The sequence below is a fragment of the Acomys russatus genome, chromosome 21 (genome assembly GCF_903995435.1).
Source record: "Acomys russatus chromosome 21, mAcoRus1.1, whole genome shotgun sequence".
NCBI lineage: Eukaryota > Metazoa > Chordata > Mammalia > Rodentia > Muridae > Acomys > Acomys russatus.
Genome location: NC_067157.1, coordinates 8,822,878 through 8,894,303, shown reverse-complemented (window position 1 = coordinate 8,894,303; position 71,426 = coordinate 8,822,878). Strand labels below are relative to the sequence as shown.

The 71,426-nt window shown below is 47.2% G+C and overlaps 1 protein-coding gene and 1 non-coding gene across 2 annotated transcripts; one reads left to right on the top strand and one right to left on the bottom strand.

Moving 5' to 3' along the window:
• Window positions 1-15,816: 15,816 nt before the first annotated feature.
• On the bottom strand, window positions 15,817-37,521 carry Nr2e1 (nuclear receptor subfamily 2 group E member 1). The gene is made up of 9 exons (XM_051164225.1): window positions 36,746-37,521; window positions 31,985-32,130; window positions 28,396-28,483; window positions 26,705-26,940; window positions 25,325-25,471; window positions 22,163-22,259; window positions 21,625-21,774; window positions 21,243-21,348; window positions 15,817-16,102 (listed from the first exon to the last, which is right to left on the bottom strand). The coding sequence occupies exons 1-9, from the start codon at window positions 36,768-36,770 to the stop codon at window positions 15,940-15,942; spliced, it is 1,158 nt and encodes a 385-aa protein (XP_051020182.1). The 5' UTR covers window positions 36,771-37,521; the 3' UTR covers window positions 15,817-15,939.
• Window positions 37,522-55,515: 17,994 nt separating this feature from the next.
• On the top strand, window positions 55,516-55,623 carry LOC127205431 (U6 spliceosomal RNA). The gene has a single exon (XR_007832642.1). It is a non-coding gene; the product is annotated as a U6 spliceosomal RNA (small nuclear RNA).
• The last annotated feature ends 15,803 nt before the right edge of the window (window positions 55,624-71,426 follow it).

The window sequence follows — 71,426 nt, the reverse complement described above, 5'->3', positions numbered from 1 at the left end:
TAAATGGGGCTTGATCAAAGACTTGCTCCCCTTCTTCGTGTCTTGTGTTCTGTCCCTATATAGGAGAATTCTCCTCCCGAGCGTTAGTCAAACCCCGGCAGGCCACGTCACACCTGGGTTGAGTTCTTGCCTTGGCTTTCCTCCCTGGGCTGTCTTGGGATGTGAAAGCCAAATAAATTCTTTCTTCTCCAAGTTGCCTTTGGACATGGTGTTTCACCATAACTAACAAAGAGAGTCTCCAGTTTGTTTGGGAAAGATTAGGAGGTGTGGACTTGTTGGAGATGTGTCCCTAGGTGTGGGCTTTGAGGTTTCAAAGGACTCTGGCAATCCTCAGTGCTCTCACTCTGCCTCCTACTTTCAGATCAAGAGGTGAGGTCTTAGCTGTTCCTGATGCTGTCATGGACTCTAACCTGCTGACACCATAAGCCCAATGAAACTCTTTTCTCTTGTAAGTTGCTGTGGTCTTGGTGTTTTGTCACAATAGAAAAGCAACTGATAGAGGATCCAACCCAGGAAGAACATGCTAAGCACTCACCAGCCCACTGAGTCTCCTAGTTCCTAACTGGCTTTTTTTTTTTTTTTCAAGACAGGGTTTCTCTGTGTTATCTTGGCTGTCCTGGACTCACTTTGTAGACCAGGCTGGCCTTGAACTCACAGTGATCCACCTGCCTCTGCCTCCTGAGTGCTGGGATTAAAGGCGTGCGCCACCACTGTCGGCTTCTTAATCAGCTTTTAATGCTAGAATCCAACCTTCCCTCCCCTCCCCTTGTGGCAAACCCTATGCTTATGAGGGGCAGATAGAGGCACAGGCCAGACAATGACAAGACTGAAAGCTCAGAAAGACTCACAAACACTAAAACTTGCTGAATCGCTTTCAAAGCTGTCGAGGTTCCAACAGCAAACAGCTGGCCACTCAGAGCCAAACGACATGATCTGAGGAGAGCCTAAGAAAAGGACCAACTACAGAAACAAGAGCAACACGTGAGGCAGATGAAGGGTGAGGTTGCTCCCTGAGGCCGGACCCGTGGGGACAATCGCCACCAAGGTTGCACCAGGGATTTCTGGATGAGAGCTATGCAAAAGCCACTTGGTAGGAGCTAGGGCTTGCAATAAAAAATAAAATAAAATAAAAATAAAAGACCCATAGGTTGGGGCTGGAGAGATGGCTCAATGATCAGGAACACTGGCTTCTCTTCCAGAGGACCGGGATTCAAGTTCCAACACCCTCTTCTAGCCTTCATAGGCACCAGGTGTGCAAGCGGTGCACAGACACACACACAGGCAAAACTCTCATAACATATAAAATAAAATGAAAGACATGACCTGTAGAAGAGCCATTTTCATGATCCTGCTGGTTTCTGCAGGACTGCAATCCAGCCAGACACAGCTGTGAAGCCACAAAAGCCACACAGACACAGCAGACACATACAGAGCACACCTGAGAAAGTCAAGTGTGTGGCTCCCACATGGCAAAGAGGAAAGTGGTCTAATCCAACATGGATTACCCAACCAGTAGAAATGTTCACTATTTAAAAATAATTTCAAAGTCAGGCGTGGCGGTGTACCCCTTTAATCCCAGCAATCCAGAGGCACAGGCAAGCAGATCACTGTGAGTTCGAGGCCAGCCTGGTCCAGAACAGCCAAAGCTACACAGAGAAACTATGTCTCAAAACATACAAACAAACAAACAAAAAAGATATAAAGGTTTAAACAGTTAAGAAAATAATTTCAATAATGAGTATTCTATCTACATTATTTCTAACTCCTCCCTTGTCCCTCCGACTTTCTCCCAAATTCCTGACTTCTTTAATTACTGTTGCTATTCATACACACATATGTATGTATAAACATTACCTGCTAAGTCTGCTTAGCATTTCCTGTAGGTATATGCATTTAGGGCTGAGCACTTGGGGTTGGATAATGTATGAGGGGTCTTATCTCTGGAGAAGACTGATTCTTCCTCTCTCAGCTGCCATTAATTGCCTATAGCCCTTCCTCTTAAGTGGGCATGTGAGCTCGCCCAGCTGTGTTGGCCTGTCAACTGGGGTTGCCATGTACAGCTCATGCCTAGGTGACCATGATGTTGAGAGTTCATGGCTGCAACTTTCCTCTCATATAGAAGATATTATCTTACAGCAGACTTCCTGGTCCTCTGGCTTTTAAATGCCCTGCCCCCTCTTCCAAGATGCCCCCTGAGCCTAAGGTATAGGGGTTGTGTTGTAGGTCTGTCAGTTGGGGTTGGGCACCCCACAGACAGCTGTGGTTTTGTGTTATGGTCTCCATCCATCTGCTGCTGTTAAAAAGATGCTGCTTATGGGACTGCGACAGCACAGAATGTGTGACAAGGGCCAGGCCTGGGGGTTAGAGATGGTGCATGCTGGCAAGGTTTTGGGGACTTGGCCATCATCAGAATATGCACTTAGGGGAAAAAAGGTTTTAATTCTAGTGAAAGTCTAGGTGGCGAAATGTTGGGACAGGGCAGCTATGTAGAGCTCTTCCTACCTAGTTCATAGGGGAAGAAGTTGAGGTGATTTACCCTGGGTTTAAATTCGGTGGTGGGGGCTGGAGAGGTGGCTCAGAGGTTAAGGGCACTGCCTGCTCTTCCAGAGGTCCTGAGTTCAATTCCCAGCAACCATATGGTGGCTCATAACCATCCGTAATGAGATCCAGTGCCCTCTTCTGGTGTACAGGAAGAATACTGTATACATAATAAATAAATCTTAAAAAAAAAATAAATTCAGTGGTGGCACACGCTTTTAATGCCAGCATGTGGGAGGCAGTGGCAGGTGGAGCCCCATGAGTTCGAGGCTAGCCTAGACTACAGAGCAAGTTCCAGGACAGCTAAGGCTACACAGAGAAACTCTGTCTCAAAAAACCAATAAATAAATAAATAAATTCGCTAAACCCTGTCTTCAGGACTTGTTGACTCTACCTGCCTTCTTCTGAGGAGGTAAGTACAAATAAAGGACCAGCTCTACCCCCCCAGAACCTCGGGCTCTCTCGCGATGTTTCCTGTGTTCTTCTGGACATGCCCCGTCTCCCCAGAACCTCGGGCTCTCTGGGGATGCTTGCTGTATTCTCCTGGACACACCCCAGCACCCAGACACTAACTAGCAAAGTGTCTCAGGAAGGTGAGCGTGTGCGTGATAGTTTACGTTATTTATCGTGGGGGAGGGGCACACATGTCATGATGCACTTGCAGAGGGCAGAGAACAACCCGTGGAGAGCAGTTCTAGGAATCAAACTCTAATCAGCAGGCGCCTTTCCCCGTTGAGCCATCTTGCTGGCCCGTGATGTCGCACTTTGTTCAAAGCCAGTGTAGATTTCAGGCAAGTGACCAGTTCTGTTCAAATATGCATTTGAGAATCCTTCCCAAAATAAAGACCCGGAGTCCTAGAGAGCTACCCTGTGACTTCTCAGAGACGGTGTGCCTAGTTGCAGGTTTTCAGATGTTGTGACAGCTCATCATTGAACTCTCCTGTGCCTTGAAGTTGAAATAATGAGCAATTAAGAGAGAGAGTGAAAACTACAGGTAGGTGAAAATTAACACAATGTGAGGGACGCGGTGCTGATTGGGAAACAGGTTCACTTCCTATCTTTAGAAACCAGCTGATGTGTGTGTGTGTGTGTGTGTGTGTGTGTGTGTGTGTGTGTGTGTGTATGTATATATATATATATAATCTTGGAAATAATGTTCATCGCCATTTATAAATTTTCCTATGGCTTGTACTTGAAAAGCCAAGGAAATTCGAGGTAGGCCATTAGGGGTAGCCGGCCTGGTCACTGCCTTACTTACTTCTTCAGAGGATCTACGGGGCGGGCAGCAGCTCCTTTTCCTCTCTGAAAGCTGCCTGCCAGGCAGGGCTGGATTAGAGCAATGCTCCCCATTTTCTGCTCACGGTGTGTCTGGGTTTCCCAGACCCTGCTTTGGAGCCCGGCCTCTTTCCTGTTTATTTGCAGATGCACCAATTCCAGACTTGGGAGTATCATGGCTCGACTTTGATGTGTCCCCCACAGCCTCCTGAATTGAAAGCTTGGTCCTCCAGCTGTTGGCCCTATTGTGAAAGGTGGCGGAAGCCCATCCATAGGAGCATCTTCTTGAAAATTATATCAGTCCCTTCCCACTTCTGTGCTTCCCGCCTGCTGCACACTCCCGTTACTATGGCGCTCTGCCTCACCACGGCCCCATGGACCAAGGACTGTGAGCAGAAACCATGAGCTCAAAACAAACCCATTCTTTCTTGAGTTATCTCTGGCGTTTTGTTACAGCAAAAAGTCTTCACATAGGGTTTAGTGCAAACAATGGGGAATGTTTTTCCTGGACCCTCAAGACCCATTACTAAGGAAGCCACAGGGAGATGTCTTACTTATGGTTTCTGTTGTGGTGATGAAAGGCCATGACTAGCCGGGCAGGGGTGGTGCACTTCTTTAATCCCTGCACTTGGGAGGCAGAGATGGGTGCATATATGTGAATACAACAAGGCCATCCTGGTCTACAGAGTGAATTCTAGGACAGCTAGGGCTACACAGAGTACCCCTGTCTCAAAAAAACAAAAACAACAAACAAACTAACTAACAAACAAAAACCCAGCATTCAGGAGGCAGAGCCAGGCAGTTCTCTGTGAGTTCGAGGCCAGTCTGAGCTACAAAGTGAGTTCAGGACAACCAGGGCTACAGAGAGAAACCCCGTCTCAAAAACCAAAAACCAAACAAAACCAAAACCAAACCAAACCAAAACAAAAAAACAAAAACAAAAACAAAAAAGGAAGGAAGAAAGAAAAGAAGAGAAAGAAACACCACGATTAAAGCAACTTAGGGAGGAAAGGGTTTATTTGGCTTACGTATCCTGAATCACAGTCCGCTGAGGCAAGCCAGTGCAGGAGCTGATGGACATGGACAGGGGCCACTCACTGGCTTCCTCCCCATGGCTTGCTCAGCCTGCTTTCTTATAGAACCCAGAGGTGGCCCCACCCACAATGGGTTGAGCCCTCCCTCACCAATTAATAGTTAAGAAACTGCTCTGTAGGCTTGTGGACAGGCTGATCTTATGGGGGGGGCACTTTCTCAATTGGGGTTCCCTTCAGATGACTCTAGGCTGTGTCAAGTTGACATAAAACTAGCTAACACAGAAAACCATCATAACGTGGCTTGAGAAAGAAAGGAAGCTGCTGTGCAGAGCTGGTGTGGAATACATGGGGCAAGGGCTTCCAGGAGCCATGGTGTCTTACGTTACTTTTCTATTGCTGTAGTAAGACATCATGATCAAGGCAACTTTTAGAAGAAAGAGTTTTGGGGTTAGGTAGATGGCTCCGTAGTTAAGAGCACTGGCTGCTCTCCCAGGGGACCCAGGTTCAATTCCCTGCACCCACACAGGTGCTGGCAGTTCACAGTTGTCTGTAACTCCAGTTCCAAGAGATAAGACACCCTCACACAGACATGCATGCAGGCAAAACACCAATGCACAAAAAATAAAAATAAATAAATTATTTAGAAAGAAAGAAAGAAAGAGAGAGAGAGAGAGAAAGAAAGAAAGAGAAAAAAGAAAGAAAGAAAGAAAGAAAGAAAGAAAGAAAGAAAGAAAGAGGAAAGAGAGAAAGAGAAAAAAGAAAGAAAGAAAGAAAGAAAGAAAGAAAGAAAGAAAGAAAAAGAGCCAGGAGCAGTGGTGTATGCCTGTAATCCCAGAACATAAGAGGCAGAGGCAGGAGGATCTCTGAGTTCAAGGCCATACTGGTCTACAAAATGAGTCCAGGACAGCCAAAAGAAACCCTGTCTTGAAAAGCCAGCATTTGAAAATAAATAAATAAATAAAATCTCTGAAGAAGGAAATTGAAGAAGACATCAGAAAATGGAAAGATCTCCCATGCTCATGATTGGGAGACTCAACATAGTAAAAATGGCCATCTTACCAGAAGCAATTTACAGATTCAATGCAATCCCTATCAAAATACCTACACAAATTTTACAGACCTTGAAAGATCAATTCTCAACTTCATATGGAAAAACAAAAAACCCAGAATAGCTAAAGCAATCCTATACAATAAAAGATCTTCCAGAGGAACCTTCATCCTTGATCTCAAGCTGTACTATAGAGCATCAGTAATAAAAACAGCGTGGTGCTGGCATAGAAATAGAAATAGAAATAGAAATAGAGGTTGCTCAATGGAATTGAATTGAAGACCCGGAAATAAATCCACACACCTATGATCATTTGATTTTTGTCAGAGAAGCCAAAACCATACAATGGAAAAAAGACAGCATCTTCAACAAATGGTGCTGGCCTAACTGAATGTCTACATGTAGAAAACGAAAATAGATTCATATTTATCACCCTGCCTGTATAAAACTAAAGTCCAAGTGTATTCATCACCTCAACATAAAACCAGATACACTAAATCTGTTAGAAGAAAAGGTGAGAAAGAGCCTAGAACTCATTGGCACAGGAGACAACTTCATGAACAGAACACCAACAGCTCAGGCTCTAAGATCAACATTTAATAAGTGGGACCTCAGGAAACTGAAAAGCTTCTGCAAGGCAAAGGACACTGTCAATAGAACAATTCGACAGCCTACAGACTGGGAAAAGATCTTCACCAACCCTACATATGACCGAGGGTTAATATCTAATATATATAAAGAACTCAGGAAATTAAACACCACCAAACCAAATAATCCAATTAAGAAATGGGGTACAGAGCTAAACAGAGTATTCTCAGCAGATGAATATTGACTGGCTGAAAAACACTTAAAGAAATGCTCAACGTCCTTAGTCATCAGGGAAATGCAAATCAAAATGACTCTGAGCTTCCATCTTACACCCATCAGAATGGCTAAGATCAAAAATTCAAATAACAGCACACGCTGGAGAGGATGTAGAGAAAGGGGAACGCTCCTTCATTGCTGGTGGGAGTGCAAACTTGTATAACCACTTTGGAAATCAATCTGGCGCTTTCTCAGAAAATTGGGAATAGTGGTACCTCAAGACGCAGCTATACCACTCCTAGGCATATACCTGAAAGATGCTCCAACATACAACAAGGACATTTCCTCAACTACATTCGTAGCATGTCCTAGATGTCCCTCAACTGAAGAATGGATAAAGAAACTGTGGTACATATACACAATGCAATAATACCCAGCCATTAAAAACAAGAAAACATTGAAATTTGTAGGCAAATGGATGGAACTAGAAACAATCATCCTGAGTGAGGTAACCCAGACCCAGAAAAACACGCATGGTATATACTCACTTAGAAGTGGATTTTAGCCCAACAAAAATGTCCTCTGAGAGACTCCACCCAGTGGGAGACTGTGACAGATACTGGGACTCAAAGCTGGACTCTGGGCAGAGAGCTGAGAGTTGTAGGGAAGAGTGGGGGTGGGGGTGGGGTGGACGGTCCGGGAGGGAGCAGGAACTCCAAAGGGAGACCATGAAGGCCTGCGGATCTGGACACAGGGAGGCCTGTACAAACTGATGCACCAGCCAAGGACAGCACAAGCAGAAAACCAAGACCCCACGTTCAGATGTAATGGATGGACTGTCGATTCTCCAGGGGTCGGGGGCGGGGGATCACACCTGGTGGTGAGACTTCATGGCAAGCACCTTTACCCACGGCTATCTCACCAGCCATGACCCACCTTTTTGAAGAGTCGTTCTCTGGTGCCCAGCCTCTTGGTATCACCTGGGACCCCAGAAGAAACCCTTGAGACCAAGGCCCAAGCGGTGTCTCAGGGAAGCAGGAATCTGCTACTTGCAGGTCCCCAGAGGCCACCACTCTCCACTTGAGTCCTCGTCTCAGGGAGTAGAACCAGGAGTCCACAGAGTTTCTTTGGTTTCATTTTTAAGATTTTAAAGCTTTTGCCAGGCGTGGTGGCACACGCCTTTAAATCCCAGCACTCGGGAGGCAGAGGCAGGCAGATTGCTGTGAGTTCAAGGCCAGCCTGGTCTACAAAGCTAGTCCAGGACAGCCAAGGCTACACAGAGAGACCCTGTCTTGAAAAACCAAAAAAAAAAAAAAAAAAAAAAAAAGATTTTAAAGTTTTTATTTTACGGGTATTTAGCCTGCCTGTGTGTCCATGCACTACTTGTTCACCTGATGCCCATGGAGGCCAGAGGAAAGTGCTGTACCCTGGAACTGGAGTTACAGTTGACCGTGAACTACCAGGTGGGGGCTGGGGATCCAACTGGAACCTTCTGGAAGAGCAACCAGGGCTCTCAACCTCTGAGCCGGCTCTATATCCTACACCCACAATTTAAACCCTATCCAGGGTAGGAGTTGCTCATGCTATTTCGTAGACTCTGCTTTCATTTTATTAAGCATTTTTGTTGAGCCCAACTATCCAATGAATGAACGGCAAGCACATCTGGGCACACACCGAGTAACAGAATTATTATGCCAACAGGGGAAGGAGTTCTGCAGGTCCATAGCTACAACTAGACAATGCTAGCGCTGGGCTAACGAGGGCATCAGAACGCAAAGTGAGTTCACTGATTGCAGCTATGGTAAATAAATAGGTGTGTGCAGCAACTAGGAAAAACAAGCCAAACCTGAAATGCCTGCCTTGCAGAGATGCACTTAGATGTGGCTCTCCTTGCCTTCAGATTTTCCTGTGGTGGTGTCCTTGGGGGAGAGAAAAAAAAAAAAAAAAAAAAAAAGCAGGGAAAATATTTTGCATGTTGTATTTGATTTCTTATTGCTGTCATTGCTTGTGTTTTTGAGACAAGGTCCTCCTCTATAGGCCAGGCTGGCCTTGAACTTGCCATGCAGCTGAGGATGGCTTTGAACTCCTGATCTTGCCTCTACTTCGCTATTCCAGCATAATGTTGTGATTGAAATAGCTTTCCCCCTCATCTCTGGCCTACCTGCCACCTCCATGTGTGTATCAAGTGTTCATTGAGGCACTGCCTCAGTTAAAATCAGAGTCAGACACCCAAGCCCTCCCCTCCCATGAAGAACTCAGATTTGGTCCCTCGGCTGGTCTGATCCATAGTCTACTATATCCAGAGGCAGCTTAGAGTCACCTGGGTGGCGGGAAGGAGGCACCACATGCATTACTTTGGGCTCATCCGTAGGGCCTGAGGTCCCGAGGGCCTCAGCAACAAAAGCAGACAAGACTGTGCCAGCCTTTCAGGTCTGACAGCGTCGGGTCCACTTTGAACCAGGGGTAACCCACACTAACCCCCCAGGCAAACCTGAGTTCTCTATGTTGTATCAAGAATCACTCATTTTCCTTATTCCAGGGGTGCTGGGGAGACCAGCTGTGCTACCAAGAGACATTGGGGCTGCGAAGACCTGGCTTCCTCATTTCCACGTCCACAGAAGATGGAGACTGTAGCTTACTTGCTCCGGGCGGGGGGTGGGGGTGGGAATGCGGTTGAAAGGGCCGGGAGGGGGGGGGGGAGAAGCAAGCTTCGGGAGTCAGTTTATGGGTGCAGCTCTGTTCTGCATACCAGCCCCCCCCCTCCTCCAGCCTCCCCACAGACCATGAACGCTCTGCTCAGGATCCCAGGCTGCTTGCTGCCAATTACAAAAGGACTCTTAACTCCGTTTTCACAGCCCCTTGATTGATAGCGCTGGTGAGTGAAATTATAAGCCTTAATGATCACGTTAATTTTGGGGGAAAGAGAAGCGGTCAGGAGAGGCCCTCAATCACAGACTCCGCAATCAGCGGGGTGAGCTCAGTGACAGGCCAGAGCAGGAGAAGAGGGAAGAATTAACTTTTTAAAAGGTCACCAGAGAGTAGGGGGAAGAGCAACCAGACACAAGGACCAAGGCTCACCAACAGTCCTGAGGCCTGAAGATGCACCCGTCCTGTGCTGGGGCATTTGGACCTAGCTACAGCTGGAGACCCTTGGTGTTTTCACAGTTGTATCAGGCTGGCATCTAGCTCAATAGCTGGGCACCTGGCACAAAGCCCTGGGTTCAACACATAACACACACACACCACACACACACGCGCGTACAACATGTATATAACATATACCTGACAACATACTCACACATAACACATACACACCAACATACACGACACACAACACACAAAAAGGCACACGCAAAACACGTTCACATAGTACACACACAACACATTCCCACAAGACACACACAACCCAGTCACACTACACACACACACACCACATACTCATACACAACACACACACTGCTGCTGTCTAGGCCATACCTCCAGGGAGGCTGATGTAATTGGCCTGGGCTGCAGCCAGGATACTCAGTTTTTATAGCTCCCCAGGTGATCTCAGGAGCAGCCAAGGTGGAGATGGACTTGTCCGATTGGAAGGATTTGGGAGGGAGGCCAGTAGCCAAGGTTAAGCACATTTGGAAATGGGCTTAATCTCATTAGTTGAAGCAGCAAGAGAACTTCTGGTGGCCTCCTGGGCCCACTGGACGATGGTGATGATGGGATATTAGAAGGAGGGCAGGTAGGTCTTGCTCAGCTGGATGTTCCTTTTCACAGATGAAACCCAGAGACGCAGAGAAGAGAGAGTAGCTCAGCCTTTTGACCTTTGCCCGTGTTCCTTCCCCCAGGCCCATGGCTGAGGAGACACCCAGACCAAGCAGGGTGGACAGGCTCTGTCTGTCTTCTAGCCTTCATGACCCTGGCTCAGTGTCCTGGGACACAGACACCAGAAGATGTTAGTGGCACTGGTACCCTGGGCAGAATAAGGCCACCCTGCTAGTTTAAAGGGCAAAGCTAGGACCTTGGTGTCCTCCTGACATTGACTCTGCTTGCGGTTTCCAATTGAGCATCGTAGCACTTCTGCACGACACAAAGATGCCAGGATGCGTGGCAGCACTGTGGTTTCTCATCTGAGTCTGATGGGCCAGCTGGCTGCGTGCAGCTGAGTGCTCGTGGCCTGCCCCAGCGGGCCCAGTGGAGGTTAGCAGCATTTGGAGAAAAAGAGCTAGCACATGTTCCAAAAAACCTACAAGCACTACTAAAAATGCAGACCACGTGGGGAATAAGCCATTTGTCATTTGTGGTAAGGGTATTGGAGTTAACTCAGTTTAGGGAGAGTTACTGGCTGGCCTGCTGTCCCTGCAGCCTACCCAGTAATTCCATCCCTTCTCCCTCCCTCCCCCGGGGCGGGGGCGGGGGCGGGGGCGGGGGGCGGGAGTGTGTGTGTGTGTGTGTGTGTGTGTGTGTGTGTGTGTGTGTGTGTGTGAGTGAGTGAGAGAGAGAGAGGGAGAGAGAGAGAGAGGGAGAGGGAGGGAGGGAGGAGAGAATTTCAGAAGTGATTTTTTGAAGTGAGAACCTGTTCCAGGGTTGGTTGGTTTTGTTGCGGTGCTGTGGGCGGAGCCCAGCGACTTGTGGGCGTGTATTTTACACGGAGTGACACTCCAGCCCCAGATAGCTTGGCTTGCCTAACGAAACCTTAAGCTGTAGAGGACATCAGCTAAATTGCTTCTTCGTCTCCATGCGTCCACTCTCTCCCGACCTTCCAACCTTCCGTGTGACATGTGAAACTTTCTCGGGTTCACAGAAGTGGCTTCGCAACGCAGCTCTGACCATCAGGGTCGGGCCTACTTACCCGGAGCATCATATGGGAAGCATATTAATGATGAAGAACATATGCATTTTCGGTATTTTTTTCTAACAGCCTCTGAAGTGTTCATCAAGCCTTTGTCTGATTAAGCACTTTTAAATTCTGAGCAGTGAAATGGGGCCTCTCAGACCCTCTTGGCAGGAGTGCAAATTGATGCAACCCTTTGGGAGAGCCATTTGGCTGTTCCCATCGGAATTAAAAATGCATATGGTCTTTGACCCAGAAACACCACTGAAAGACTTCACCCTACAGAAATACCCCTACAAGGCCACAAAAAAGTATTTCTAGAAGTTCAGTTCTCTGCAGCGTAGTTTGGTGTAGTGAGAAGCTATCACTCACCAAAGAGGCAGCCAGGGAACCACCCGTAATGTGACATTCCCAGTATGCTTGCTATTTTATGTCAGCTTGACACAAGCTGCCATCGTCTGGGAAGAGGGAAACTCAACTTAGAAAACACCCCCACCAGATGGGCTGGGGGGCCTTTTCCTGATTGGTTACTGATGTGGGAGGGCCCAGTAACTATGGGAGGTGCCAGCGCTGGGCAGGTTGTCCTGGGTACCACACACGCATGGTTCCTTCATGGCCTCTGCTGCAGTTCCTGCCTTGACTTCCTTCTTCCCAAGTTGCTTTTGGTGATAGTGTCTTATCACAGCAATAGAAACCTAAGCCACCAAAGCAGCTACACTGGGATAAGATCCAACCAGGTGTGTAGCCACGGGACAGTCAGACACAAGGGGAAAGTAGATGGTTCCATTTTAATTAAAAAAAAAAAAAAAAAAAAAAAAAACTAGGCATGACAAGACAGGCCTATAACCCCAGCTTCGAGAAGGTGAGAAAGAACCAAAAATAAAATTAAAATAAAATTTAAAAAATTTTAAAGGTTGGACGGTGGTGGCACACACCTTTAATCCCAGCACTCAGGAGGCAGAGGCAGGCGGATCGCTGTGAGTTCGAGGCCAGCCTGGTCTACAAAAGCAAGTCCAGGACAGTCAAGGCTACACAGAGAAACCCTGTCTTGAAAAACCAATAAATAAATAAGTAAATAATAATAATAATAATTTTTAAAAGGTGAGTTAGGAGGAGGATTAGAAGTTTGAGGCTAGCCTAGGCTAGGTAGGAAGTCCTTCTTGAAAACAAAGAAACAGAGACGGAGGAAGGCAGTCATGGGGCATGTCTCTGGCTAATGGGTTCAAGTCATGGTATTCTAAATTTGTTTAGAAACCTTGAGCTATCAATGAAATAATTCAGAATCTTGAGCCATTGGCCAAAGCTAGACCTGTGGTCAATTCTAACCTCACGGGGAGGCGTTCCCTCCCAGGTGGAGTGAGGGGTGATTAATTGAACCGGAATGCTACCTGGTATAACTGGAACCTATTGTAACCTACTCAAGTGTTCTCAATGACGTTAACAGGGAGCACAATTCATGTGCCAAGCCACAGAACCTCGGTGTTCATTGGGATGCCTTGGTTTGCTGTTACAAATGAGACTCTGAACTCAGGCCATCGGCTTTTGCAAAAGTCCCCAACTGAAACAGCAGCAGCAGCAGCAGCAGCAGCAGAGGGCAGCGCCTGGAAGGGACAGCCTCGGGATGGGAAGAAACAGGTTCTTTTCCCATAGCTCAACCTGGGCTCTGCTCCCCTCCTGCCTCCACCTCCCCAGCGCCCAGATCATTCATGTGAGAAACCATTTCTGCAACGCCGGGAACCAAACTCGGGCCTTCATACATTCTAGGCTGAGCACACTATGAGCTGAGCCCAACCCTCTGTGCTTTCAGTGAATGGTGGCACATGCCTGCAAACCCTGTACTGGGGAGGCGGAGGCAGGAGGATTGTGACTTTCATGGCTCCACAGCAAAGCCTTGTGTCTCAAACAAACAACAACAACCCCAGCTCAAATCAAGCCCACAAAAGCGCAGTTTGCTCATTTGACAGGTGGGTTTTCAAAATTCGGGAAGGTGATTTTGTTTCAGACGTATCACTTACATCTGAGGACAGAGGTTGAACCTTTGATTTATTTGTGCTTTGGGAATTGTTACCCAGGAGCGACGGAGCAAAACTTGACTGATGTATAGATGAACAACCCCGGACTCATCACCCCAGGTCTGACCTCTGTCTACAAGGAGCTAGTATTTATATTGCTCATGCCTGCATGAAATACTCACTCTAACATTTAAATGGCGGCAAGGAGTATCTGGTCTGTAGGTTGCGAAACTATATAAGTGATACCAAGTCACATCAATTGCAATCAAATTCATTTTTCCATCCTCCAGAATCCTGATGTACCTCCCCCCCCCCCACCACTGAAACAGGGGTACCCTCCGACCCCACTGAAACATGGGACCTAGCCATTCTCTATCTACCACAGAATGTCTACTCTCTGTTGAAGGACATTTAAGTTGTGAAATATAAACAGAGTTGGAGGAATGTCCCTCCAAACTTAGTTTTGTTCTTGTATGGCCCTGGGTCTAGAACCCAGAGCCGTGTGTGCAACAGGCAAATCTTCTGCCACTGTGCTGCCCATTCAGATGGACTTCTGGTCTCTGTAGAGCCAGCAGACAGGCCATGGATGGTTGAACTTTTCATGTCTCCTATCTGCAAAGTCATTTCAGCCAAGAACTCTTGCTTGGCCTGCCATCCACAAGTCCATGCAGTTCACACCTGGGGTCCAGCAGAAGGGCCATACCCCCCCCAGCCTCCCCCCCCAGATGTCCTGGGGACAGCTCCTGTGGCTTTCTCCCCATTTTACTCAGTAGTATAGTAGTTGCAAGCTCCTGGTCAGAGAAGGAAGATTGCTCATTGGCCTTTTTCTTCCTCACACAGCAATTTTCCTAACAGATGCAATTACATCGGAGAGTCGTAGAGAATAGGAATCTTATGTTTTATTTCTTTATTCATCATTTTACAAGTGGGATTCACTGTTAAAAAAAAGAAAAAGAAAAAGAAATTGCCTTTGTAGCTCAGTTCTTTCTGTTCTGCGCCGGAGGACTCCAAGCTTTGGTTTTACATTAGCTGGGGCTGCCGCCACCTTGTAGCTAATGGGAAAGAGCAAACCAGGGAGGCGGGAAAGAAATCAGGCAGCATTTATTTAAATTCAATATATTTTTATTCTTTGTAAATACAATGAGTACAACCTTTTAACTTCACAAATCAGTTAATTCACTTTGTACAAGAGAAGTTTGACTCTCCATCCTATGCTAGTCCAAGTGCTGAATTTCCCCCTCTTGGTGCTAGTACCTAATAAATCAAAATGTGAAAAGTACAGCAGCTATTTAAAAATGTTTGTTTCTACATTTCCATAAGTATAGACTCATATCCAAGGAGCAGCCTAGAGTGTAGGACGATGGGTGTGGTGGGTGTTCGAGGCTTTATTAGAAACCAGAGTTTTCTGAAAGGTGTTCAAGAGTCCCAGGCTGTTAGCAATGGATTTTTCAGGAATCTGTTTAGCACGCATCTCCCTGAAGCTCTTGTGGCTTGCATCCTTGTTCATGTACCATCCGGTGTGACTCGCTGACCCTATTGCCTTTGGCTTCAGCACTGTGATGACGGGACAGCGATCAGCTTCACCCGGTCACCTGGCTCCACTTTATTTGGTTTTGCTGTTTGGACCCAACCTTCCCCGGACTGAGGTTCTTTCAGTAGAGCGCTTCTGGTTTGAGATGCTATCCAACTTGAAGTCTTGCTGAGAAGCTCCTTCTTGCCGTCAGTTCCTTTGACGAGGTTGCCTGGCCTGTGGTATTATATTAAGAAAAGAGAACGAAAACAAAAACCAAAAACCAGAAAGGGGTTGGGAGTAGGGAAGGAAATTACACAGCATAAGCTACGTTTCACTTACTCACTTGGTTCTGAAGGCCACTTAATGAAGTATTATGATAGAAGGAAAACTTTTGATAATGCTTTTGATTTAAAACCTAAACATTATTTTTAAGTAAAGGCTTCAACCCAACCGAGTCCTGAGGGGCGCAGTATTGATGTTACACAAAGCTAGCCTTGATCAACTGACTTTATGTGCTAAAAAGGAAAAGAAAGTATGACTTTCAGCTTTGAATAGTTCAGCTGGCTCTTCCAGGGCAGAGGCAGAATGGCTGGCTTGGCCTGTGGTGGTGACCCCAGTTCACCTGTTGTGCCACCTGTTGTGCCACCTGTTGTGCCACCTGTTGTGCCACCTGTTGTGCCACCTGACCTTTCCAGCTGTCCTGCTTCGAGGGGGAGCAGCAGGTCATAGCTGTTGTTTTGTGTCCACTGGCATTTTTTTTTTTTTTTTTCATGGAAGGCAACTCATTCCCAGGTTTCTTCCTTCCAGAAAGGTTTGTTAGTAGAGGCTGGTCCTGCCTGGCGGAAGTCCATCTGATACTGCCCCATCTTGAAACGTGGGCACTCGGGGGCTTAGATGTCGCTGGACTTGTACATATCTGAAAGCAGTCTCGTAATCGGCACGTTGCCGATGGTTTTTTTGAAAAACACTTCTTCTATGGTGGATGGGCTAATTGATCGTAAAGCTGGCAAAAGCAACAGGAGTTTCCCGAAGCGGCAGGGTTGAGTGGGATATCTGCAGTAAGAAGAAAACCATGAAAGCAACATCAGAGCCCCACACAAGCAGGGACTTACATCGTCCCAGGAGTAACTTCCTGACTTGGGCCTCTTCAGTGATATGTTGTCCCTGCAGTAGACGCCAGGACAGGCACCTCTGTCCCTGTTTCACTAGTACACTACTGGAATCCTCCAAAACAGGATAACAAGAATAACATTGCCTAAATTACATGTGCTGTCTGTCTGTCTGTCTGTCTGTCTGTCCTTCCACCCATGTCCCTCACCCCACCCCCACCCATCTACCCATCTACCCATCTATCTATCTATCTATCTACCCATCTATCTATCTATCTATCTATCTCAACATTAGCAAGGGGAATACATTTTTATTACTAGAAAAATCAACTTTAAGACCCCTGATGCTAATTTTAAACCAAATAATAAGCGTAATGTTATCATTGTAGGCAGTGACCACAGGGTTGACTATGAAGCTGGTGGCAGAATTCATATCTTTAAATGCTCAACTCTCTTGAACAGACTATTTCTTTCAAATAAAATGGCTTCTTTTTCTGAGCAATTCTTCACATTATTATTCAGGCATTATACTTTGTCACTCTCAGGAATAATTCCAACCTTATTACACTGCAAATTAAAGACCAAGCTCTGTTGGGTGGCAGTGCCACCCAACTTTCATGTCAATGAAATTGGCATATAATTAAAGATGTGAGAAATTGCTTAACAATTTCCTTACTTGATGTCCAACATACATTTGTACTCAGATATGCACGTCCAATTTCCCGAAATCTTTAGATGCTTGTGCCCCACCTCTCATACCCTCATGCTAGTCCAGCCAATGCCTTGGAGTTGGGTATCAATGCCGTCTATAAGAAAGCCGCCCTCCGCTAAGAAAAAACAAAAAACAAAAAACAAAAAAAAAAAAACAGCTAAAGCCAAGCTCTGGGAACACACGTGTGACTGAGCCATGTTCCACCTCAGCCCTAGGTGCCAGGAACTGAGAGGCATCAAATCCCTTCACAGCACCTTGCTAACTGTGTTTAGTGCCGAGTAGCTGCACTCTGCAGAGAGACAGTCTAGGAGAAGAACTTCCATGTGTGCCTCTTAGCTCTGCAAAGAAGAGCTCCCTTCAGCTGGGCATAGAGCTTATACGTTACTCTGACCCCTGTTTGCTCTCATATTATATATTATTACACTTTACACAAACTCACAGACAGGGCGTCATACCACACTTAATTAAGTGGTGTGGATATGATGACATTTATCTAGAGTTAAAAAAAAAAAAGTTAGATGTGGTGGCTCCTACCTATAATCCCAGGACTGGAGAAGCTGAGACAGGAGGATTGCCATGAGTCCAGTACTAGCCTGACTACATAGTCATAATGAATCCAGGCCAGCCTGGCTTGTGGAGTGAAACCTTCAAACAAAGAAACGACAACAGCCCCCACACACACAAAAAAAAGCCCAAACAAACAAAAATACCAACCAATTGCATTAATCAATAGAAAAGCAAAACACCTAAATTCCACCACTTTCTCTCTTTGCTGAGTGAGCTGCTAGACACGCCTTTAGCTTTTAGTCTCTCTTCAGCGGTTCTGTTTCCTTTCCCAGGATTGGACTCAGCGCTCTGCAGAGTTGAGGTGCCAGGGATGCCTATATGGTCTCTACTATGTCCGTGGCATCCACCCGACATGCTAACCCTTTCCCACGACAGGAAACTGCTGCAGGAAATAACACATTCTGGAAAGGATGGATTTGGGAGAGTCCAGAAAGCCAGACAAACAAACTGCCTTGTGCACGTGCTGGGAGGAACACAGAACCTTGTGTGTACAAGGCAAGCGAGTGCTCGGCCACTGAGCTGCACCCAAGCCCGAGAGTTAACTCCTCACTGTCCGAAAGTGGATTATCCACTCACCCACCCCACCTCTTTTATTCTCTAGTTGGAAAAGAGCTGGTCACTCAGTCAACAAGAATGGCGTATTATACGTGAAAACACAGCACCAACTAGATACAGTAACAGTGTGTGGGTGTGTCGGTGTGTCCGGCTGCTCAAGATTATTTTGTAGTGGGTTGAAGGACCACTCCACAAGATGAACTCACATGCCTGGTAGTGTTGCCTGGACTAAGAACCTGTGGCTGAGCAGGTCGTCCGCCTTTGGGAAGAGCCTAGTATTATGTTGCTAACTGGGCAGTTATCAAACTGCATTCTGTGTACCCATGGGTTAGCGCACTCCTCATCAGCGGCTTTTCCCGGGAGATGATGCTTGGTACAGAGACCCACATAACTGGTCCAACTGTAGACAACAAGAGGCTGTGATCGCTGAGCCACACATAGGGTATCTGTATCACAGCCCCCTCTCCACAGGGCTCAGGACTCATCTTAGAAGGGGGCTGGAATGAGTAAGAGGCAGAGGGGGCAGGAGACTGCTTTTGAAACAGGCTTTTCTAGACACACAGGCCTGTTGGACACATGAACTCACAGTGGCTGTGAACACAAGACCCGCCTAAGATCATGTCAGAGCCTCGTTAAGTCTCTCACCCCTAGATGAGGCTCTCTCTCGGCAGTTGATGGCTGCTGGGGGAGGGGGCAGCAGTTTACTGCAGGGATGCAGCCCCAGGTAGGTTGCCTAGGCTTCGGTGGATAGCCTAAGCACGTGCAGGCAATACAAACTGGACTCAGTGGTTAAAAAAAAAAAAAAGAGTTAGTGAAGTTGGGAGGTAGATGTGGAGTTTGAATCTGGGAGGATTTGGAGTAGATTTGAACTGCTCAAAGAATAAAGATGTATTTTTAATTTATTTTATAGACTATATAACCCCGACTTCATCCATTAACACGAATAATTTCTCTTTCAGTTCTAAATGTTTTGTGCCTATTCCAACTTCCTGATCTTCACTTCCACTATGGCATTGTGACCTGCCAGCTCCTAGCCAGCTCCTCATGTCCTGAAGGAATTGCGGACAGGACACTGCCAGATACGTAAGTTTGCACGTTAGCTTTTCAGTTCAAATTCAGATCTTGTCTTTCCAGACAGGAACACACTGAAGGAGTGTTCACTGGTTTGAAAGAGCAAAGACAAAAAAAAAAAAAAAAAAAAAAAAAAAAAAAAGAATAGTTATTTTGTCCCATGCCTGCCTCTCAACATTAAGTTAGAATTCCAGCTGACACGGTGAGCTAGGAATCACATGATAAAACAGGTGCCTTTCAGCCACAGACAGTTTCCTTATTGCAAACAGAGCAAGAGGCAGTGTCTCCAAAATACACTGTGGTCACCAGGGGTAGGATTCTCCAAGGCCACCCTAGTAGCAGCTCCTGGAGTCCTGGGAGACCTTGGGGTTCCCCCATCTCATCTCCAGTAACTCACATAACATGTCTGGTGACCCCAAACCCCAAGAGCTGCACCCACATTTCCCTACTGAAAACCCTCCACCATGCAAGGCCCCTCCCACGTGCCACTTCTTTCATTAGCCAACCTTTCTGGATAACCAGAACCTATTTCTCCTACTCCATACTCCCCTCCCCCACCCCCACTCCCGCCCCAGTGTGAATTGGAAGTGATGCGGCTGCCCACTTCACGCAGTGGGAGAGGGGCGGCCCCTTGTTTTTTCTGATGACTTCGGTCACCCACCTGGGCCTAGCAAAGACCTGGCTGAGCTAGTAACTGACCACGTTCTCGGCTTGCTGTTCTAAACATTCTCCCGGCCATGAGTGTCAGAGGCTCGTGGCAATACACAAGCCGGTTTCTAATGTGTACTGTTCCACCCTGTAGTTCTGCACTACAGGGTTATGTGCTTACAATTCATGCCCTGTAGTTCAATGTAGATTTTACATTTCCAGCAGTGACAGTTCGGAAAGGCGTGCATACAACGAGCTACCAAGCAATGTCATCTCAATGGCCTTTCCCAAATTCGGAACAGTTTTATTCACCCAACATCCAAAGGGTGATTTATGACGTAAGTGAGACAGTGCATACTAAGCCCCACTGGCTGAAAGTTGGGCTGTCCTTGGTCACCTCTGGTTTCCTGTGGGCTTATCTCATCAATCAACATAATGAAGATGTTTTGGAATATAAAAGAAGAAATGGGTTGGAATAAACTTTGGAAATAATAATCTAATCTGCTTCGTAAGACAGCCATGATCCTTTCCCTGGAGTTGCCCATGTGTTGAGTTGTGGATATAAGAAAAAGTTAAATGTGACTATGTAGCCATCGAGTCAACACATACACTTTGCATTGTTACAGAGATAAAAACAGAAAGAGAAAGGGGGGGGAGGGAGGGAGATCCTAGCACTTAAGAGGTTACTGCGGAGTCAGGATTTCTTTGACACCCCCCCCCTTAGGTGAGGGGGCCATTAATGATCTCTGCCCATATATTTATCTCTACCGAGGTCTCTATGGCTAGTGTAGACATGATGAAGGCAGACTTCCATGGGTCCCTCTTGATCCTGCTTAACTCCAGATCCACCCCACCCACAACATCGGAAGCCAAAGAGGTTCCGTTACTCTCTTAAAAGCCCGGCTCTTTGCTTCACAAAATAGAATCTGAATGAACACACTGGCACTGGGCTGGGAAAACTTAATATTGAGTTCCCACATTGGAGAGTTTCTACCAACATCCTACATCAGACAGAGGGCCCTTGATTCGACAGACGTAACATGGTGGGTGCTGGGACCCCAGATAGCTCAACAGACACCAACCACCAAAAGCAAGCAAGCAAGCAAACAAGCAAGAGGGGGAGGGGGGGAGAGTAAAATGGCCTTTGTAGAAGGCTCTGTGCCCCTTGAACTTGGGGTTGGCCTCTGAAGAAGAGCATCTGTCCCAGGATGATGTAATCTTTCAACCTAATGTTTCAGAACCTATTGCATTTGACTCTTCATGCGCAGACTCACGACCGTGCGCAGCTCTTTTTCATCTTTGATTGGTCAGCTCGTCCAGCCCACACACTCCCAATGCTCTTCACCTAATTCAATTTGCCCTTCTCACCCTCCCCTGCTAGAGACAGGTGAGGACATGGATTCTTGCTAAATTAACTGGCTGGCAACAGGATAATTAGCCACGATGTTTGAACTGGCTTCTTACTGCCTGCCTCAACATTCACAATGGAGGCAATTTTCTTAAGTGCATATTCACAGCAAATAGCGGTCACCTGGTATGAATGTAGCTGTTAAGAGTTAGCTGAGCCTCGTCTTGAAGAGCTGCAATGGCGGCAGCGTTCCGGAAACTTCTCAGCTCAGAGCCACTGTGTGTAGGAACTAGAAACGAAGATGAGGAAACTGTGAGAGACAACATAGGGAGTACGGTGGGAGCACAGGGCACTGGAAGTGGATGACCTCCTGCAGAGTCTCCGTGACTATGGAAGGCCAGGCCAACCTCAGAGTGTCAGTTCCAAGAAAATATCAAACACACACACATACACACACCGCCCGCCCCCGCAGCCTACTCCCCACTCTCCCCTGCCCCAACCCCCACCGCAGGTCAGTTTAGAACTAGGCAGAGAAGAGGAAGAGGTAGGGTCTGTGTCTGCTTACCAGCTTTGAAAGTGACAATGCATTTCAGACAGGCAAATTCCGTGGCGTCTAATCGGAGCTGCCTGAACCGAGCCACCACCTCCTGCAAAGCCTGTATTTCAGATATGATCTTGTTCAGCTTCTGGGAGTCTGTGTTGTCACTGTTCATGCCTAGAATTGAAATATGGGATAAATTGCTTTAATATGAAGGCATTTTCGTGTTTTAATATTGATTTTTGACAAAATCCTGCATATCAATATCTATTCAATTGTCACTCTGAGATATCTGATTCCATGTAAACTGGCTATATTGTATGAAAGTTAATATAAAATCTTCTCTTGGATGATAACAAACACAGTAATTTGCATTTAAATAACAATGCAAGCAGTCATGAATACAACAAAACAACATTATTTGCATTTAAATATAGATTTATAAATGACAGGTATACTCTATTGTTCAGCAGGAATTTGTTATTCTTTACATGTTGTTCTTTTTTCAGTAATGTATTTTTATGGTAATTTCTACAACAAAGTCATTAAATTGTGCAATTCTTACCAGATACAGCCAGTAGAGTGTTAGCATCAACCGGAATGGCCCATTGTGCTATTCCTAGAACAAACAGTTCTCTCCAAGCGTCTTCCAGAAGCATCAGCTGTCATACAATAGATGTACAATATAATATAGTGTGTAATTTATAAATTTATAAACAATTTCCATATGTAAATGTCCTTTAAAGTGTTTTAAATGCCTGCCTTGGAAATCTTTTTTCCCAAATAATCTAGTTTCCTTCTGTTTCCCACATTTTCTTTTCTGAAGTGGTGCTTATAGACACACACATGTGGTTCAGAGTCAGCAGGTCCAGTTTCTCAAAGTTCACTTCCCTCGGGAAGGGGTTAACCCTTCATGTCCTTGCTGCTGCCCCTATCTGGCCACCTGGACGCTTCTCTAGAGACCTAGGCTTCTCCATAAAACGGCACCAGAAGCGGAGCAGGTGGATTGCTCTGGGGTAAAACACTGAAGACTCCCATGCTTGTAGGTCAGGGTTCCCGTCTTTCTGGGGAGTTGAGGGGGCTGGGAGAGGGAGAGAAGGGGAGGGAGAAATCACTAATTCCCAAGAGGCATGAGGGGAAATCAGGGTGTAATTATGTTAATCGGGTGTTGCTGAGTTTACCTCGTCTCCCTGCCTGATTTTTCTGAGCCTCATAAGTGGACAGCATCAAGGTGCTTGCCATTTCCATCCTAATAAAAATGTGCTATTGAATATTTAAAATGAAAATCTGGTCCCTTTTCCAAATTAATATACTGAATTCTACTTCACTGTAGTTTGCTTATTGTTGAAGGGTTTCCAGCAAAAGGCTAAGTGGCAGACAGGAAGTGAATTTTATTTGGGTTAGAGTATACAAATTCTTATTTTCAGGGAAAAAAAGCCGATTTATACATACTCTTATGTACACATGCTTGCACACACACACACACACACACACACACACACACACACACACACACACACACACACACCGGGGTGTGTGTGAGAGTGGGAGATGGGGTCAAAAGATTAAAAGCAACCAGTAAATCTGGTCAAAGATAGGACCTACAACCTTCAAAACAATTCTCTATGTTAAAAGATCTGTCAAAAACCAGCCAGCGTTGGATGGTTTATATACAGAATTTACTTCTGAAGCCAAGCATCATGAAGGTTTGTGAATAAATTCGCTATTGGACCAAAACGCTTAATTTTTAAGGTGCCTTATTTTTTGTGTTATTGCAGTGAGTACAGGAAATTATTTTTAAATTAGAGGTAAACAGTAATTGTGGCCATATCTCACGCCGGGAGATCATGAGTGTTTGGCACATTGCTTATTGTCCTGAAAGAAGTACCCGGAAGGATGACCTTATGGTTAGTGAGGTAGGGGAAGAATTAAATCCTCTGCTTTTAGAACTACGTATTATGGCTACATGTGTGACTCAGTGGCAGAGCACTCGCTGAGCATATGCAAGGTCCAGGCTTGACCTCCACTGTCAAGAAAATAGAAAAAGCAAACAATTTCCTATTAGCCTTTTGGGGGAAGATATCAATAATTTTCTGCGAGTGGTCTTAACAGCCAGTAGTTGTGGTTACTCTGTATCTTTCTTCCCTGCTTAAAAAGATAGTTTATTTTTATTTTATGTGCATTGGTGTTTTGCCTACATGTACTTCTGTGTGAGGGTGCCAGATTCCTTGGGACTGGAGTTACAGGCAGTTGTGAGCTGCCTTGTGGGTGCCAGGAATTGAATCCAAGTCCTCTGAGTGAATAGGCAGTGCTCCTAACTTCTGAACTGTCTCCCCAACCCACCTCTCTTTCTCTTAAGATTAAAAATATATCGACAAGGACATATCTACCCATGGAATCATTAGTTAGAAATGTAATTATGGTCATGTGGTGGTAGCAAACATCTTTAATCCCAGCACTTGGGAGGTAGAGGCAGGTGGATCTCTGTGAGTTCAAGGCCAGGCCAGCCTACAGAGCAAGTTCCAGGACAACCAGGGCTACACAGAGAAACTGTCTCCAAAAACAAAACAAAACAAAAATGTAATTATAATATTTTTAATATTCCTAACAATAAAATAAAATGTGAGGTTTTTCAGCTGTACATAATTGTCTTACTTTTGAACATTATTTAAAACTAAAGAATTATATAAACTACATGGTGACAAAACAGGAACCCAAAACTATCCACAGCACAGTGGAGGGTAAAAAGTAGAAGATACAAAATCTCACGAATCAGTGCTCTTGCTGCCTTCTGATTCTCTCAGTTTGAGTGTGTGTAAGAAACCATCTTAGTATCCATAGTTGTCCTTGTAGCCCAGGCTAGCTCAAACTCAAGGTTCTCCTGTCTCAGCCTCCCGTGTATTGGGATTGCAGTTGTGTGTCCTCATGTCTGTCTCGTAACCATAGTATCCATAGTTGTCCTTGTAGCCCAGGCTAGCTCAAACTCAAAGTTCTCCTGTCTCCTGTATGTTGGGACTACAGTTGTGTGTCCTCATGTCTGGCTGGTCAGCAGTGTTAAAGAAAATTAAGTATATACAATGTACTTCTATATGTATTTTACGTAGAGCACATCAACCTACCCTGAAATAACATAATTACTTTTTTTTCCCCTGAGACAGAGTTTCTTTGTGTAGCCTTTCTCTGTCCTGAAACTCACTCTGTAGACCAGGCTGGCCTTGAAGTCAGAGATCCACCTGCTTCTGTCTCTGAGTGCTGGGATTAAAGGGGTGTGCCACTACTCCCAGCTTTGTTTTGTTGTTGTTGTTATTTGTGTATTTGTTTGTTTTTGTTTTTGTTTTTTGGAGATGGTGATTTTTTTTTTTTTTTTTTGGTTTGTTTTTGGTTTTTAAAGACAGGGTTTCTCTGTGTATCCCTGGCTGTCCTGGAACTTGCTCTGTACACCAGGTTGGCTTTGAATTCGCAGAGATCCTCCTGCCTCTGCCTCCCAATTGCTGGGATTAAAGATGTTTGCCACCACTGCCTGGTCATAATTACATTTTGATTAAAAACATTTTTATTTTTAGTCCATAGATACTTCGAACCTCTAGGATGATGTTGGTAATGATAAAAGGTTTCTTCATTGTTTGGAATGCATGGCTGCCCTGTTGGCTTATGCAGGTGACATCCAGCTTTGAAGGCTGAGTACCCTCGTTTCCTTCCCAACCCCTCAATGCCCTGTTGGTCGTACCTGGTCTTGCAAAGACAACGTGGAAAAGGCTGGCACACTCTTTGCCCACTTGATGCTCATAAAAAGAAGCCTGGCAGCTGATTCACACACGGACTCAGTGGCCACTTCATAGAGATACATTGGGGTTCCATTCACTTCATGGGGATACTGGGAGGAGGGAGAAAGAGAAACACCTGCAAGTGAGGGAGGCACAGCTTTGCGAGAATAGCTGATGTTTTGATGCACTGGTTAAGCAGAGGCTGGGGTGCTCTGCTCAAACATTCAGTTGCCTCCAAACATCTCTGTCTGCAGAATTTGAGAGATGACATCTACTCTACTTGGGAAGGCACATTTAAGTTTATTGGGGGCCTCTGTCTTCCAAAGGGATGTCTGGCTATTCTGTTCCCCCTTTTCTTGGGCTGACTCAAGTTCCAGGCCTGGCTCTCAATTTAGACAAGAACTCCTTGGATTTGTGTAAATAAAAATAGATGTAAAAAAAAGTATAAATTAATAGGCATACCAAACACAAATATGCATATGAGTATTTTTAGAAAGGATTAGTATATTATGGAAATATTTCAATTAGACATCTTAATCATTCACAGAGCATTCCCATTCATAACTGACAACATATTCATAACACTACTTTCCAGAGCTTATTATACACATCAAGGGTAAGAAAGCAGTATTAAATATTGCGCTTGTGTATGTGCCCAGGTGTTTGGCTTCCCTGCAGTGTGAGGCTGCAGCTGGCCTCCTCTGGGGGGAATCCTAGCTTCTTATCCTTCAACGTCAGCCTAAGTAGGACTCAACTGGAGGCTTGAAGCCTAGTCCCTAGGTGGCAGCCTTCCCAGATAAGGTCAGGTTGTGACTCTGCTGGTAGGACCAGTCCTGGGAGTGGTTTACAGAGTGGCTAAGGGCAATGGGAAAAACACTGCCCTTCTAAGCAGTGATTTCCACATTCTCCTCTCTTGTACTGAAATGGTCCAAGATTATAGATCCTGGGCATGTCGAGAGGCTCTTCCCCCCCAGGTGGAGACAACTTCTGTTCTAGTCAGTCCTGGCCTCTGGGAGCACCTAAGGCTGCACTTGGGATTACACAGCTCCACTTACCCAATATGGCGGATTTAGTGTGCCCTAAAGGCACAGGTTTCTGGCCTCCACCCCATGTCCCCGGCAAGGACTGTGCTTTTGTAGCCTCCCGGAGAGTGGTCTGCTGTGCATTAAAAACATCAGCATCTTCGGCTCAACGGACGAGCCTGTAGACTTAGAGCCCAGCATCTGGGAATCCCATCTTCCCCCCAACCCTCTTCTCCCGATTGCGTCTCAGCTTAGAAGTGAGCCTAGCTACTCTCCTTCCCTTTGCTTAAGAGTTTCTTTGGACCCTGTAAAGTTAATCACCTTGGGCGTGGGCTGCGCAAGGCTCACAAGGGTCTGCCGCTCCGGGGTGGCAGACACAGCGGCCAACTCCAGACCGTGCGGCTCCAGCTGCGTGACCGCTGTGAAGAAAGCAGGAGCTGGCAGCGCTGCGGAGGAGAAGTGCGCAGCTGCCCCGTTGTCTTCCTTGTGCCCACGGAAGTAGAGGGCCACCTGTTTGCGGATGGTGGACGTCCGAGGTCCCCGCTCGTGCTGCACGGCTACAGAGAAAAGACCAAACAGGTGGATACAGGCCTGGGGTTGTCACAGGCGCGGTGACACTTGGATGCTGCGGGCGGCCGCTCCTTCGTCACCTCTACCCCGCCCCCACCCTCACTCTCTGGGTTACCCAGGATGCAGAAGCGAAAGGAGCGAGAGGGCATGTGGTGCAGGGCGCTTGGGCACGCTTTCCTGACACAGTCGGGTAGCAGGGACCTGAGATGGACAAGAGTGGGAGAGGTGCTCAGTGGTCCTCTGCACCCTGAGATCTCAGGGAAACCGTGCACTTTCTGGATCTCCGAAATAACAAGGTGCCCTCGCTCCCACTACCAAGAAAGGGAACATCTCACAGAACCAGGTCTGCGGAGGAGGCCGTCTTCCTCCACCTCCAGGTGGCCTCCTAGGCACCAGGAAAAAGAGGACGAGAGCCCGAGGAACGCTGGGGGATGGGACGAGGGAGAGCCGAATGTGCCGGAGGAAGGCAAGGGAGATGTGACAATTACCACCAACAATTTAAACAAACAAATTAATTCAGGGTAATCTTCCGCCCGCGGAGCGTGACAACTTGTCAATACACAAGTTCAACAGGTTGGACGTTTCCTCTTGCTTCCTGAGCAGTGAGAGAGAGAGAGAGACGGGGCACACCAGACAAGCTTTGCGCATCAGGTGGCCCCCACCTCAAGGCTCACTGTACTGCGTCCCCAGACTCTCCTCCAACTTTGCCCAGGCTAGGGCAAAGACCCTTGCCAAGTCCAGACCCAAGGAGAGGCAAGAAGTACCACTTGGGCCGTTAGCTAAGCCCTGAACTTCTCGAAGATCCAGGTCTGCCTTGAGTTTGGGCCTCAGGGGAAGGTGGTGTGGACGGTACCCCTAGGGCTGTGTCATCTTTCCTCTTTATCTCCTTTTCCCTCTCTTCTGGGCCACAGAGAAAAGGCTCTTGAAAAACTAGGGCCAACTCAACGGCCATACTGAGTTTGCCAATGAGGATTTGAAACCTTGTGTTTTCCGAACATTGCGCGCGCGCGTGTGCGTGTGCGTGTGTGTGTGTGTGTGTGTGTGTAGAAAGTTCCAGAAAGATTTAAGTGATCGTGAGATCTTAGGGAGGCTAGTAAAGACTACAAGAAGAGGTGAGAAATGGGGTTAGGACCCTTAGCAGGAAATACGCAGCTGGGCATGGGATTCCTGCTCAAAGGCATTGCCTCAGAGAGTGTGGTTTGAGATGCAAGTTTCCCATGTGGGCATGGAACTTCTTCCTGGAATACAGTGAGGTCAGCTGGGGACTGCTGCAGAGTTCTGAGAGGCCACTACTGACAGCCTGTGGCCAATACCCAGCATCTGGAGAGGAGAGTTCTGTTGAGGAGTTGATTTACATGCATAGGAGTGCCATCTATTTTCTGTACATATAATTTACTTACTACTCAATCAACATTAGAAGAATAAAGGCATGTGCTGATTACCGTCTTTGTTCATGTTGACTTCCAAACACTTCTTCAGTCGACACGCCCTGCACTGGTTTCTGTGTGTCTTGTCTACCGGGCATCCTCCCTAAAACAAATTGCAGGCTGTCAGAGCCCCCCTCCCCACGGTCCTTAGGTGGGGACCAGAACATGGTCCAGGTTGTAAGGCCCAGCGTGGGGACACTGGCCAGCCATCAACTCTGGGCAGATGTCCGGACCTCTTGGGCACTAGCAGGGCCAGGTAACTAAAGGGCTGAGATTCCCAGGGTTGAGACCAGAAAACCAGTCCTCCACCTCAGGAAGTTGGACAAAGAGAAAGGGCTTTCCTGGTTTTCTAGATCTCCTCGGGAAGCCAAAAGTCATAGACCTGAGGAGCGGAGCTTAGATGACTTTTTTCAGGACCGAAGACAGCGACCTGGCCCTGAGCTTCACCCGAATGGAGCTTTGAGCCACCTTTCGCGACTTTCGTGTCTTGAGCGTCTCTTGCTTGTTGCGATCTTCTGAGTTAGCCCATTGAGCTGACAGATAAACCCCAACCACTTACTCTTCACGCCTCTATGTCCTTCCCTTTTGTAGCTAAACCATCCTTACACAACCACAAAGCGGAGACAACCCTGAGGTCCTAAGGATTGGCTTCAGCCTAGCTCCATGGAAACAGACATCCCTGGGCAGTGAGGTGGCAGCCGGGATGCTTAAAAGGGCAAAGCCTGTTGAGAGAGTGTAAGGGCAAAGCTGAAGGTTTGAGGAAAACCCAAGGAGATGTGGAGACACGGCCTGACAAGAGGATAATGGAGAGTGAGCGATTAGCAAGATGGTGAGGAGAAAAAAAAAATGACATGCTGCCTTACAAATACTTCTCTGACAGGGATGAGCCAACACATGTCTAACGTAATCTTGTGTGTGTGTGGGTGGGTGGGGGGGAAGGTATAAAAAGAAAATCTAGCTAGGCATGGTGGTACACAACTCTGATTCCAGCAATCAGGAGATTGAGATAGACAAGGGCAGCCAAGACTACAGAGTAAGATCTGGTCTCAAAAAAAAAAAAAAAAAAAAAAAAAAAAAAAAAAAAAAAAAAAAAAGCATTAACAGATAAGTTTTCCTTCTTCCCTTGAATGCAAGCCCTTGGGCTGTATCCCCAGATCATGGGTTTGGGAGACAGGATCTTCCTGGTTTATAGTTCAGGATGACCTGGAATTTACTGTGTAGTCTAGGCTGGCCTTAAATCTGTGGCTCTCCTCTTTCCCATGCCACCACAGCCAGCTCATGCTTCTTTTAGTGTTTGTCTGTGTTAGTGTCTTTTCTGAGGGGCATGTATATAGATACATGCTGTGTATACATTTTTGCCTTGAAGCACTTCAGAGGGAGCCCAGGGCTGCAGGCACTCCTGCACTGAGTGGCACCCCTGGACTTCCACTTAAGTATTTTACACACAGAAACAAAAAAGTTTATTTTGCCTAACAATTTTAAATATTCAAAAACACTGGAGTTGGACTGAGTATTTTCCTTCCCTGAAATATCCATGAGCAAAATCACACACAAGAATAATTCAGTCTTCTTCACTAATTACAAATGTGCTGACTTGGGCTGGGGATGTAATTCACAGCGCATTCCCAGCATGTGTACACACCCAACCCAAAGCAAAGCAAACTTGGTTAATTTGTTTAAAGTAAAGGTAGTCAGATGTCCATAATGACTTCTAAATGTTGTCAGTACTGTTAGTAAGAAAGTGAAATGGTATTTACTTAGTCTTAGAAGAAGAGAAGAGAGATTTGGATTTTTAATTCCTAGGAGAATTCATCAGAGTATCTTTGGTTCAATACAAAGAATTTTAAGTTACTTATTATTAAATGTAGTTGGACATCCAATCAGAGTAATATCTTCTCCAGTGGTTTGATAAGTGTGTAAATGTAAAATGTCTCAAGTGGGTTTTCAGTCACATCAACTGTATATAAGTAGGTGGAGCCCGCCCGTGAGAAGGAAGAAGGAGAGCCTCACGCCTTTATTCTTTTTACCAGAGAAAGGACACAGGCCTGATGGATTTGCTGTCAACCCTTTGCAAGCACCGTGAACTGATTGATATAAGTGTCTTTGAATTGATGATCAGCTCCTTCGAAGCACAACACCTCAGATTTCCCAATTCTGTCTGTTACATACAAATATAAGCTATAAAGCCTGGCATGATGACCCACATCTGAGACTGAAATAAGATCATGAGTTTCAAGCCAGCCTAGGCTGCTGACCAAGACTGTCCTCCTCCTCCTCCTCCTCCTCCTCCTCCTCCTCCTCCACCACCACCACCACCAACACCACCACCAACACCACCACCAACAACAACAGCAACAACAGTATTCTAAGTAGACACCTGTTCAAATCTGGCACTCTACAGAATCTCAAACCCATGGAGCTTCTGGGATGAGTCCCATGCGTTTATATAATATGATATTGGTGAGCTAGACTTTGAGAACCCCCCAAGGGAGGGAGTGAGAGGGCTGCAGAGGCCTAAACAACTTATCTAAATGCATATGTCTTCTTGTGCTGCCAATCAAAACCTATCAGGAATGGATAAGAGCTGAATGTTCCACCTGAACACAAACTCATGATAATTGACTAGTAGCAGATGGCTAGGTGAGTCGATGTGCACGCCACACATCAATTAGTGGGCAATGCTGACCATTTGGTTGTCAGAGAAGGACTCCTCCTGACTAAGGTGCTCTTGGGAATCTTCCCAGGAGGAAAGGTGAGGCCCCGCTGTGTAGAAGGTGAGTGAGGTATGGGACTGGAAGGCTGACCTCCTAGGTTGACATGAGCCACAGACCTGGGAATGGAGTGACAGGTGGTTGTTAGCTCTGGTTGAAAGCTATAGCCCTAATTGCTTTGTCTCTGTGAGGCACCTCTGCCTGTGAAGGACTGAAATACAGCTATCCACCAGGCTCATTCTGTAAGCAGAAATGGGAGGCGCCATGAAAACTTGATAGGATCCTAACTTTTATTTATTTATTTATTTACTTACTTACTTACTTATTTATTTTTAGAAGCCTTCTCTTCTTGCTCACTGTGCACTTTTCTGAGTCCTCACAGCTGCCTGCACCTAGAGTAGTCCTGCATCTTCAGAACCAAAGAGACACAGCATCTGGCAAGCTCCATGGCACTCAAGCAGCCTGCGTTCACTCTGGGGTCTTAGCTAAAGGTAGTGGCTGCCTTGGCTCAGGTGCCCAGCCACCATCTGAGACTGAGCTGCTGCTAAGAATGGACCTGTGGAGGGTAGACAGCCTGGTAGGCTGCTTGCTCGCTTCTGCTTGCTTACTGTACCTTAGATTCTGAAGTCCCTGAGTTCTCTGAGCAGGCTTTCTGCCTATATGTGGGCCTTAGTGTCAAAACGTGGCTGTGGAATTAAAAAAAAAAAAGTGTAGAAAAACCGTGGGAGTTCTGAGTCTCCTGTAAACTCATTTTGCCTCCCCTAACCTTCTCTGGCCTTTCCAGAGGCAAAGGTCCACCCAAAGTTGACAGGGAATCCAGAGGAAGCCTTGGCAGAAGCCTTGGCTGGGGACCGACGCAGAGGGGAGCAGGGCAGCTCAACCCTGGGGAGTACCTGGTTTCCAGACTTGCAGACATAAGTCCTGTTCCTTCGGATACTCCTTTTGAAGAACCCAGAACAGCCATCACAAGCGTAGACCCCGTAGTGCTTGCCAGAGCTGCGGTCCCCACATACTTTGCAGGGGATGTCTAAAATGCGGCCTGGAATCGCAGGAGAGACCGGGAAGTGGGGGGGTGGGGGGGGGAGAGGGGGGAAAGGGTGAGAGAGAAGCGGGGAGGAGGAGAAGGAGGAAAGGGGAGAGGGGGAGAGAGATACTAAGCAATCTGACCTCTGAGGGGATTAGCATCGGAGCTGCGGTAAAAGCAAATAATGAAGAGATTTTATAGCCAAACTTTTTTTTCCTTGAGCAAGTGTCAGCTTCCTACAATGAGCATTATTCATGCACCGCTACATGTATTTGGGTCTCCTCTAATCGCCGAGACCCATTTTGGAATAAAAGATTACAGCAGGCCCGGGCAGCAGCTCGGCCCGTCGGTGCCTTTCTGCTCCGCCAAAAGTTTGGCCGCCTCCCACCCTCAGCTTTTGCATTTAACAGGGGGAGAAAAGTTGTTAGCGAGCGGCGCAAGGAGACAAACTTGAAATGTAAAAGGGGAAAAGAAGAAAAACAAACACGGCTGGAACCCGGGATGGCAGCTGGAAGGCAATCGAGTTTTCTCAGAGCTGAGCCCGGCAGTTATTATTAGAGTTATTATTGTGATGCTAATACTCGGATTATTAATGATAATAAGGGTAGTGGTAATTGCCCAACTTTCTCTTCACCTATGGAAAAATGCTTAGTTTGAGAAATCATTTCTTCTAGGAAAAAAAAAAAAGTCGAGGGGGAGGGAAGTAGCCACCGGTCTAGGAGTGAGCGAACACAGCTAACCAATTTGTGGCCTTCCAGATGGGGTGGCCGAGGCAGTCTCACCTTTATCCCTCTCGGACTTTCCGCCTAAACACTGACCTCTTCCCTCCTGTCCTGGTGGTGTCTTCCTCTGCGTTTTTCTGCTCCTGGAGGGAGGGGGTTGTTTTTGTTTTTGAATGGCTCTAATTTTTTCCGGGATTGCTACCCCACACAGGAGAACTTTGCTTGGACTCTCCAAGCCTTGGAGAGACCTTAGCTCCCAGGAGGGGCATTAGGTAGAGGACTCTAAGAAAGGTGTGTGTGTGTGTGTGTGTGTGTGTGTGTGCTTTCTCTCAGGCCCAACAAGTACTCGAAGCAATTTACAGACTAAAAAAAAATTTCCGAAAACAAAGGGAATATTTGTAAAAAGTATTAACGTTATCACTTAAAACAGTTAATAACAATTAACACCTGTTCCCCCCCCCCCCCCCATCGCTACGGGTCAAAGACGTTCCAATCCCGGCCCAGGCGGTCTCGGGCCTCGTGGGAGCCCGATAGCTGCTCTTGGAGCGCCCAGATTAGGGGCCTGAGAGACGGCAGTGGGAAGCTCTGAGCCAGCGGAGCTGGGGAGGTGAGGGAGCTGTCTGCCGAGGCCCGGAGGCGAGGGAAGTAGGAACTTACTCCGGGATCCCGAGGCGCCTGAGCCGGCCCTGGCCTCCGCCTCAGGTGGAGGGGGGAGTGCGGGGGACCCGGCAGGGGGAGGTCGGGAAGGACCCAGCTCAGCCGGGGTAATTACAACCCCGCCGCAGCACCTGCCTATAGAGCCACCAGTGACCCGTCAAAAAGAGTAGCATGGGAATTCGGACTGCGACAAAGGCTGGCGGGGGAGGCGTTCGGCGTAGCGGCCACCGCTTCGGCGCCCCCTCTCCCGCAGGGCAAGAGCGGAGATTGTGTTGGGGGGAGGGAGGGGCTGGAGTGAACCAAGAGTGGGTCTTGTCCTTCACCCCCATGGGACTTGTCACTACTCCCCAGAACAACTCATGGTCGCGCCTGAACCCCGGCCACAAGCTCTGCTGCACAGCTCTTACACTCACTGTGGATTGCAAATGCGGATCTCATATCTTTCTACGTTTTCCTCCGCTCTCGGGTCTTCTGGGGCCCCTTTTAAGGCTCAGTAGCACTGTCGCCCCGGCTGCTCTTCTCTTCCCGGGAGCACTGCAGGCGATGCTAAAAGAGCCGGTAAGGGGAGCAGTGGTAGGCCCTCTTGCCCAGGATTTCCATCCAGACTGTAGGCTAAGGTCACGTATTTCTGGAGAAGCCGAGTGGAGCGAGAAGACCAGCCCGGGGTGGGTGACCTTTTTTTCTGGCTCATCGGTCAGGATGCCCGATTGTCACCACTTGGGCTTACTGATCGGTCTTGTTTAGGGACTGACCTCCCAGCCCAGGCTGAGGAGAGCCAGGGAGCTGGACTGGGGCGGGGCCCAGAAAGGAGGGAAACGAAAATTTCAGGGCACGGAGGGTCGACGCCTCAGACTCCGCCACCCAGCCACGTTAAGGTGACTTGGGGTCACAGACAAGCTGGTTGACTGCGGCAGAACTCCTCTCTTTTCGCAAGCCAAGCGGGCTCAGACGTGAGTCAAGCCTGAGTTTCCTGAGGCTGGAAGACGGTTCTTAACTTCCCTCCCCAGGGGGTCCCCTCGGGGCTTTTTGTGTGTCATAATTGCCTAAAGATATATGGCAGCTTCGATTACTGTAATTACCATCAGAGGCTGTTGAAAGAAGTTAGTCTGGGCTGCAGGGGTGACTGGCCAGGGTCTTGGTACCACCCAGGCGGGGATCCGGGTGACAACGCTCTGCTTTCCAGCCGAGCTAAGCCGCGCGAGTAAGAGGAAGTCCTCCCTGCCCCGCAGGGTCCAGACCTGCCCCACTACTCGCTGACCACCCCCCCCCCCCAACTGTCTGGCCTGCCGGGCCACAGATTTTCCGCTGGTCGCAGCCAGGGTCTGAAAACCTGGATAAAGCGGCACTTTTGGTAGAAACTGGCCGTCTCCCCCTGAGAGCAACTTCTACAGAGCCATTGCACCCTAAAAGGAGGCTCGAGGCTTCGAAGGCCAAACTCGGCCTTGGCAAGTTAGAAAACTCAAGTTTCCCCCCAGAAAGTGTGTTCACTTCATTAAGTGCCCATTCGGACTCCCAAACTCAGAGCCTAAGTTCACGGAGCCGGGGTGCAGAGCTGAAAGCTGAGCTTCGCGCTCACTCCTTCCCTCGCCTCTGAAGCGAACTTTTCAAGTTCTCTGGTAGCTTTCGACCTCTAAATGGGCAAAAAGACCTTTACTTTTCAGAGACAGGTTAGCTGTTCCGGGGTGAGCGTGCCAGGAGGCCTTCAACCTCGGTTTTTGCCATGGAGATTTGTAATGTAACGGAATGGCCTCCCCCATCTGTTTTTTCTTAAGACACTCAGGGGGATTTTTTTTTTTTTTTTTTTTAAGCCTGCACTACTTCTCAGAGATCCAGACTGCCAGGGCAAGGGCAGGCCTAGGCTAACGGGAACCGAGGTCCTGCACAAGGGTAAGCTGTGCACCGTGGCTGTGGTAAGAGCTCCTTCTTTCGGCCCTAGCTGTGAGCGCCCACCCCCCCCCCACCCAGAACACACACAGACACACAGACACACACACACACACACACACACACACACACACACACACACCACCTCGTTTTGTTGACGTTCACTTCACGCTAATTTTTAAATTCAGCACCCGAATCCGAACAAAAGCACAGAATAAAACCACAACCTACTTCTTATGAGGGAGGGAGGTGGAGGCGGGAAATTGCATCCATCCTAAGTGAGACTTCATTATCAGTCCTCAGAAGTACCCAAGACTCTCCGAACTTTCAAAGACTCGGGACGAAGAGGGCGAGTGAAGGGGGAGGGGGCAGGAAGGAACTCCCTCACAGAGAGCGCCAAAAAATGCTCTAAGAGAAAACAACGCCAGTGGCTGGAGAGCTGGAGGGTCTTGGGTACTTCGCACAGACCCTAGAACTCAGAGCCTCCTGCGTGTGGAAGGCGGGAACTGAAAGGCCCCGGGGAGATTGGAGCACGGAGTTGGCGCCTTCCACACCGCCTCAGGCCTACCCACTCTCAGGTTGGCAGATTCTGTGCTTGTAATATGCCCTAGGACATCCGAGCAGCTCTGCACTCCCGTCTGGCGAAGTCAGCAGAGGTCAGCTGCAGCAGGGCGTTCGACCTTAGGGGAAGTTGGAAGAAGGGACGAAGCGCTCGGAGGGAGCAGGCCGCGGACTCCTGCCAGTGCTGGACTCCCGCTCCGAACAGTCCTTGGGAGCAGGGATTTGGTTCTGCCTTTGCTAGAGTGGTTCGCCATACTTTACATTCCCCAGTTATGACCTACGCGGATTTAGGATTAAGGAAAATGTGACTTTTAAATGGTTTCTGCTTCCCAGTTTTGCAGGATTATTTGAAATAGCTAGAAACGGGGTGCAAAAGCATTCCATTCAAAATCCGCTTTGCAGAGTTGCCTTTGCGCGCTGGGGCTCGGAGTTTTGAGCGGCTGGGTTATTGTGCCGCCGCCTGGAGCTGCGGCCCAGTTCCCGCCCCCGTCTCACCCCTCCCGCCCTCAGCACCTGGCAGCTAAATAGAAACCACTCGCTGGACTGGTGGGCTGCAACCGGTCGCAACCTTTCTAATAACGCAGGAAGACCGGGAAAAAGCCAGCATCCAGAAGCAACAAAATTGCTTTCTCAGTTTCACGAAATGCTCCAACGCAACAGTCTGAGCAGAGCTAGGCCAACGGACACACACCGAGTCCCACTCTGAGGCTCCAATTCACAGAGCTCCCCATGGACCTCCCCGGCCTCCCAGCTTGCCCTCCCCAGGCCACACGTCGGGACCCCACGGCTGCCCCAGAGGTACCCACTTGTTGATCCGGCGGGCTTGCTCATGCTGGCGGTCCCGGGGCGCAGCGGTTGGTGGGCACTGCCGGATTCCCGGCCCACAGCGCCCACGTCGCCGCCGGGCGCCGCCGCTCTCCAGCCGCCCTCCAGCCTGCAAGGCTCCCGGGCGGGACAGGTGGCTATTGGTTGCGCTCTGCCCTGCTCTGCGGGCGCTCAGAATTCGTTCCACAGTGAAAATGCAAGCATCCTTAAGTTTCTTCCCGGCTCTAGCAAAAACTGCAGCCGCTGGGAACGTGGGGTGGTACGGACACAGTCTTGAACAGACAGATGGAGGGATGGACAGGCAGGCTGAAGAGGGAGGACAGCGCGAGAGGGGAAAATTGCAGGACGGAGATGGAGACACCGAGATGATCTTCCTACGGAGCAAAAGGGGCAAAATTCCTCTCTTTCCCCATGCCTGTTACTCAGTTTACAGTCTCTCCCTCCACATAGGCGTGCAGAGTAGGCAGATCTCTACAGACCGCTGATCTTCTACGGAAAGACAAAAATCACAGCCACGGTCTCAGAGGCAGAAGATCTCCTCTCTGCCGGAACCTGGGGCGCTGAGAGGGGAAACTAGACTGCTGGGAGATCTTCCAAGGGAAGACGTGGCCAGGTCCGAGTTTCCGGGGACTGCTGCGCGCACAGCGGCCAAGGGTCCCCGAAGTTCATTACCCTGTGACTTTGTGCCTGTCGCTGCGGGCCGGGTCTCTGGTAATATCTCCAGAAGCGCTCTGACAGGCAGGCAGCCGCGGGGAGGGGAATAGGGCGTCCCTGGCCCACTTAGCTTTTCCCCCAACTCCTGGCGGGGTCTGACGTCAGCCATGTGCTGGGAGGAGATGAGAAGAGGGAGGGGGTTAAATGCTAATGATATTAATGAACCTCCAAGCGGCTCCCAAAGAAAATGCAGGCGCTCTCGGAGCTGAAGAGTTAGTGTGTGAATACGGGAGTGCAGCTCCGTGCGTGCGTGATGGTGAGGACGGAGCCGCTTTTGTAATAAAAAAAAATTTTTTTTTAAATTTTTATATTTCACGGCAAGGGAGGAGGGGAAGGGTGACGGGGCTCTCTCAAAACGCTTTCCCCCTCTCTCCAGAGTGCCAGACAGATAGATTTCGTGGAAGAGAATTGGGTGGCTGTGTCTGTGTGTGATTGTGCGCGCCGGACATGGCCATGTGAGTTGGTTCATTGTTGATCTCACGTCCCTTCTGTTTGGTAAAACTTGGATCTGGCCCGAGGTGAGTAATTTATTCATTTCGCAACTATCTATGGAAAGCCAGAGCTGAGGACGCTGGTGCGTGGACTTGAGGATTGGGTTGGGGTCTGGCGATCCCTCAGCCTTGGTTTCGGCACGGATGTGGGGAAGTCTTCGCCAGCTTCTTGCAAGCAAAATTGGCCTACCCGGAGCTGGCGGAGTCTTCTCGCCTCCATTAAGTGCACTGGAGCGGCTGGAAGGCAAAGGCTTTCCTTCAGCGGTAGGTCCCCAGCGGTGTCGCCGGCTTCCTTGTACAGGCCAGGGGACTCTGGAGAGCTCCACCACCTTCTTCCCCACCCGGGTCGCCTATCCGAAATTCCAGAGCTCTCCGACACCCTTACCGTGGCGTAGCGCGGGGACAGCGCGCGCCAAGGGAGCGGTGATCTCCGAGCTCTAAGAGATTAATTCTATTTAAGCTCCCTCGGCAGCTTGAACTTGTCGAACAAGAGCTTGCCAGCCTCTCCTCGGGGCGTGGGCCCAGCTAGAGGTCAGAGGTCACACCTCTGGCACTCCAGAGGGAGTTGGGGGGAGGGGAGCTGTGGCCAGCGGTCCTCCTTGTCACCCGCCCACCCCCGACGCAGCTCTCTCTCTCTCTCTCTCTCTCTCTCTCTCTCTCTCTCTCTCTCTCTCTCTCTCTCTCTCTCTCTCTCTCTCTCTCTCTCTCTCTCTCTCTCTCTCCAGCCGCAGTGTGCTTGCAGTGCCTGCTGGCGTCCCCTGAGTGCCCGCCTGGCGCTGCAGGTCCACGGCTGGGGTCCCAAGCCGCAATGGCTTTGAGTTCAGGTCGCACGTGATCGCAACTTTCCCCGGCTTGGGAAGCCCGCGGAAGCAAGGAACCTAGCGCACCACACACAGCAGCCACCCGGCGCAGAGCCTAACCATCAGGAAAAACCCAGAGGCGGGTGACAGTTTCTCGTGCCACCTCTCTCTCCTCTATGGTCTTTCAAACCAGGACGAGTTTAGAGTATGGTGGAAATTTTTGGGTGACAAGGAGGGGGAAAAAATAACATATTTTTGGACAGCCAACTTGGGCTGCCAACCAACACTGCTCACAGCACAGCTTAAATTCGAACTCGGTGCCCTCTGGGAAAGGCATCTCCTGCTAAGGCTTTAGAGACAGCGTGCCAGGCTCAGCTTTGAATCCTTGGGTCTAGCTTTTGCCAGAAACCCAATCGTTTGCTGCCGCCCGGCCAACACTACCATCCCGAGGTGGAGGCAGAAGGAGGCGCTTGGTCAAGGACAAAGGACTTCAAGTGGAACTAATTTGTCTCGGGCAAAGATGAGGGCAAATGTGGTGGGAAGTAGACCCAGGCCTGTCTTCAGGGAGAAGTGTAAGGATGTGTGGGTAGAAAGAGAACTGTGGGGTTTTCAGGTGCCCGGGCTGGGTGGTAGAAGGACATGGCTGCCGTCTTGCATTGCCTGGATACGAACGAGCCTGCTGACTCACTTACAGACACCAATACTTGTGAAGAATACTCCCAAGCTCCGCAAATTGTCCCCCAATCAAAATTTCTCCAGCCACTAACTAATTCTTAATCAAACTAGGTGCCAAGAAGCCCACTAAACAGACACGGGAGCATACACCCCCACCACACACAGAGAGAACTATTCAATTCTGGCAAAAGCCACAGGGGCTACCCATCCCGCAGCAGCATATGCGGTCTGCGTTCTGGGCGCCCGACGGTAATTATCCGCGCGCTTTGCATAATTCACAATACAGTTCTGAAATCATCGGGATGACTTTCTGGCAGGATTGGTTCGGTGGTAAAGACAACAACTAGCTTCAGAAGACGCTGGCAGGCTTGAGATTTTACAGTCCCCCAAATCCTCAGAGAAGCCTGGAGCCCAAGGGCTGCCTGGCCTTTGCTCAGGCCAACAGGCTGAAGGCCACCGGGGACCCTGGCTCTAGACTTTAAAAAACTGGAGCTAATTGGGACACAGCTCAGAGAAGAATCTTTAGCAGAGCAAAGACTGACTTCATTTCCCATCCACTAGCCTCCACAAGCTGCCTGCCTCACAGGAGGTGCCACAGAATGTGGGAAAAGAAAGGAGTCACTGGCAATCTTCCCAAGGGGCCTGCAGGAGGCTCAGCAAGGCAACCAAAAGATGAGCATTCAGATCTTGCCCAACTACCTGTGTAATCTTGGGCAAGTGATTAGACCACTCTGGCCTCCAGATTTGTTATTTATTTATTTATTTATCTATTTATCTACCTGTCTATTTATTTATGTATTTATTTTAAATGTGACTTTCTTCAACTCTTGGGTTCAAAAAAGGTTCCCAATAAGACTCTCAAGTTCTGAAAGCGATTGATAAAGGCAAGTGCCAGCTATCTCAGAAAGCATCTTCAACAAAGACCAAGATAAATTTACAGGTTGGGAAAAAAGCCAAATCTAGAGGTCCTCCAGGACCAGGTCCAAAGCTTGAACCTCATTTCCCCTTTCACTTCTTTTTGTTTGTTTTTCAAAACAAAGTCTCACTATGTATCTGGCTGTCTTAGAATTCACTGTGTAAAACGGGCTGGCTTCAGACTCACCCAGATCCCCCTGCCTCTGTCCCCCACGTGCTGGGCTTGCGAATGTGCACTACTTCCTTCCTCACTTCTTGTGAGTCTGTGGCTCTCAAGGAAGCTAAAGCCTGCAACCGCAGCAGCCCTGCATATTTCACTGAAGGATGATTAGCATTTTGGTTCAGGAGAAAAATTTATTCAATAAATAATAAGCACCCACCATATGCTACCTGGGGATGTGGGAGGTTAATGGGTTAATGGCTTCTTTCTTACTCAAACAGACTGGGGGTGGGGCAGACACATTTATAAAAATGGCATTTTGGGGAAGGGGCTGGAGGTTTGGCTCAGCGGTTATGAGTACTTGTTGCTCTTGGAGAGGACCTGGGTTTGGGTCCTTGACTGCAGAAGCTCACAACCATCTGTAACTCCAGTCCCAGGGGATCTGATGCCCATGAGCACCAGTTGTGCATATGGTGCGCACACATATTCAGGCAAAACACCCATATACATAAAACAGCACACACACACACACACACACACACACACACACACACATATATATTCAACACACACACACACACACACACACACACACAGAGAGAGAGAGAGAGAGAGAGAGAGAGAGAGAGAGAGAGAGAGAGGTGTGGGGGTTCTCTGTGTAGACCTGGCTGTTCTGGAACTTACTTTGTAGACCAAGCTAGCTTCAAACTCAGAGATCCACTTGCCCTTTGCCTCCCAAGTGCTGGGATTAAAGGTAGATGACACCACAACCTGGCTAAAACTGTGTTTTGTTTCAAAACAGGCTTTCTCTGTGTAGCCTTGGCTGTCCTGGACCAGGCTGGTCTCATGGCGATCCAACTATCTCTGCCTCCCGGAGTGCTGGGATTACAAGCATGTACTACCTTGCTTGGCTTTAATGGTGTTGCAAATTGAGGTAATGCAGAAAACTCTGGAAAATACATAAAAGTCCCCAGATCAGTGAGCAGCAGCACCTCGGATCATACATGAGTTCTGGAAAGCTGGCCCCAGGCTCAGCACATGCTCTGAGACCCATTCTAACAGGCCTTTCCTCCATTAGAGAGAGCCCTGTTCAGCTAGCATAAAGCAAGGTTCAATTCCTACATTGGTGCCATGGTCTCCCTTTCCTGCCTCTCTCTGATGCTTCTAAATGAAAAAGACCCAAAGAGCCTGGGAAAGGCTGTGAGTAGCAAGCCACCTGGTGACAATGGTGTGGAACTCAAGAGCCCTTCTTTCCTACCTGGTGCTGGTTTATATGAAGAACCCAGTGCTTTTCACTTACTTCTAAGTGGTGGTCAACTCCTGGCTGTGACTCATGGGGCAGAGGCCAGCAGGTAGGAGGTGCCCAGTAAGGTGCCGCTAAGTGGCAGGCTGAAAGAACTGTTGTGACCAGCCTTGCTTCCAATTAATCAGTTCCTCCAAGGGCTTCTTCACACACTGCATGGCTGCTAACTCTACTCAGAAAAGAAACACTAGGAACATTCCAGAAAGCCACTCCAGCTCCTCCAGAACACAATGAGCACTGACTTACGGGACTTTTTTCTTAACACAGTGCGGGATGGTGCTGCTAAGAGCTGTGCATTATAAATCCCATCTCTGCGTTCACGTTCATGCTCACATGCACCCCACTACTGCACTAGACTCTAGAATCTCATTGCACCTCAACTGCACTAACAATACTCATGTAGAAATGTCTGCCCTGCTGCGTGGGGATGGCGCACACCTTTGATCCCAGCACTCAGGAGACTGAGGCAAGTGGATCTCTGAGTTTCATGTCCAGCCTGGTCTACAGATTGAATTCCAGGACAGTCAGGGCTATACAGAGAAACACTGTCTTGAAAAACAAACGAACAAGAAGGGGAAGAGGGGGAGGAGGAGGAGGAGGAGGAGGGGGAGGAGGAAGAAGAGGAGGAGGAGGAGGAAAGGGAGGGGAAGGAGGGGGAGGAGGAAGAAGAGGAGGAGGGGGACAAGGAAGAAGAGGAGGGGGAAGGAGGAAAGGGAAGGGGAGGAGGGGGAGGAGGAGGGGGAGGAGGAGGAAGAGGAGGGGAGAGGAAGAAGAGGAGGGGGAGGGGGGGGAGGAGGGGGAAGAGGAAGAGAAAGGAGAAACAGCAGTAGTAGCAGCAGCAGCAGCAGCAGCAGCTTCCCACTGTGAGCCTGCCTTTAGTGGAGTTTGTAAAAGTGAGATGTGTTAGTGTGCCTGCTTGGTAGGAATCACAAAGCCCTCACAGTGGGATAGGCTTAGGTGAGAAGTTGCAGGGCCAGGTTCAGGGCCCCTAAGAACAGCAAAGTTTGACTCTCTGAAACAAAAGACTGACTAAGAGAAGCAGCACAAAGAGATAGGCATCCATGACCCTTCAGCCTCTTCAGTTCCTAGAATTCATCTAGTCAATTTGGTTTTCTTGTAAGCCCCATACTCTCAGAGCACACAAACCAGAAAGGGCCATAGTATTCTTTCGTTTTCTTACTGATGAAGAAACTGAGACCCTTCAAAAGACAAACCCTGTCTTTGGTCACTCATCTGAAAATGCAGACCACACAAGAACCCTGGATTCTTGATGCTCCGTAGCAGGAAGCCAGCCCATATCTCCCAGAATGGCTTCTAGAAGCTCCAATTAACTAGCATTACTAGGGTCCCACGGAGGCCCTGAGAATTTGGAGCAGTGTTGTGAGCATCCTTAAGTGACAGCTCAGTGTTTCTGTGATCTCTGGCTATTTTGCCTTACCCTTTCCTTCAAATTTCCTCCCTACCAGTATTTAATTTGTTGTGTCCTAAGGGGTAGTAAGCTTGGGAGGTCTCTTGCTGTTTTCTAGATGGACTGGTGTGATCTACAAGAGAAACATGGGGAAAGCTAATGATTAGAACAATCAATTATCCACTAAATCTGACCAATGTGGATTGACAAACTGAGCCTCTTAGCTTAAAAAAAAATCTCATTTCAGCACTAACAGAAATAATTGTTATGTTAAAGCTCTATCCGGGTTTAAATGTGGCTAACACATTGGAGAATGCGTACAGTCTTTAGTATCAATCTCTGCCAGCACAGGGAGACATCCAACATCCTTGGATGCTTTGTTTCCAAGAGATGTAGTTCACACAGTACCCTGTTGTCCTCAGTAATTTCAGAATTCACATCACTTACAAAGATGCAGAGTGGCTATTTAAGGAAGTCTACTTAAAAAAAAAAAAACCCACCCTCCAAAACAAAGCAAACCTCCCTCTCTCTTCTCCCTCCCCCAAACCCCAAGTGTTTTGTGCAAGGAGGAGTCAACCAGTGGGATTCACAGGAGGTCCCTAAGTCAAACGCTGCAGCTGCGCTTTTAAAAAGGGTTGGATAAACTACAGCCGTTACTAACGTCTGTATTCGTATAAGCCAAGATGATGATGGGGGTAATCAGATCTCATGCTTCAGGGCATAAGATGATTGCTTGCTGGGAGCACAGGATCTGCCCTTTCAGGTACGGGAGTTCACAACCCAAGAAGTGGGCAGTTGCAAGGGTTGCACCTCTGCCTGGGAAATTTCACGTGAAATGGACATGACATTTGGGGTAGGTGAAACAGTGATTTGAAGTCTGACATGTCCATCAGATCAGAGTCCTAACTAATGAAGGCCTGCATCTCTCCACCCAGACCCTCATCACATGTAGTTCATGTGTATCTCTGCAAGGTGAGACACGAAGGATCAGGTGCCCATTTCTTAAGGTGAAGTTCTTTGACACTTCCTTGCCCTTTACTGTTGAGTGGATACTAAATAGCCATAGAAAAAGTACAGGGAAAACAATGAAGACACTTAGACTTCAGTTCCTGAATTTATATGCTCTTACAATAACGTGTACTTGGCCGATTTTGTATGCTTCACATGTTTGAAGCACACACAACACAGGCGTTTCCAGTTGCCTTAGTTAAATAGTGGTTCAAATTATTTGTATATGTGGGGTGTGCAAAGGAATGAATCCATCCCAAAGGCCCTCATCACTAAAGGAGTTTTTGTTGGTTGATTGCCACACTGGAGGTGAAAATCCAGGGCCCAGCATCCTCTACCACTGAGCTAAAATCCAAGCTCCAATGTCATCTTTTAAATTTAGTATCTGAAAGAGGAAGGAAGGATGCAATAATAATCTTTTTTTTTTTTAAATTAGTATCTTCTAACTCCTGGAGGCGTGCACTTTAGTACAGTTACACAATTGACATGGCTTTGAAAACACCTGTGTAAGTGTTAGCAGAGTCATGCTCCTTTTACACAGCTCAGTCAACCTGTATTGAAAAGTCATAGACCAACAGGCAGCTGCTTCGAGCCTTGCAGGGTGGTTACAGCCTTAGCCTTCTGGGTATGGAAGACATGTCTCTGGCTTCATCATTACTAAGCCATTCACTTCGGTTGCACTCAAAGGGGCTGTTCTGTAACATATGACTGCTAATGAGATGTTTAAATGATGCACTGAAACAGGTTTGGGGTTTTTTTTTTGGGTGGGGGTGGGGGTGGGGCCGATTCTTGCAGCTGTTGGGCTGCAGACAACCCTGGGAAATTTGTCGGGAGCTCAAAGCACCATCGTTAATAACCATTATTCTGTTGTCGGGGATGTTTGTTTAAATACTGTTGACACTGTGTGCGTATTGTCATCGTCTCTAAATTGTAGCTCTTAGCCGCTGAAATGTTGTTGAAGACCACCTAGGGTTTCCTCCGCATGGTGCTGAAGCGTGTATTCACCTGATGGGTAAACAAAAAAACAGATTTTTTTTTTGTTTCATTTTTTCCTCATGTGCAACAAGCAAGACATTTTCTGGAAGGGAGGGAAAAAATCATTTGGGTACAGTTGGAACATGCTGCGGAGACCCCACCTTTGTATTTCTCACAAGGCGATAGAAAAATGAACAAACCGAATTAATACGGCTAGGTCTTCGGAGCACTCGCTGATCTGTGTGGCGTGACTGTATTTTAAGACTCGAGCTTGCCATTAAGTGAATAAATCAGTAACTATTCTTCTCGCCAACATCGTGTTACTCCCACTTAAATTTTGCTTATTAAGTGAGGTCATTTGGTAGGAGAGTGTCTTTGGTGAGTGGGGGGCGGGGAATCTAACAGCCCGACTCCCAAGTTGAGAGCTGCAGATCATGGCCAGTACAAAGCGTTTTTCTATCTTGACTTATGAGGAGACAATAGTGGGTCTTACAAAGGCGCCACCTGTGACTTAACTCGGTTGACATCTCTGTTAAGAAGGGCAGAAGAGGGGCCCGCACGTGCACACTCGGAGCACTTCAGCGTGACCCACCTTTCGGGCGGTGGCGCGGTGGTCCCGGCCTGGCTGGGCTTTGGCCTTCAGTTGCAGAAGCGGGACTGGGGAAGGAGAGGAAACTCTGGTGCCGGCCACCAGCTCGCCCATTGCCCGCTGCCCCATTTCACAGATGGGTAAAAGCGCTCTGCGGACCCTGGCCACCGGCCGCGGGTGAGCCGGGTCCCGGGTGGGGCGGTGTGTCCTGGTCTGGGGGCCCAACCTTCAGGCCGGTGGCTTTTTGCTTCCTTCCCGAAGGTCGCTGCTGACAAATCTATCTATTTGGGGCAAATTGTCAGTGAGAAACTTCCGCTCGAACTGCGCTGGACAAAACCCGCTGTTTGAAAAGGGTAAATCCCGCGGCCGGCGCAGCCGAACAATGCCGCGGGCTGAGCGCCGGGGGCGGCGCGGGCCGCACAAAGGGCGGATTAATTGGGGCCGCGGCGGAGCGCGGCGCTCCAGCTCCACTCAGCCCGCGCCGCGGGGCGCCCCATTGACTGGGCCCCGAGCCCCACTTTTCACAAACTCCAAACAAAAGTCAATTTCTTTTTTATAAGGCGGGGGAGGGGGCGACCGCCGAGATTCTCCACCAGCTCCTAGGCAGAGCTCTTGCTTTGGGGGGCTGGGGGCGATGTTGGAAGGATGGGGGACCTGGATGGACCAACGGGGACCCTGGAGGGGGCGGGAACTGGAGTGAGGATCCCGAAGGAACGCAAGAGGGACAGCGACCCTGGATGGATGGGGACCCCCTAAAAGTGGGGACCCTAGAAGGTTGATGAACCTCTAAGGAACCGGAACTCTGGCGCGACCACGGTGGGACAGAAACTCTAAAGGGAAGAAGAGGAAATGGGTCTCAGGGGACTGGTACCCTGGAGGGAAGGGGAGCAAGGATGGAGAGGGACGTGGGTGTGGCTGCCAACCACTGTTTCCCCAGCCCCTTCTGCCTCTTCTGGACACAAGGCGAGGTGCAGCCTCCTTGCCACACCCCCCAAGCGGGAAAGGACATTAGTGCCGGGTCTTGAGAGTCGCTGACAAAAGACGTGGGTAGTGGCACCCACCCTGATGAGGTGTGGCCCTCTGGCTTGGTGGGGGTACCGACAGGTGACTTGGGAGATGCAGAGAAACACAATAATTAGTGCCCTATCTGGCCGATTTAATTATCCTTGTGGCTACTGTATCTAGCAGCTACTGGGTTTCTGACTGGAAGACAGAGAGGGCGTTAGAGAGCATAGACTTCTACAGTTGGCTGGGACAGCATACTGAGAGTTCGAAGCCATCCTGGGCTACTGTGAGAAACTGTCTAATAGAGTGGGGCAGGAAGAGAGGGGAGGGGAAGGGAGGGAGGAGAGAGAGAGAGAGAGCGAGAGAGAGAGAGAGAGAGAGAGAGAGAGAGAGAGAGAGAGAGAGAGAGAGAGGAGAGAGAGAGAGAGAGAGACAGAGAGAGAGAGACAGAGAGAGAGAGACAGAGAGAGAGACAGAGAGAGATATGATGTAGGGGATTGAATGGGAAACAGCCCGCTGTTACCAATGACACTGACTGGAAGGAAGGAGTGGCATATGGGAAACTAACACATAATTACTCTGTGGACACACATACTTGGAGAAGTGATCATGATTTAAGACAAAGATAAATTACAGACTCAACATTGTCCTTGGTCTACACATCACAGACAGAGGATAGCCCAGGATGGGAGCCTCTGCATCTGCCCCTCAGGATGAGAGATGAAGGAGGAGTACAGAGGCCTCTTCAGCTGACACTGAGATGGGTAAGAAATCCCCCCAACAATGGATGATCTCCCCAGCTTGCAGGCTCTGCTGTGTATGAAGGTGGGAGCTGCCTACAAGATACCGGTCCAGAGGCAAAGGCTTCATTCCTTGGCCAGAACTGGCTTCCAGCTGGGAAGCTGCTACTTGTGTTGTGTGAGGGAAGTGGCCAATAGATAGAGGGCTGAAGCCAAGGGCTGACAAGAGAGGCTATCTGAGGGAACTGTTTCCGCCCCTGTGTCTGCAGGTAGCAGTCTGTTCTGCTGTGACTGATTTAGAGGTCTTTGTCTCTCCTGTGGCATCCTTCCTAAGACACCAGCTAACATCTTGGCACTCCCCTGGGTGGGCACAGTGGGAGAGTTCCGATCTCACTTGGCGTGAGAGGTGAAAGGGATCTTCAGAACAGGCTGAGGCGGGCAGGAGGCAGAGACCTGGCCCCAGTGGGTGGTGGCACAGCAAGAGTGGTGGGTAGACTTGCTGGCAGGCGCCAGCCAGGCTCCGTTTCAAGCATGTTTTAAAGCTGTCGATTTAAAAAGGTCTTCTCTGGACCAGACAGTGAGCCCTTCCAGATTTCTGTTGAATCCAAGGCTGTGAAAAAAAAATCAAGGACAAATATTTATCTAAAGATGTCACAACTTTGAATTTCAATGATAACTTCCCTGCTAATTTCTGGTCGGAATCTAAGAGCAGCTGTTGTCATTGTGTATTTTGAATTTCCAAAAGAGGAATTTGGGGATCGACGTTCCCCCCCCCCCCAGCGCTCAGTGTGCCTTCTTGTGGTTTGTTGGTGCCTTTTGCAAGTGTAAACAAATAAACACTGAGAATCTCAGCTGTTTTTGCGAGTTATTAACTCCTGCCAAAAAATTAATATAGTATTCGACTTTTATCGGCTGAGTTTCCTCTCCAGCAGAGGCAGAGGGAGGGTGCAAAACCTGCAGTTGTGTATTATGGGGAAGGCAAGAACAAGGCCATCTGGTAAACCTCCAAACCGAAGCAATGCGTGCATTAAATGGTGTGTGTACTGGCTCCTAACAGAGGGCTCCTAGGCGCAGCTTCTAAGAGCACTCAGCATACTTGCTTACATTACTATTTTATTTTGCACACAGACTTTGTTTATTTCTAATAAACTACATACAGTAGGAACAGTTTATGGACCAATCAGGAAATCCATTTGTAAAGGTAACATTCAAAATGTTTAGCGCACATTACTATTTTACAGATGGAGGTCTGCTGAGTGACTTGAGGGTGAGTGACATACTGATACCAGACCTTCCCATGACTCTCTGGTTACCTTTTTTCCTTTTTTAAAAAAATATTTCTGATTGTGTGTGTGGGGGGGGGGCGCTGTGTGTTTGTGAGTACTGGTGCCTGTGGAGGCCAAAGGCGTCAGAGAATCCCATGGGCTGGGGTTATCCGCAGTAGTGAGCCACCTGAAATGGGTGCTGGGAATCAAACACAGGTCTGTTCTCTTTTCATTGTCATGCTTACCCCCCTCCACCACCACCCCCCCAGCCCCCCCACAACAGAGTTTCTCTGTGTATCCCTCACCATGTGGGAACTCACTCTATAGACCAGGCTGGCCAAGAACTCAGGGATCTGCCTGCCTCTGACTTCCTGAGTGCTGGGATTAAATGCTAATGTTCCTCCACGCCACAACGGGGGAGGGGGGCGGGGGCACAACTGAGCTGAGTCACCTCTCCACCCTTACTGGTTAACTTCAAAACCAAGTTTGAAGTACTTTGTCTTTTAGAAAAAAAATATTTGGGGTGACTCAATGTGGACAAACCTGAGAGCACAGAACGTCCTCAAACTGTGAACTCCTCTGGAAAGAAAGGGGTGGTGGGTGGGGGGAGTCTTGGCAGCTCAAACTGTCACGGTCAGAGGAAGTACAGAAATGGCAGGAGCGGGGCAAGCACAGGCTCAGATGGAGAATCCCTAGTCAGGAGCCAAAAAGAAAGCATCTCAGGCGTCCCAAGGTCCTGTAGATTGAACCAATCACAGAATGGAAAGATGACTGTGGGGCCAGACTGTAATTTGAGCTGTTGGGAGGTAGAGGCAGGATGATCATCAGTTCACAGTCATCTTCAGCAGCAATGAGTGAGTGTGAGGGCAGGGAAGAGGAAGACAGAGGAAAGAGGAGGGAGAGAGAGATGGGGAGGAGGAGGAGGGGGGAGGGGGAGGGGAGCGCTATAGTTTCCTTTTCTACATTTAAATCTTTACCCTAATTAAACTTGGCTTTGCAAATGGTGTGAAGTGGGCTTTTAATGTGTATTTGTACGGGGGTTCGTGCATCTTATTAGTAGTACTGATTGGGTTTTTTTTTTTTTTTGTTATTATTACATCTGCTTATGGGGGTGTCATGCGCATGCTATGGCATAAGCGTGGTGGTGGTCAGGGGACAGCTTGCAGGAGTCATCTCTCAGGTCTCTCCATATGGGCTTCAGGAATCGAACTGACGTTCTCAGGCTTGGTGGCAAGCTCCTTTTCTTACTGAGCCATCTCAGCTGACTCCAATGAAATCTTAAGGCTTTCTCTGATGGTTTACAATAAAATATATTTTTTTCTCTAAACAAGTAATGTACAGCTTGTTAGACTTCAATGATACATTATGCCATTTTCTTCTTCTCCTCCTCCTCCTCCTCCTTTGTTTTTTGTTTCATTTGTTTTGTTTTTTGAGATGAGTTTTCTCTGTGTATCCCTAGCTGTCCTGGAACTCATTCTGTGGACCAGGCTGACCTTGAACTCACAGAGACCCACCTGCCTCAGCCTTCTGAGTTCTGGGATGAAAGGCATTCACCACCTGGATATAGTGGCATTTTCTAAACATTACTTTTGTTTTTGTTTGTTTGTTTGTTTTTTGAGACAGGCTCTCTCTGTGTCTACCCACTTTGTAGACCAGGCTGGCCTTGAACTCACAGTGATCCACCTGCCTCTGCCTCCCGAGTGCTGAGATTAAAGGCGTGCGCCACCACGCCCAGCAACATTACATTTTTAAATCAGTTTTTTACTATATGTAAATATATGTTGATTGACATATTCTCTTATGGATCATAATAATTTGCCTTAGTTTTCTGCATGGTCAATGACGTCATTTGTGTAGAGCGTGTTTTGGATCTTTCTCATTTTTTCTAACCCTTGATTGTTTTCTTGCCGTGCTGTCAGGCTGGGACTCTGATACAGCGTTGAGAAGAGTGGGAGGGCGGTAACTCTGTTTTCCCTGACTTTAAGGACTAGAGAATTTAGGGTACATATGGGTGTAGAATTTGTGCATCTTTTTAGTGAATTAGGCAACACTTCTTTTTCATTTCTAGTATTCTTTGGCTTACTCTCTTAGCTACACTAGATTTCTTTTTGAGTCAGGTGTCTCTGTAGCTTTGGCTGTCCTGGAACTCACTCTGTATAGACCAGGCTGGTCTCGAACTCAGAGATCTGTCTGTCTCTGCACCTCAAGTGCTGGGATTAAAGGCAAGCGCCACCCCTGCCTTACAACCACTCATTATTTTTTTTTATATAATTTCCCTTTTAAATTATGTTTACATCCATTCATTCAGCGTGTGTTGTTTATGCATTGATATATTGATCAGAGGACAACTTGCCGGGGGCAGTTCTCTTCTTTTACTATGCTGGCCCTGAGGACTCAGGGCGTTCGGCTTGGTTCCATGTGCCTTTACCCAGTGGGCCACCTGTCCAGACCCTTCTTGTTTCAATCACCAGAGGCCCACTGCTGAATTCCCAGAAGCGGATGCAGAAACAATCATCCTAAAGTTGTTTGTGTTTTCTTTTTAAAGATTTACTTATTTATTTTGTGTATGAGTGCCCTATCTGCATGTATGCCTGCACGTCAAAAGAGGGCATCAGATCTCATCATAGATGGTTGTGAGCCGTCATGTGGTGGCTGGGAATTGAACTCAGGACCTTTGGGTGAGCAGAGAGTGTTCTTATCTATTCAACCATCTCTCCAGCCCCCAACTCTTTTTTTTGTTGTTTGTTGGTTTTCGAGACAGGGTTTCTCTATGTAGCCCTGGCTGTGCTGGACTCACTTTGTAGACCAGGCTGGCCTCAAACTCACAGCGATCCACCTGCCTCTGCCTCCCTAGTGCTGGGATTAAAGGCATGGGCCACCACGCCCGGCACCCCCCCACTCTTATTTTTTAATTCTTTCTCTTCAAGCAATTAATTGATTTTAAAAATTGAGACAGCAACTTTTGTAGTGAACTCATTATATAGACCAGGATGACCTTGAACTCACAGAGATCTGCCTGCCTCTGCTTCATGAGTGCTGGGATTAAAGGCATATGTCACCACACCTGGCTCTATTTTTCCTGTAATTTTTATTTATTATTATTTTATATTATTTATATATTATTATATTTATACACACATGGGGCACTCATGTGCTGAGTTCAGGTTTCCTCTGCTTTTGGAGTTCTACAATCTTTACAGGCAAAACTCTGCATGTGCGTTTCTTCTTATTTTCCTGCTTGGTGCGTGCTTGGCCTCTTGGATCTGAGGACCACTGTCTTTAACAGTTTTGAGAAAACATCAGCTGTTATCACTTTGAAAAACGCCTCCCCTCCAGTTTACTCATCCTTCGTAGAATCTGGTTAGATTAAAGCCCAACATCTTTTTTCACATTTTTAACTATTTCTGGACTGCTTCCTGGGAAGTGCTTTTGCACTGTTTGCTTCTGAACTGTATTCTAGAAAGCATCTCTACCTGTTTTCTGGTTCCCTAGCTTTCTCTTTTGTCTAAATGGGAAATAACTTCCAATCTAATGAGGGGTCAATTACATTTTTACTTTCTGGATTGTTGTTTAGATCTGATGAAATGCTCCTTATAAACTCTTTCTTCCTAATATAATGCTTTATTGTCTGTGTATGTTTGCCTGCATGCACACCTGTGTGTGTAGCAGCTGTGCTGGTGCCCTCAGAGGCCAGAAGAGAGCTTTGTGTTCCTTGAAACTTGAGTTGTGAACTCCCATGTGGGTGCTGGGAACTGAACCCAAGTCTCCAAAAAAGCAATAAGTGCTCTTAACTGCTGAACCATCTCTCCAGCCCCATCTTGCTAAGGTTGTTGTTGTTGTTATTATTACTACTACTATTATTTTTGGTCTTTCAAGACAGGGTTTTTCTGTGTAGCCTTGGCTGTCCTGGACTCACTTCGTAGACCATGCCAGCTTCAAATTCACAGTGATCCACCTGCCTCTGCCTCCCAAGTGCTGGGATTAAAGGCGTGTGCTACCACACCTGTCTGCTATTATTATTATTATTATTATTGTTGTTGTTGTTGTTGTTGTTGTTATTATTATTATTATTATTATTATTATTATTATTATTACAGTAGTAGTAGTAGGGGCCATGTATACTATGGTATTCCTGTGGAGCTCAGTGGACAACTTTATGTCAAGTCCCTCCTTCTGCCTTTATGTGGGTTCTGGGAATTGAACCCAGGCCCTCAGGTTTGCGCAACAAGCACTCTACCCAGTGAGCCCTCTTGTCGGCCCCTCTCACTAGCACTTATGAACTCCTATTTTGTTTTATTAAGCAGGTAGCACTTGTATCTGGTACCTAATAATGCCTTTTGTTATGGGGAAGTGCTTGCTTTATGGTCTAGGCTGGTCTTGAACTTTCTCTCCATCCTCTAACCTCTCCCTTTTGAGTGCTTGGATTATAGGCACGCGCCACCACACCTGGCTATAAGGTCAGTATTTGATGTCCTTAGGGACGATTCTTGTTGACACACTTGTCTCTCTCTCTCTGGTCTCCCCTCCCTTCCGACTAGTCTCCTCCATTTCCCCAGTCTCTCTTCTTGTTTCTTGTCCTGTGTCAGTCATTTCTCTCAAGGGCTTGAATGGGTGAGACTCACCCACATAATGGAGAGTACCCTCAAAGTCTTTTTTTGCTGCAAGCCTGTTTAAATGTTCAAATATTGACTTCATCCAAATACAGTGTAAAAATGCCATGAACTTAGTGTAATCTATGAAATGGCACGGAGTACAAGATATTCTCACCACAAGGTGGCCTTCTTGAAGAAATTATATAAACTATGATAGGTAGGTACACTTAGAAACAAAAGCGTAGCTGGGCCATGATTGTGGACGTCTTTGATCTCAGCACTCGGAAGGCAAAGGCTGGCAGATATCTGTGAGTTCGAGGCTGGCCTGGTTTACAGAGTGAGTTTCAGTACATCCAGGGCTACAGGGAAGAGCCCTGTCTTGAAAAACAAACAAACAAACCCAAACTCCCAAACCCAATAAAAATTCCCTAACAGGCCCACACTATCTCTGTTGCAGAGGCAAAGGCCTAAAAAAATATTCTTAGCTCTTTTTTTTAAGCCTATCTTTTCCTTTGTTATCTTTTATTTTTGAATCCAACCTTTTTTTTCCTATTTATTTATTCATTTTACATCCTGATCCCAAGCTCCCACCCTCCTCTTCTCCCAGGCCCACCCTACCCCATTGTCCCCTCCTCTTCTTTTCTGAGAAGGGGAGCCCCACCATGGGCACCAAGCCGCCCTGGTGCATCAAGTTGCAGCAAGACTTAGCACATCCTCTCCCACTGAGACCAGACAACGCAACCCCAGCTAGGGGAAAGGGATCCAAAGGCAGGCAACAAAGTCAGAGACAGCTTCCCCCCTCCCTCCTCCCCACTTGAATTATTAGGGGGGTCGACATGAAGACCAAGCTGCAGGTGACCAAAGATAAGATGGAACACGGGGTGCACTCCTTCGCTGCGCTTACGTTTGCTTAAGCTAACTGGAAATGTCTGTTGCCTCGTGTTTTGCCAAAGCCTAGAGTTCCTTGGTCTCTCCATGGAAATCTTTAAAATATTCCCTCGATCCAAGGGAGACTCACCGGCCTCGGGATACCTTCCCAGCAACACTCAGATCAATGCTTGACATTGTAACCTGGCCAGGCTGACACATAACATTAACCATTGCCGGGTTAATTGACTGGGGTACTGGACATCGGAGGCAGGGTTATAATCTCTTAGGACAAAAGGACAGTATGACGAGGGACTGAATACTGTCTTGCTTACAGATATCAGTGAGATGAAGTTTATGTGGCTTATTGAGTAAGGTGACTTATTGCCGGGACAGACAACTTGAGATGGAGTCCTGGAGCCTGCAGGGTGGCAGGAAAGAGCTGACTCCCCGAGCTGTCCTTGACTTTCGGTCTCCACACGCACAACGCATGGAAGTAAAATAAATGAACGATGTAAATGCAATTAGCAGAGGCTTCCAAGCCACTGAGCTCCCTCCAGCCTTGCACACGCACTACTCTTTCAGTCCCATGAGCTCACATTGCTTGCCACAGGGGCTGCAGGTCATGCATTGAGCTGTTCGCTGCAGAACTGCAAGGAAAGGCAGGTACGCATCCCAGTGATGCAAGGCTAGAAAGGTGTGTCTCTTCCTCATGTGTGGCCTGATCTTTAGCGTGAGAGATCCCATGAGTCGGCTGGGGAGGTAGCTCAGCCATCTAACAGCAAACATGAGGCTCTGGAGGCTTTGGATTGCATCCTTAACACTGAAAGCAAACAACAAAACACACAGAGCCTTTTTAAAATTTAATTTTTTACATATATTTTTTATTATTACACATATATATATAATAAACTACCTACAGCAAGAAGAACCATGAAACAATCAGGAATTATATAAACGTTACATTTATAGTGTTTTACCTATTTGTATTTGGCAACCTTGAAGAAAATATCTTTCCTATCTTGGTGAGTCTAAAATTCTGAATGTAAATCAATATCTATCATATCTCATCTCTATCAACCTAAAAACATCTATATAGACCTAAAATCCTCTTAACCCCTAAACAGCTAAGCTTAATTGTAAAACTAAATTATCTGCTCTTCAACCCCATCAGAGACTTGAGAAGGAATAAAATTGATTACTTGAGTAAACAGATGTTTTTATTGTTTTAAGAATTCTTTGACGTGCTCGCTTCGGCAGCACATATACTAAAATTGTGAATTATACAGAGAAAATTAGCATGGCCCCTGCGCAAGGATGACACGCAAATTCGTGAAGCGTTCCATATTTTTGATGAGAGAAGCATGGGAGAATGGCAAAGTTGAAGGATCCAGAGGATCCTAGAAACCTATAAGAAGAAAATTATGATAGGCAGATTTGGGCCCAGGGGTCCCGTTCAAACTATGGCACCAGTCGAGGACAATACAGGCTGTAAACTTTAAACCCCTACCCAGATCTAGCCAATGGACAGGACATTCTCCACAGTTGAGTGGAGAGTGGGGTATGACTTTCACACATACACTGGTGCCTCATATTTGACCATGTCCCCTGGAGGAAGACCTGGTGGCACTCAGAGGAAAGATAGCAGGCTACCATGAAGAGACTTGATACCCTATGAGCATATACAGGGGAGGAGGTCCCCCTCAGTCACAGTCATAGGGGAGGGGAGTAAGGGGAAAATGGGAGGGATGGAGGAATGGGAGGATACAAGGGAGGGGATAACCATTGAGATGTAATATGAATAAATTAATTTAAAAAAGAAATTATGTAAAAAAAAAAAAGAATTCTTTGACAACAAGACAGGTTAACTCCTGCCAACACCCAGCCTACCTCAAAGGAGATGATGAGCATCAAATAACCTCCTTGGGGAGATGGTTTCAAATGTGGCAAACCAGCCACTGGGCACAATGTCCTCATTTCTGCCATAGACAGAATTCTACCTCAAAATGGGCAAGCTTGGATGCAGGCAGAGTCATCAGCCAAACTCTGACAAGACAGGGTAAGCAAGTTCTCGATAGTTCCTGCCTCATAAATATGTCTGTCAGATATACTGGGCCAGAAGGCTGAAGACGATGCTCCAACGTCTTAGAGAGTTTTGGGTCACTGTCTCTGTCATTTTTTCACATATAGCCTTTAATCCCAACACTTGCGAGGTAGAGACAGGCAGGTTTCTGTGAATTCAGGGCCAGCCTGGTCTACAAAGTGAGTTTGAGGGCAGCCAGGGCTTTAACACAGAGAAACAAAGCAAACCAACCAACTAAGCAACGAATCTCCCCAAAGTTGAACCATTATTCTAAGACTGAATGTTTAAAAAGTGTTATATACATATATGTGTATATATTTATATGTGTATCTATACATATAGTCAAAGGGATAGAAGAAACTATAAGCATTGGTTGTCTGGATGTAGGATTACCAATTATTTTCTTTATATTTTTCTGTACTTTCAACTTTCCTGCCATAATTATAAAATATCTTTAATTTTTAAAATTTTATGTGTAAGAGTGTTTTGTCCCCATGGATGGATGTGTGCCACATGTGTGCCCAGTGCCCAAGTTGGTCAGAGCACTGGATGCCCTGGAACTGGAGAATGGTTCTGAGCTGCCATGTGGGTGCTGGGAATGGAACTTGGTCCTCTACAGGAGCTGTAAGGGCTCATAACTGCTGAGCAGTCACTCACAACCTGCCTAGGTTGTCTATAAATTCACAGAGCAAAAACTCCAAGACATTGAGGAATTTTCATTTTAGACATAAATGGGATTTTCTTATGCAAGGTTCATAAAATTAAGTTTTATATTTTATAAAATTACATCCAAATTAGTTATTTCCATTTCAACAAGCAAACAAGCAAGCAAGCAAACAAACAAACAAACTTGTTTTTACCCTAAAGGTGTAGCTCAGTGATGGAATCCTTGCCCAGTACCCACAGTGACTTGAGTACAATTCCCAGCACAGGACAGAAAAATCACAAACAAAAACAACAAAACTTTTTCCTGTTAACAAAACTTATCAAGCCGGCATGGTGGTGCATGCCTTTAATCCCAGCACTCGAGAGGCAGAGGCAGGCGGATCGCTGTGAGTTCGAGGCCAGCCTGGTCTACAAAGTGAGTCTAGGATGGCCAAGGCTACACAGAGAAACTCTGTCTCAAAAAACAAAACAAACAAACAAACAAGCAAACAACAACAACAACAACAAAACTTATCAAGTAGTAACACATTTAGATACTTTCATAAACTTTGGAAATTTTGTTATGCAATGTATACATGTATTGAAATGTCACATTTTTGCTAAAAATACTTAAGGTCCTAATTTTAGCTTAGTTTGCTTGTCAGTTAGATGTACTCTCAGAGCTGCGAGGATGTAGTCTGTGAACTGCCCGCCTCCGAAGCAGAAGGACTTGAGTGAGCATCCACTTGGAAAGCAGGGTGCAAGCTGAACTTGGTGGCGCACACCTTTAATCCCACCACTCAGGAAGGCAAAGGCAGGCAGATCCCTGAGAGTTTGAGGTCAGCCTGGTCTACAAAGTGAGTCCAGAACACCAAGGCAACACAGAGAAGCCTTGTCTCAAAAAGCAAAACAAAAGGAAAAAGAAGAAGAAGAAGAAGAAGAAGAAGAAGAAGAAGAAGAAGAAGAAGAAGAAGAAGAAGACAAACGACAAAAACAAACAGGAACCAAAAGAAGCTGGGTGCACTGGTAACCATCCTGTACCACAGGACCGTCTACACCTTTTATTTATTTATTTCTTTATTTACTTATTTATTATAAAGTATTCTGCCTGCTTGTAGGCAGGCCAGAAGAAGGCATCAGATCACATTATAGATGGTTGTGAGCCACCATGTGGTTGCTGGGAATTGAACCCAGGACCTCCAGAAGAGCAGTCAGTAAAGTACAAGTGACATCTGGGTTAGCAGAGAAATTAGCATACAGTAGAAACTCAGAGGTCAGTACCCATATCCACAGCAGGGTTTAATGGGTCTGTACTCAAAACTGCATGTATACATCAGATCAGCTTTACAGAATCACTCGCTCTAGAGGCTACGTGTCGTGGCCCACGCATGAAACCCCAACCCTTGGGAGACAGATTTTTCTGTGAGTTCAAGGATGGAGATGTGGCTTGGCAGTTAAGACCACCGGCTGCTCTTTTGTAGGGCCCAGGTTGGGCTCCCATCCACCCACGTGGCTCAGAACCTCCCGGAACTCCAGTCCCAGGGAATCTGACATCTCTCTGGCCTCCGCAGGCACTGCGTGTTTGATGATGTCTATCTAACCCTGCAAACGCCCAAAATTAGAAGTTCGGCCCTTTACTTGTGTTTTCCCGGCCTCTGTCACACATAGTGAGGCAAGTGGCTCTAGTGGTGTGAATACGTAGACTCCTTGTAGACTCGATTCCAACAGGGGTTCCTCGGTCGGTCGCTCTGCTCATCCCTATCTTTTGCTGGGCACCCTGTTTTCCTTAATGGAAACCGAGGACACACACACACACACACACACACACAAAACCGGCCCTAACCTGCAAGTGACTCCTCCCTCTCCCTCCCTCTCCCCCTCCCCCTCTCCCTCCCTTCCCTCCCCTCCCTCCCTCCTCCTCTCTCTCTCTCTCTCTCTCTCTCTCTCTCTCTCTCTCTCTGTGTCCTGCCTGCTCTGTGGCTGCACTATGGCTGCCCTATGCTGCCCGTCCATACCACGGATGGTTTCCTGATTTGCACACTGCCTGGGGTTTGTTTTCAAAGCCCCATTCGCAGGTTACATGCTGCACTTCTCTGAGTGAGATGCGCGAGCCAAGCGTCAGCCTTGGGCATGGTCTTCCCTACTCCCACAGCCATGCGGTAAGTGATACGTTTCATGGGTAAAAAGTTTTACGTTATATAAAGTTTTACATTATATAAAGTACATTTTACATTGTATAAAGTACATTGTAAGCTCATAAGAGGAGACAGAAAGGGAGAGTGACGGTGGGACAAAGAGATCGTTAGTGACCTTCAAAACTTTCAGCAATTTTTATTTGTTTTGACTTTCCTACTATTCAAATTCGGCATTACATTTTGCTTCCTTACAGATAAATATTTTCACTGAAACAAATTTTCAGTAGTTTTTAACCGGTTACCTAGCTTGCTATTGCGATTTAAATTTCTTTTTATTTTTTATTTTTGTGTACACACAAGAGACATTAACATTAGAAAAGGCGCGGTCTCTATAACATTCCATCCGAATTCTAACACCACAACCACAGATTACTATCCCAAACGAGTCATAGTAAATCAGTATATTTGAAAACATGAATGGTTTAGACACAGACTTAAGTCTACTTTGCCACATTATCCAGGCTGTTGCATCTCAGTTGGAAAAAATAAAAAATAAAAAATAAAAAGGACTTGCTCGCTTCACAGACATCCTGATCAGTAAAGAGCAACAACTCTTACTATGTTTAAAGAAGGCACTTTCCATCTAAGTATGTGGGCATATGTCCTGGTTAGCTTCCTGCTGTGTTGCTGTGATAAACCACTAAGATTAAAAAAAAAAAAAAAAAAAAAAAAAACTTGGAGAGGAAATGGGTTATTTTACCTTACTGGTTACAGTAAAGAGGCATCAGCCAGAGAGCCAAGGCAAGAACCTAAAGCAGAAACAGAAACAGAGAGCACGGAGGAATGCTGCTTTCTGGCCTGCTCCCAGGCTCACGTTAAGTCACCTTTTTTAAGCAGCAGTCCATGCCCACCTGCCTAAGGATGGTACCGCCCACAGTGGGCTGGGCCTCCCGCATCAATTAGCAACCAAGAAAGTGCTCCATAGACAGGCTCCTAAGCCGGTCTGATGGAGTCAGTTCTTCAGTTGAGATTTCTTCCCAGGTGGGTCAAGTGGACCACTAAGAGCTTCCATCACAGACAGCCTGCCTCAGGTTGGGGAACCAGGTTAAAGGACTTATAAACAAAGTGGGTGGTTGTACGTTAAGAGAATTGGAGTTACTACACCTGAAGATTTTTGTCAGCTCAATTCTACGGACTCCATGGTCCTGCTCCTCGTGAGTTTAAACAGAACTGCCATCGCTGTTATTAGTAATAGTAATCAAAAACTGATCTCATTTTTATTCTTAAGATTCTTTTATAATTTATATAATTTCACTGATTTTTATGTCCAGCTCTAATTATTGCCAGTTATTACACTTGAAATTAACAATATTGAACTAATCAATTAGTGATTAACATTTCAGCCATTATAGTGAGTGTCTTGAGTCTCCTTTTTAATATTAGCAATGTTTTTTTGGTGTGTGGGTTGTTTTTTTTTTTTTAACTTTTATTGAATGTCTGTAATTTACACGTCATGCACCATAATCCCTATCCTCTCCCCAGTAAAATAAAACAAACAAACAAAAAACTCTTGTCACAGAAGTTGTAGTGTATCACGCAGTATAGCCTTTTGTCCACATGTGTTTACTTTCAAATGTTCATTGTTACAAGTCATGGGTCTGGTTGGAGGCCTATACTATCATTACCGGATCCTCACTGGGACTGCTGTCGGATATCCTGTTGTTGCCGTGTGTCAAGGAGATTTTTGATCTTTGAATCTGCAGGTCTGGGCCCCTTCATGTGTTCCAGCAAGTCATACATGGGTAGATGTTCACTCAGAGCCCTGGATCAGAGCCCGTTCCCTTGTTCTTAGGGCAGGGCAGGTTCACCCATTCCCATGTCCTCAGGGCAGGGTTTGCTCTCCTGCTCCCATGTCATCAGGGCAGGGCCAGCTCACCCACTCCCACTTCATCATGCCATGGCTGGCTCACCCGCTCCCGTGTCATCATGCCATGGCTGGCTCACCCACTCCTATGTCATCATGCCATGGCTGGCTTACCCACTCCCATGATTAGCAGTGTTTTAAAGTACATCATCCTTAAAGACCTTAGCATTTTAATTTTAAATGCTTTTAAAATTCGTTCCATTCATCTTGTGTTTGGAGGTGTGTCATCCCCCACATGCGTGCCACAGCCGTCCTGTGTCTCTTTTCTGCTTTCTACCATATGTACCCTGGGAACCAAGCTCAGGCCATCAGGCTTGACACAAAGTGCCTTTTCCCATTGAGCCGTCTCATTGGCCTGGAATTTAGTATCTTAAACTTAGTAGAGTAATTAAAAAGAGGTAGGCATTGGGGAAATGATAAATTGTTAATAAAAATTAGAATCTGATAATCTATATATTTTCACCTACTTACAAACTGTTACGGAATCTTCAGGCTGATGAATCTGAACTTCTAACATTTTTTTGGTATGAAATCTGGAAGTTACTATTACCTTTTAAAATTGTATAATAATAGAAAGATGACTCAGTGGTTAAGAGACCGCTGCTCTTCTAGAACACTGAGGTTGTGTTTCCAGTGCCCAGAAGGCAGCTCAAAACCACCTATCTCCAGTTTTGATAATCCAGTGCCCTCTTCTGGCCACCACAGGCACTGCATACAAGTGGTGCACAGATGTACATGGAGGCAAACGTTCATTTATATAAAAAATTGTGTTAGGGCCAGGCAGTGGTGGTGCACACCTTTAATCCCAGCACTCGGGAGGCAGAGGCAGGTGGATCTCTGAGCTCCAGGCCAGCTTGGTCTACAGAGTGAGTTCCAGGATGGCCAGGGCTACACAGAGGAACCCTGTCTCAAACTCCCACTCTCTCAAATGTGTAATAAAATAAATGCACAGACAGGGTCTGTCTGGCCTGGAACTTGATATGTAGACCAGAATGATCTCAGGATTCCAGAGATATGTCTGCTTCTACGTCTCAAGTACTGGGACTAAAAACATTTGCCGTCATGCCCAGTCTACAAGTGTATTTTTAAAGCAATCACCTGTGTTTACATATGCCAGTGGGTAAGGATTTCTGTCTCTGTGATGAGTAGGTATAAAATCCCAGATATAGGCTGGGCTGTGGTGGCGCATGCCTTTAATCCCAGCACTTGGGAGGCAAAGGCCGGCGGATCGCTGTGAGTTCGAGGGCAGCCTGGTCTACAAAGTGAGTCCAGGACAGCCAAGGCTACACAGAGAAACCCTGTCTTGAAAAACCAAAAAAAAAAAAAAAAAAAAAAAAAAAAAAAAAAAAAAAAAAAAAAAAAAATCCCAGATATAATGTAATGACAAGGTAAAACAGTAATGACTGGTTCTAGCTCTTACTGACTCTTTGTTGTTTGGTTTCTGTCTTGTTTTGAGGCAGGGTCTCAATGTGGAGCCCTGGCTAGCCTGGAACTTGTTATGTGTAGGCTAAGCTGACCCCAACCCAGCCTCTGTGCCTGAGCGCTGGGACTCAAGGTGTGGGCCATGATGCCCCCCAACTCTCACCAATTCTTGCTGTGTGCTAGGAGCAGGACAGAGCTTTAAGCTGTTGTACATTAAAGCCACATGCCCCCCACCCCCGAAGGAACCATTGCTTTAATGCATTTTACAGATAAAAGAACGCAGGCCTGTGTTAGAGACTAAACCCAGAATGCTCGCTAAGATATATCAAGGCCTACTGGTTCACTTACTGTACAAAATGTGTAAGACAATGTATAAAACACGTAGGGTGCTTGTACCAAGGCAGAGATAAACACTGTTCTTATGAAACATATAGTCTGCTGAGGGGTGGAATCTTTTTGTTCATTTTTGCTTAAAGGACTGTACACGTGAAATTCAAATTAGGGAAAAACAGTGTGCGTGTGTGCGTGCACGCATGGTGTTGGAGATAAAACCCAGGGACTGGCACATACCAGGAAAGTACTTTCCAGCTAAGCTATACTCTCCCTAAGATGGACGTCTCTCTGTGTAGTAATCCTCCTCTCTTGGCCTCCCGGACAGCTGAGATCACAGGCACACACCTACATAACTGGCAAAGAGACAAAAACAAAACAATACATTCTTTTATCAAATTGCCCATAATTACTTTTGAAGGCTGGCTCTTGCTGGTGTCCTATACTTACTCTCTTCGGCTGGTTCTTGCTGGTGTCCTATACTTACTCTCTTCGGCACCCGCCACCATGCCTGGTTTATGCAGTTCTGGGGATTGTTCCCAGGGTTCCTCCACACTAGGCGAGTACTCTAGCAACTGGGCCTTATCCACAGCTAATTATCAAGCCATCTTTTGAGGCATCACCTTTAAAATTTCACTCATTATCATCATCATCATCACCATCATCATCCTCATCATCATCACCACCATCATCATCACCATCATCACCATCCTCATCCTCATCATCATCATCATCATCACCATCATCATCATCATTATTATTGAGCCAGGGTTTCTCTATGTAGCTCTGTCTGACCTAGAATTTGCTATGTAGACCAGACTGGCCTTGAACTCCCAGATATCCACCTGCCTCTGCCTCCTGAGTGCTGAGATTAAAGGAGGGGGCTATCATGCCTGGCTCCAGGTCATCCCCCGACCCTGTGTTTTACTTATGAGTTTGCATAAGTGTGTGTGCAGGACAGGGGGAAGCTAGAAGAAGGTGTCAGATTCCCCGGAGCTGGAGTTACAGGCAGTTGTGAGCCCCCAGTGTGCATACTGGGAGCTACCAGCTCTTAACTGATGAGCCATCTCCCCAGCTCCTAAAAGAACCATTAACACCGAGGTTTGAGCCTAGGATTTTGCATGTGGTAGGCCAATGCTTTATGGATGAACTCCATCTTTAGCCCTTCTTTGCCTGTCATGTTGTCACTATTTAGAAGAATACTTGCCTGAACATTCTTGGTGGGAGCAGTGCTTAACTTTTGGGGGGAACTACCAAACTATCTTCAAAGTGACCACAGCGCCTTTTATTTTCAAGCAACAGAATATGAATAGGCCAGGTGGTCACCTATCACCAGCACTGGTTACTGCTCACCCGCTAGACTGTAACATTGTGAAGTACAGGGTTTTCACGTGGTTGTCATGTGCATTCCCGCAGAGAGTGAGGACATTGAGGAGACCTTTGTTTTTTTTTTTTTGGTTTTTTTTTGTTTTTTCGAGACAGAGTTTCTCTGTGTAGCCTTGGCTGTCCTGGACTCACTATGTAGACCAGGCTGGCCTCGAACTCACAATGATCCGCCTGCCTCTGCCTCCCAAGTGCTAGGATTAAAGGCGTGCGACACCACGCCCGGCTGGAGGCCTTTGTTTTTATTTGTTCACTTAGTTAGATTTATGTATTCTATCTTATGTGAGTATCTTGCCTGTATGTAGGTCTGTGCACTTTGTGAGTGTCAGGTGACCAAGGAAACCAGAAGAGGGCATTGAATTCCTCAGAACTAGTGTTAAGACACTTGTGAGCCTCTTGCTGAGTCATTGTTCCAGCCTCACATCTTTTAAGACTTGCAATAATCTTGACTAGAGGAGCACTATAGAATCACTTGAGAGGGCTTTGCACGTACTCCCTGGATGTCATACCACTCGGCACGGTGAGAACGCCTGTCAGATATTTCAAGTGTAATAGAAAAACAGCTCAAAATGGCCTAAAGAGTAAGGAAACCTATTATTTTACATGGTCCAGGTTCAGAGCCATTCAACACAGAGGCAGACCAGCATCACTGACATCCAAGTTGCTCCTTTGCCTGTGGCATCTTCGTGGGCACATGTTTGTTTGTATGTTTTGCTGCTCTGTAGTTGCTGCATGGCTGCTGGAATTCTGGGTGGCCCCGCTGGACCAGACAGTGTCTAGTGGGAGAGAAATCTTTCCTAAGGAGCCTCTGCTGATCTTTTCTTACGTCCCAGTGACCTGGAACTACACACATGCCCAAATCTATTCAAATTTAATCACAGGCAAAAGAACTATGAATTCCCTAACTCTGAAATTAGATGTGCCACCTCCTTCAACAGGAACCAAAGGATTGCTTTACTAATGGAGGAGGGGACATGGATGTTGGCCCAGGCAACTAGCAATGTCCTCAATATAGGCTGCGGCTTCGTGAGAAGGGAAAGATTAGGTTGGGTCTCAAAATTGGCTCCCTTGAGCCACTGACATAACACTAATTCTGTATGGCCCAACCAAATGATTCCCAGAGCCTTTTAGATGGGCAGATTAGATGAACGAACAGGGAGAAAATACTAGTTGCCCCAGGTTTAGTCCAGTCACTTAAAATAGCTCATGAAGTTCGGCATCACTAGCTCAGAATGATTAATACCAGTAAATCGGCCCCTGTGAGTGAGACGAATTTGCATAATACAAGATCTTAACCAAATGCCTACTCTTTTTTTTTTTTTTTTTTTTAAATCTCTTTCTTTGAGTAATTCAAGTGCTAGGCAACATCCAGGCCCCACCAAAGTCTAAAGTACCTGGCTTCACACACACACTGACAAAGGTGGTCATTGCTGCATTTTCACAGATCGAACAGTTTTGGTTTTCGTTTGAACAATGAAATCAGAGAATATGATAGCTTGCTTTCATTTAAAGACGTTAAAGATTAGAAAAGAGAAAATATGTGCCCTCCATTTTTAGGAGTCATTTATTCTGGACACACAGTGAGAAGTCTAGTACAAGTTACTTACTATAAAGATGGTATTGATAGATACTTAAGATTGGGCCACCTGTGGATGGTGCAGAGCTATGCACAAAGTCATGGGAGAGGATAGCCATTCTCTCTTTTTAAAGTTTGTGTGTGTGTGTGTGTGTGTGTGTAGGTCAGAGAACATCAGGTGTCAGTCCTTACCTTTCACTTTTTGAAGCAAGGTCTCCTGTTCACTGTTTGGTAAGGCAGGCAGGCTGCTCAGAGAGCATCCTGGGGAACGCCCTGTGTCTGCCTCCTAGTTTACCATGGTAGCCCTGGATTACGGAAGCGTGTGCACCACTGTGTCCTGCTCTGGGTCAGTTCTGGGGCGCCATCTCATCTCTTTGTGCCTGTACAGCAAACGACTTCCCCTTGGAGCTACCTCCTCATCGCTCTTTTATTCATGTATCTCTTTATTTAGATACAGTATTTTGCTGTGCAGCCCAAGCTGCCCTTGAACTTGAGCTCATCAAATCCTTCTCCTTCCTCTCCACCCTAACTTACCTAGTTATCCAGAGCTTCTCAACCCTCCTAGCACTGTGGCTCTGTAACACGGCTCCTCATGTTGTGGTGACCGCCCCCCCTCCCCCACTGTAAAATCATTTTTGTTGCTCCTTTATAACTGAAATTTTGCTACTGTCATGAATCATAGCGTAAATCTCTGTGTTTTCTGATGGTCTTAGGCGACCCCTGTGAAAAGGTCGTTCAGCTCCCAAGGGGTCGTGACCCGCACACAGGTTGAGAACTGCTGCCCTTGTCTGTCTGTTTATAGGCAGTGCTGGCCTTGAATCCAGGGTCTTACACATGGTAGGCAGCACTGTGTCATTTGCAGATGTGTACGTTTCAATCTATAGAGGTATTATGTTCCCTTAACCAAACTCCTGTTGGTAAATACTTCGGTTTTGGCCTTGGCTGCTTATGAACAATGTTGGAAAGAGTAATTGGAGCATATACTACCTTGAACACGTGAAAATACAATTGCTGTGTCAAAGGTTTGTACCTTTCCCTCAATGCTGTGGCTGGAACCCAAGGTTTCATGACTGCGACCGTTCTACCATTAGGCTGCAAGCCCAGCCCTGAACGTGTGATGTGTGCTTTCAGAGTTTCGGCAGATAGTGGATTCTTACCATCCAGAGAGGCGAAGACATTTAAACTCCTACTGCAATGCCAATTTCCAGGTCTTCAAGTTGCAGGATTCCAAAAGGAACATGTTCCTATTTGTTTTTTGTTTTTGTTTTTTGGTTCTCTGTGTAGCCTTGGCTGTCCTGGACTTGCTTTGCAGACTAGGCTGGCCTTGAACTCACAGCAATCCGCCTGCCTCTGCCTTCCAAGTGCTGGGATTAAAGGCGCGCACTGCCACTGCCTGGCCACATGTTCCTATTTGTAAAATATTTTTATTTATTAATTAATTAATGTGTTTCTTTGTTTCTTTTTAGGCAGGGTTTCTCTGTGTAGCCTCGGCTGTCCTGTAACTCACTATGTGGATCAGCCTGGCCTCCAACTCACAGAGATCTGCCTGCCTCTGCCTCCCGAGTGCTGGGGTTAAAGTTGTGTGCCACCACCTGGCTTACATTTCTTTCTTAATTGTCTATGTATCTGTGGTCAGACAAAAGCATTCGGAGCTTGGCTCTCTTCCACTGCCAGACTTCCAGTGATCAAATTTAGGTTGTTAGATTTGGTGCCTTTGCTCGACATAGTCTCACCAGCCTAGGCTATGTGTTCTCTCTGTCTCTCTGTCTCTCTCTGGCTCTCTCTCTTTATCTATTTTATTTTATGTGTATAGGTGTTTTGGCTTCACGAGCATGACGTGCCCTTGAAGACCAGAGGAGAGTGTCAGATCCCTTGGGAGCGGAGTAATGAGGTTTGAGCTACCTCGTGGGTGCTAGGGACCAAACCTAGTCCTCAGGACAAGAACAGAGTTCTCATCCACCAAGACATCTCTCGAGCCCATGCCTTTCTGTTTTTAAAACAACTTTTATTTAAGTTTAATATATGTCCGTTGTGTGGGAGTGTCAGATGTTGGAGTTACAGACATTTGTGAGCTGCCATGTGGGTGCCGGGAATTGAACCTGGGTCCTTTGGAAGAGCAGGTTCTTAACCACTGAGCCATTTCTCCAGGCCGCCTTCCCGTTTTTTTATAACACAGAGAAACGGCCATGATATGCTATTGAGGTTTTGTTTTGTGGCTTTCTTGTTTATTTTTGTTTTGACACAAACTTTAGGACATGTGGCCGAAAAAATTATTCTTCCTTTCTCAGTCTCCTAGTTCTCTTGAGGGATCAAACTAGGGGTCATGTGCATGCGCGGCTCTATTGAGCTATAACCCCGCCCCAATCCCACCGATTTTCACAGTGCAGTTTCAACCTCTCTTCGGGTTCTGCAGATATGACTTGCTCTTTCATTCGCACTATTAAAAATATTTCTGACAGCGGGTAGGGTGGCTCAGTGGTAGAGTGCGTGTTTAGCACGCAGAACAGAAAAGAGCGGGATGGAAATGGTGAGACTGAAAAGCAGCCGCCCATCTTACTGCAAGGAAGGCTGTGTGGCTGTGCCCATCGCCCTGCCACGGAGAGGATGCCTTGAGCCCAGGCATCCCAGGCCAGCCTACAGAGACCTTGTCTCAAAGGAACAAAACAAAAAAGCCAAAGCTCAAGCCCTGAAGATCAACCTATCCAGAAAAAGCAGAGCTGGCCGGGCTGAAACAATCTTTAGGCCCCTCAGGCGCGTCAGAAGGCAGCCTCAGCAAGGGTGGTATGTTTGGAGCGTTTCCAGGGGAGGTGACTCCGAGGTACCCGAGCCCCTGCCTGGCCTGGCTTGCAGTCCCTTCCTATAAAGGCTGGTAGCTGCTGCAGTTGCAATTTTCTCTCTAAACTCAACTCCCTTTTGTTGGCTTACATTCCAAGAAAAGTAATTTGAAAGTACTGCTGAATTTAGATGCGTTTTTTTGCTAATTTGTTTTTATTATGCATAGAAATATTGGTTATAAAAGGTTTGTTTCAATTATTTTCTGAGGGAGGGGCCTGTGTATTCTCTGCAGCCACAAAGCTTTTAAATGGAGTTATTTTTCCTCAGCCTATAATCGGTCTCCCTTTTAAGTACCCCACCAGCAGAAGTAAGTTTACTGCTCCTGGCACAATGGGCCTCTTCACTTTTTAGGTTTGGGAGACCTGGGTGACCTACGAAAGTTAATTAGAAGGTTAACAAAGACGAAGACAGAGTCGAATCCACCGCCTCTCCTTCAGCCAAAGATGTCATCCATTAATTAGGGAAATCATTCAGGTGGCCTCTATAGAATCCATAGAAAATCTGTCGGTGGCGGCGCACAGTTTTGATCAGACTTTCCTCTTCCCCAGAATGCTACCCTTAATGGTACGAAAAGCAGCGGGCCCGGGTGGGGGGAGAGGGCGCGGGAGGGGGCGGGAAGGATGGGTTTCAGGCGCGGGGCAGTTAACCAGCCGCCCAGCGCCCGCTTTGATTCTCAGGCTGCCCCGCATACTTGGAGCATGATGTAATCCTCATTGAACCCGAGAGCCCAGCGGGCCGAGCGGGAGGAGGGTGGGGCAGCAGCCCAGCAGCTTGCGCTGAGCGGTTGCGAGGGGACCCTGGGCGTGGTGGGGGGCCCAACCTTCGGAGCCTCTTGGGCCCCTCCTCCACGGACTCCTCTCCTGTCCCTTGCAGCCCAGGACTGCGAAGCTGCCAACCGCTCCAAGCAGAGAAAACTGTCCCAGGTGGAGGCTAAGTAGACTTGACCCCCCATCAGTTTGTTTCGTCTCCCCCTCTTCCCCCACACCATTTTCATCTAGAATTTCTGATTTGGACAGTCAAGCCTGCACGGATTCAGTTTGGGTAGTAGGGGCATAAAAGGAATGATTTTATTATTATTTCTCAAACGTAGATTTTGTTTTTGTCGTTAAACCTTTTTATATTCCCAAATAATAACTGTGTGCTTTCGAGTTTGGTTTGACTCGATTTAGTACCATCGTCACTATCACCACCACCACCACCACCATCACCACCACCATCACCACCACCACCACCACCACCATCACCACCACCACCACCATCACCACCACCATCACCATCACCACCACCACCACCACCACCACCACCACCACCACCATCACCACCACCACCATCACCACCACCATCACCACCATCACCATCACCACCACCACCACCACCACCACCACCACCACCACCACCATCACCACCACCATCACCATCACCACCACCACCACCACCACCACCATCACCACCATCTCAGACTACTACAGGGCACTACTGCGCCAGGTACCCCTTGCCTCATAGGAGACCTTTGTAGCTGGTGTGGGTTCTGGAGCTGACACACACACACACACACACACACACACACACACACACACAGTGCCTTGGGTGGCTTCTCTGCCCTAAGGCCTGGCCTCTTGGTGGCATCCTGAAATCCTCCTGCAAAGTTGTTTTATTTATCTATCTATCTATCTATTTATTTATTTATTTAAAAATTCCCCGGGAGTCAGGTCACAGTTGTGACAGTAAGCCATGACTGGGGACTAGGGAAGGGTAATTGTATGGATCACCCTGACAGTCCTTGGAATGCCCGGATTCTTTGTTGAAATCTTATTCTGTGGATGTTAGTGACACGCTTTGTCTTCTGGCTGGTGGATGTTGGTCTACTTATGGGGTCATCACCTGCAGACTGAGCCTCCTGTGGGTGGGTGCCACCCAAGTCAGTTGAAGAGAAGAAGGGAAATGCTAACTGACCCTCCTAAGAATGAGAAACCATCCTGCCTGAGTAGACTGCTTCCCTCGCTACCTCAACTCAAACTCAAGCCTTGCCTGTTCCTGTGTCTGCAATGACACTGAGTAATTTCATCAAACAGTTTCATCTCTCTTCATTCATTTATCCATCCACCCTTCTGTCCGATTGTTTCTGTCTCCCTGGAGGATCTTTTTCTGGACAAATATCGATTTTGCGAGTGCACCCTAAAGGCTTATTGTGACAGTTACCTGACCTGTGCAGGCGTCTTTGGGACTGGACAGTGAATGGATGCTGAGTCTCGGGTGCACGTGGTCTAGGGCATGGCTTTGTGACCCATGGTTGTGATCCCCTATGGGCTGTGTAACTGAATGTATGGATTTTGGCCAGTTGGCAACAGTTAATAGTTTCCAAAGGAATAGCTGCAAAAACTCAAAGTCAAATGCATTGATGAACCCAGAGTGCTCCGGGAGGGCCGTGTCTGTGTGTGGTAGCTCCTGAGTTCCCTAAGGCCCTGGTTCTAAACACATGGCCTGTGTGGGCTATCAGGCATGCGATGCCAAAGAATGCTGTCAAACACTCATTGCGGGGCTGGAGAGATGGCTCAGAGGTTAAGAGCACTGGCTGTTCTTCCAAAGGTCCTGAGTTCAATTCCAGCAACCACATGGTGGCTCATAGCCATCTATAATGTGATCTGGTGCCCTCTTCTGGGCCTGCAGGTGTTACATGCACACAGAACACTGTGTACATAATACATACATAATACAGAAATAAATAAATAAATAAATCTTAAGAAAACCCACAAAAACCAAAAACCAAACCAAACAAACAAAATAAAAAACCCCACCCACTCATTGTGTGCTATGAGTTGCAG

Coding starts and splice junctions, on each gene's coding strand:
- Nr2e1 (XM_051164225.1), bottom strand. CDS start 36,770: ATGAGCAAGCCCGCCGGATCAACAA. Junction 22,260..25,324: donor CGTTGTCTTTGCAAGACCAG/GTACGACCAACA, acceptor ATTGTATGACAG/CTGATGCTTCTGGAAGACGC. Junction 21,349..21,624: donor CATTGTCACTTTCAAAGCTG/GTAAGCAGACAC, acceptor CTTCGTTTCTAG/TTCCTACACACAGTGGCTCT.